Source organism: Camellia sinensis, chromosome 7, assembly GCF_055761805.1.
Source record: "Camellia sinensis isolate YWXY chromosome 7, ASM5576180v1, whole genome shotgun sequence".
Lineage (NCBI taxonomy): Eukaryota > Viridiplantae > Streptophyta > Magnoliopsida > Ericales > Theaceae > Camellia > Camellia sinensis.
In genome coordinates, this window is record NC_138967.1 from 178582948 (window position 1) to 178655036 (window position 72089).

The 72089-nt window shown below is 38.8% G+C and overlaps 2 pseudogenes; both read right to left on the bottom strand.

Moving 5' to 3' along the window:
• Positions 1 to 19338: 19338 nt before the first annotated feature.
• Positions 19339 to 23956, bottom strand: LOC114303429 (G-type lectin S-receptor-like serine/threonine-protein kinase At4g27290; annotated as a pseudogene).
• Positions 23957 to 24125: 169 nt separating this feature from the next.
• LOC145796325 (G-type lectin S-receptor-like serine/threonine-protein kinase At4g27290 pseudogene) lies at positions 24126 to 24674 on the bottom strand (annotated as a pseudogene).
• Between the last annotated feature and the right edge of the window lie 47415 nt (positions 24675 to 72089).

Below are 72089 nucleotides of genomic sequence, written 5' to 3' on the forward strand. Positions count from 1 at the left end.
ACTTTTGGGCCGATAAAGCCGTCGGATTCGGAGTGCCCTTCGTAAATATCACGATTAGCCAATATTTAAGTCTCCGAATTCGAAGCCCCATCAGTGCAAGACACTTTTGGGCCGATAAAGCCTCCGGATTCAGAGGGCCCTTCGTGGATATCACTATTGGCCAATATTTAAGTCTCCGAATTTGGAGCCCCATCTATGCAAGACACTTTTGGGCCGATAAAGCCTTCGGATTCGGAGCGCCCTTCGTAGATATCACGATTGGCCAATATTTAAGTCTCCAAATTCGGAGCCCCATCAGTGCAAGACACTTTTGGGCCGAATAAAGCCTCCGTATTCGGAGCGCTGTTCGTGGATATCACGATTGGCCAATATACAAGACTCCGAATTGGGAGCCCCATCAGTGCAAGACACTTTTGGGCTGATAAAGCCTCCGAATTCAAAGCGCCCTTTGTGGATATCACGATTGGCCAATATTTAAGTCTCCGAATTCGGAGCCCCATCAGTGCAAGACACTTTTGGGTAGATAAAGCCTCTGGATTCGGAGCGCCCTTCGTGGATATCTGGATTGGCCAATATTTAAGTCTCCGAATTCAGAGCCCCATCAGTGCAAGACACTTTTGGGCCGAATAAAGCCTCCGTATTCGGAGCACCGTTCGTGGATATCACGATTGGCCAATAAGCAAGTCTCCGAATTTGGAGCCCCATCAGTGCAAGACACGTTTGGGCCGAATAAAGCCTCCGAATTCGAAACGCCATCCTGGATCACGATTGGCCAAGCCGACTCCAGATTCGGAGCCCCATTGGTGCATGACAATAATGGGCTGAATAAGACTCCGGTTTCGGAGTGCCCATCGTAGAAAGAAAAATGAAATGCATAACACGTTAGGGTTGAATAAGACTTTGGATTCGGAGCGCCCTACACGAAAGCTAAAACATACAAACATTCAAAATGAGATGCTTAATTAAGCATGAAAACATTCAAAATGAAATGCTTAGTTAAGTTGAGCCGGCGCAAACCGCATAGACAAATTAAGCATGAAAACATTCAAAATGAAACGAAAACGTTTGAAACAAAATATTTTATTAAGTTATCCAATAGATACAAAGCTGACGTCCAATCTGTGTTGGAGCGTTTACAATATATTCAATTCTATTCGGCATCACCCTCCTCATCGCTCTTCTCAATTTTGAAAGCACCAAAAGGAAAGTGATGACATTGATATAACGGCGACACCGATTCAACTCCTGCTCCTTGGAGTGCCTCTGCGGCTTGGAGAGCCATAATCCACCCATTCCTAAAGCCCCAATTCTCGCATCGACATACCTCCTCTACGAGTTTCTCCTTAGTCTTCTCTATCCCAACTTTTCGGCCTTCGTGGAAGCCTCGTTCATAGGCCACGGCCTTCGCATTCTCTACTGCGAACATACTTGCCGTATCTCGATCGGCAATCGCATGGCTTAATAGCCGTTGGGTCACTCTTTCATCCACAACCGGGTTGGATTATCCAGCCACACGTGGCTCGGCAGTTTGGGCCTTCCTTAGCTCGCGCTCAGCGTTCTCCGCACGAGCCTTCAAGCTTCGAATTCTTTCATCCTTCTTCTCTATCTCCCGTCGCGCGGCGCACAGACGCATGCCGACTTCATAGGTGGTATGTAGCCCTCTCATTGCTCCGTGGACGCCCTCTCGAAATACTTCGAAATCTTGTCGACCAACCATCGACTGTTGGAATTTCGGAGGAAAAATCTGTCGAGCGAACTTGACTGCTACACCTGGGTCGTTAATAATAGAATCCACCACCGTCATCGATTTATTCCCCACAAAAATAGCAAAACTCAACGGTCACGGTGTTGCGTCGGGCTCATTTCTCAGTCGCGGCCACGGGGAGCTTCGCCGTTGCTGTTTTTTTTTTCGGGGTGATCTGCTTCGACGACTTGGGGGCTGACATTTTTCCCGTTCCCTAGACATCCTACCTCCCGTGTGTGTGGGCTCACTACTGCGATTCCTTTCAGTGTCTAGCTCAGCCAATGTTCGCCCTTTTCCTCTGTTGTTGAAGAATAGTCTATTTGACATTCACACTTATCTAACCTTCCGCAACAAGCTGGTTTAAATTTAGTCTGAACACGATAAGTGGAATCACTGGCGGGAAGAACCCACTCCATTTATTCCTAATGCATGCAGCGCCCCTGAGGCGACTTCATTAATGCTAAACTCCAGAAGACTGATGCCGATTGACGTGCGCCGTCGCCACTACATGAACTAATAATATTCGGCTTCTGGAGCTCATGCAGTGGCTGGGGCAAGGGCAGATTTATTAATCTGATTGGCTAAATATCTAAGTCCGATGCCGATCGATTTATGCCGTAGCTACTACATGAACTAATAATATTCGGCTTTTGGAGCTCATGCACTGGTTGGGGCAAGGGCAGATTTGTTAATCTGATCGGCCAAATATCTAAGCCCGATGCCGTTCGATTTATGCCGTAGCCACTACATGAACTAATAATATTCGGCTTTTGGAGCTCATGCACTGGCAGGGGCAAGTGCAGATTTATTAATCTGATCGGCCAAATATTTAAGCCCGATGCCGATCGATTTATGCCGCAGCCACTACATGAACTAATAATATTTGGCTTTTGGAGCTCATGCACTGGATGGGGCAAGGGCAAATTTCTTAATCTGATCGGCCAAATATCTAAGCCCGATGCCGATCGATTTATGCCACAGCCACTACATGAACTAATAATATTCAGCAAGATCAGATTTATTAATCTGATCACCTATTCGATGAAACAAATTACTAAGTTATCTAATCGGCAAGTGTACACGAATGTTTTAGCCAAGATAGCGAAAAACAATACCATTCATCAGTAGCAAAATCAAGCATAACTAATAGCAAAGTGTAGACACCCCAATTTTGACAGTCCTCAAGACTTGGATGTCATCGTTTGAACATTCGATGATCATCCATTCTCGTGTTCGTTTTGAGTTCTCGGAGGTCTCGGCTACGCGCCTTGCCTCAAGATATCTCAACTTGTCTGTTTTGTGCTTGGTTATGGACCAAACACTTGTGTTTTTGCTTCTAAGGGAAGAGGGTGGCTTGTTTGCCATACCCTCAACCCACCGGCCAAGGCATGAAGCCATCGGCCCTGTTTTCTTTCCATCGGCCAAAAGTATTGACCGATCGGCACTATATTTGGTCGGCCGGTGCTTATGTTGGTCGATTGGCCTTTTTTGGTGGCTGAATCCTGTTCATCTGCTTTATGCAGATATTTTGTGCCAGCTGAAACAGCTGGTATCCACAATTAACCCCCTCCATATACGTGTATGGAAGGATTTGCCCTTTGCTTAGCTTCTCTAAGAAGCTTTGCACATTGGATTTCTATAAGAGGAGAGGCCCTCCTCCCTTCTCAGGGGTTCTGAAATTAGGGTTAGAAAAAGTTGTATCTCTCTATCTCTATATCTCCCTATCTCTATCATTTGTGTGTGTATTTGTGACCTAAAGTGAGTTTTGTTCACATTATTGCTCACAAAAACCTAGCATTTCACCATCCTTAGTTGCTGAGGTTCTAAGGAGTTGTTGTTAGGGTTCTTGGAGTGGTTTTGATCAGAGGAAGGTGCTGGTGTTGTGTTCTTGAAGGTGTTCTTCAAGGGTGAGCATTCTTGCTTTAGATACCCCTTTCTTGCTTAGGCTTTTAGCCCTTCTTGCTTATTGTTTTAAGCTTAGCTATTAACTGATAAAAGTTCTATTTTTACTTGCTTTTGAACTTTGTTTAAGGTCATTTTGAGGTTTGGGGTTGTTTACCCCCTCCAAGGCCTTGTTAGGCCTTATTTTAGGCCATCTCTTTTGGCCCTTGCTTTGAGCTTTGTATGGCCTCTCTAGCACTGAAATCCAGAGGATTTTCAGTGGTGGAGAGGTGGTTTTGGTGTCCTAAATAAGAGAGGGTCATCCCCTCTCTTTGTCATCTTGAATACTAGCATAAGTGGCTTATGCTGGTGGCTTTTATGCCTAGCTTGTTTTAGCTTTATTTCAGCAAGTATTTGGTGTTGTTTTGCCATGATTTACCTCTGTTTAAAGTTGGTTTAGTGGTCTCTTGCATGTATCATATACTTACCTTGCAATCCCTTCATTTGCCTTAACATGTATCTAGCATTTAGACTACCATGCTTGCATGTTTTGGCTCAACTCCATGAAGATTCTAGCCTTCTTTTAACATGCTTGAGCTCTATTTTTCATTGTTTTGGTCATGCTTACATTGTTTTGTATAGCTACCATGTAATCTAGCTTGTTAGCTTTGGGTGTTTGAGTCACTAGCATGCTCTATTCGGATCATTTCAGTGGTTTCGCATCACTTGTAATATTATTTCAGTCCATATAGTATGCTCATGTACTTGCATTTGTCACTCCTTTAATGCTTTAAAGGGTTTGTGTTTTATGCCTCGTGAATGTGTCATCGTGTATGCCACCATGCTTAGGTCTTTGGGATGCCATCTAAGTGAGTTTTGGGGCTTACTTTGACATGCCATAACTCTGTTTTTCATTGCTTAAATCATGTCATGTTTGGTTTTGATAGGTGTAGTGTAACACCCTCTTTGGTAGCCTTGCATGCCTCATGTTTTGTCGTTGTGTTCTAGCTTGTGTTGGCTAGTTTCGAGCTTGCTTTCGGTCTTGTTTGGACCTACCTTAGGACTGTTTTAGGTCCTCTTGGGCCTTTGGGGCTTGGTTTTTATAGCCATGGTTTGAACCCTTAGGCTAGTTTCAAGCTTTAAGCTTTCTTGCATGCTTTGCTTGTGTACTTTGGTCGGTTTGGCACCTCTCCTAACATGATAAGGAGGGTGGTCGTGCAAACATTGCCTTGTAAATGTACTGCCATGCTCTGTTTGTCCTCTGCTGCAGCAACACAGCATTCTGCAGGAAGATATGGCCGGTCGGCCATCTTCAGTGCCGGTCGGCTAAATATTGTTGGCCGAGAGCTTTACATTTGGTCGATGACCAATTTCCCATGGCTGATGGCCCTATCTCTTGGCCGATGGACTCTCAGAAAGTCCCCAAACTGGTTCAGAAGTGTCACAAAAGTTGGCATAGTTTTCAAAGGTACAGAGCAGTGTAAACAGAGGGAACATGTGACATGGCGATGGATTTCCGAGCGAAGCCGTCCGAGCACGCATGCATCCCTCTTCCTGAGGCTATTTTTACTGTTTTCATAGCTTAACTGATTTGCTTAATTAGCTAAGTGTTGTGTAATAATTAATTAGTTTGTTAGTTAGTTAATTATGTAATTTGTATTATTCTTTCGGTCCCTCCGTTGAGAGGGCGCAATTGTGTAATAAGCGTGTGTGTGTGTGATGCATGTCTTCCAACCTCCACTTATTTCTCCCTTTTACTTAACCACTTACGATGGTTAGTTCTAGGGCACGTTTCAATTAGCATCCTTATGCTATACATGTTTGTATCATTCATCTGTATTGCATGCACCGGGCTTGGCGCATCATACTAACTGTATTGTATTTCAATTCTAAGTTGAATACTTGTATCGAATTGTCGCATCTCACATGCCATTTTAGACTAGCCGAACCTATTCTAGTTGCATTTTATATGTGATGCATTAGCGATCTTAACATGGACTTGGATCATACATTGATTACTAACATGTTCTTTGTTTTGGCTCGGAGTACACTGTGAGTGTTTATGCTTTAGCATCTCGCATGTATGTGAGTGTTAACATGACAGCATGCTTGCCATGAGGCTAATTGCTTATGTGATATAACTGCCTGAATGCCTGTGGGTGAAGGTTGGATTGCTTGAATTGGGACAATTCATTGAAATCTGCATTTTTAGCCTACTTGCGAGTAGCAAAACTCCAAACCATTTCCAAACAAACATAAGATGTTTTGTTCCAAATTAGGCGATCTAGTCTATACTTGTGTGTTGTGCGCATCACGTAGTAAGCTAGCTAATAACTGGAATAAGAACACATGTGTTTTCAAAAACAAGATATCATGCTTAGTACAGGCTGATCTTCGGATCGGGCGAGCGAGGGTGCTAATAGATGACCTTCCCCAATCGTACCCAAGTTCCCGAGCCGAGGCAACTTTGGTGACGACGGGCACGTGGCCTTAGGCAACGAGTCAGGTTTCCTAAATTTCCCCAAAACAAAATATTTAGGTGGCGACTTTGTATCTGGCAAAGCAGTCCATGTTTGGCACTTCTTTCTTAAAAATCAGTTCTCCAAAACGATTTGCCGAATTTGGACTCTTTGGTGATTTATCAGGCTCGCAATGCACTTTGCGGGATTAGATTCAGAACCGTGACATTTGAGTCCGAACTGTAGAAGCATGAGGCCTTCGGGGCGCGTCTACAGTTTCTGGCGACTCTGCTGGGGATTTAGAGAACTTGACTCGAACTCATGATATCTTATTTTGTCTACACTTATGTGTTTCTTTGCATTGCATGTGCATTGGTGTGCCTAGGACACCGTGTTTGTCGTATGCTATTCCTGAATGGTTTGCCAGAGGCTTCCTTTGAGAAGTGTGCCATAAGGCTGACCGATTGTGGGCTCTAACACGACAAGAACACGAACCTCGGTTTTTGCCGAGGCACCCTTTTTGACCATTCGACCTAGTGCATATCAGAAACAGTAGTGACCATTCCAAACTAGGACAGGTTGCTTTGCCAGATACAATAAAGACATCGTCGTAAATGTCCCCTCGGCCCGAGGTGGACGGAGGGTTGGCTGAATTGAGGTCGGCTTCCTCAAAGGCTACCCTTAAAGCCTCATCTACTTCGGCCTCGGACTGGCCTAATTCTTCAGCGACCTCAGCGACTTCGCACCCTCCGAGTCAGATTCTTCGAAACCAATTTGCCGCAAGTTTCTGAAGTTGGTTAAAATAAGAGTCGTAAGAAACTTTTCACCTCTCAGAATCAGGATGTTTTCTACTACCGAGAACATCGCGTACGTTGGCTCATATCGAAGAAGAATGTGGGCCGCCCTCCCTTGTTTCTGAAGGCTTGGACGGCCGAAGTATTTCAACGCGACTTTGATCTCCATAAGAACGGCATCCTCGGTCGAAGTCAAGACTTTCTTCAAATCGTTTCCTGCACAAATCAAACCATGAGACCAAAAAGATAAATTCTTGTATATACAACAAAAATAAGTGCAAATGGCTATATGGCCACTTGGTTCACCCCTCCATCTAGGGATAGGATCTAAGTGGTCCTCGCCTTCGCCGAATTCCCAGTTTCCTCAGACAACGACCATGACATCATCGACCCGCTTGCCAGAGTTGGAAAGCATGGTCACTAATTGATGGCCGGTGTCCTTGGCCCTGAGGAAATAGCGCCCATGCCGGCCAGAAGACTTCGCCAAGGCATAACAATGCCGAATAGTAGGTTTGCCGAGGTTAATCCTAAGGCAACGGTTTAACTCTATAATCCCCATTACAATTCTAAAAAAGTTGACATTGGGTTAGGAAGGGATTAGACCCCAATGGCGATGGACAGCCCTAAGGAATGGGTAAAGGGGGAAACAGACTCCACCCTCTGCGATTGATAGGAGAGGGAATATGATTTTGCTTTCATCAGCCCTCTCCATATCGAGGGTGCCGTCTGTCACGAGTGACAGACGAACGTCATCAGGGATGGAAAAATGGCGTCGAAAGCCAAAAATTCGATCCGCGGAGAGGAGATCTTTCAAATGTTTTTCCATTCTCTTCAGCCTATAGGAGTATGCTAAACCAAAAGCAAACCAGGAAAAAGGATTCAAAGCAAAGAGGGAGAGAACTTACAAGAGACGTCGGAAAGTAGTCTAACGACTTCAAGTACCTAAAAATGTGTATGTATTTGAAAAGACGTCGAAATTTTAAATCACAATAAATAGAAGTGTACAAAGAGGCGGGAAGTTGAAATGATAACAGAGAGGCGTGTGCTCTGACATCTGCATTGGAATGAGGTTAGCCGCCAAATTTCGGCTCTGACTTTTCGAGTTCGAAACCAAACACTCCAGCTAACTGTCATTAGTGGAGTGCTTGGGGGGCAATTGTGGGGGCCGAATAGTTGGACCTGGAGAGTCGAAGTATATACATCGCATTCGGCCCCGTCTTACACATTTAAGTCTTGCCCTATTCAGCCAAATAGCCGGTTGAGTAAGGGGCCGAATGGAAAGCAATTTGCAACAGAAGAAGCCGAGTAGATAGTTATACAGCGAATCGAAAGTGGGCCCAGGCCCGAGGCCCAAGAAAGAGAAGATATAAATAGAAGAACACCAGCCAGAAAGAGGTATGTGAGAATCATTGTGCTTAACTTAAAATACAAGTAGTCCAGAGAGTAGAGACTGACTTGTCTGTCAGAGTACTAATTCCGGCACCACGGACCGGAGTGTTTATTCATTTTTAGGTTGTTAGCTGAGGATCTCGAGCGCCCCAGTGGATCAAAAGAGTATTTCCAAACCACCTTCCCCACACATAGCTAGAGCTTCCTTGAACGATTTGGCCTTCTAGCCCTCGGTCGACAGTAGAGGGGTTGTAGTTTCTTTTGGATCTTGATCTGGCACGGGGATAGAAGGAAGATTAGGGCTTTCAACTGTGTCCATGTTCTCTCCCTGTTCCTTGCTTTTGATTTTCTTTGTACTTTTGACCAAATGGTCTTCTTCCCCTTGAGTTTTCGTAGCTGATTCTGAGTTGAAGGTCATTGGGTCGCACATTCTACAGAGAATTTTTCAAACATTCAATTTTTCAAACAGTAGAAGCTACACAAGAGAGTAGTTGTTGTATGGAATTATGCCTTCGACGAAAATGTCTAGACCTTCCATTATATGTATTACTCTGTGCCTTACCAATACTTGATTGGTTGTCGCCAAGTATACAAAATTGCTCGCACAAGTTTTGATCAACATGGAATATCCTCAACAAACAGCAAAGCCATTCAGCTACTTCGGTAGCATTATCTAAATCGTTGAACTCCGATTCCATCATTGATCTCGTGATACACATCTACTTGGAAGATTTGCAAGACACGGTTGCAGCTCCAATTTAGAGAAAACATATCCACTAATGGATTCGTAGTCTTCGTATCAAATATCCAATAGGCGCCTTTGTACCCTTCTAGTACAACTGGATATCAAGTGTTATGCAACCCATAATCCCGGGTGTAGTGTAAATAATCCAACTATAGCACTTGTACCCTTTTTAAAATTTTTGGGAAGTGTATTTGAATCTTTTATTTTATTTTGGAAATCTTTGGTGTTGTTGTATCTTGATTTTGGAGGTGTACAAATTGATTTAAACTTGTTGAGATTGCTCATTCATACTTGTTAGCGTTGAAAAGTTGTTTGGAAACTTGAAAATCTTGTTCTGGGGTCGACATCGGCCTTGGTGGTGTCGACACCTTCTTTTTTAGTTAGCCGCAAGGGTCGACACCAATCTGGGAAGGGTCGACCCTTATTATGAAATTGCTCATTGTATTTTGGTGTTGACACTAGCCTGTGGAAGGGTCGACACCTGCTGTGTTATCCAACTTAGTGTTCCAGCTTTTTTTCATAAGGGTCGACACCTGTGTTGTAGGGGTCGACACTGCGACCCTTTTTCCAGATTTTAGTTTGAGTTTTGGCCCTACTTTTTGGGGGTTTTGACTTGATATTTTGGGTTAACTTTGGGGCTTATTTCTAATTTTACCTAGTGCTATAAATAGGCTCTCACTTGACCCTTTTCTTTATTTTCTTCCTCTCTTTTCTCCCTCTAAACTGTGGGTCTCTCTCTCCCTCTCCAAAATCACTTTTTGCTCAAAGATCTTTAGATCTACTCACTTGGAAGCGTCTCCTTGCCTAGCTTCTTTGAGAAAGGTTGTAGATCTCGTCAAGAGCTTCATCTTGATCCAAGTAGTTCGTGGTTTCATCGCCGGTGATTTTTGGGTTGTTTTCTCCTCTTCTCTCTTGAGGTCGGGATTTCTTTGATTCTTTTCAATGCCTCTACTATAGATAGATATGTGGCATGTTTTTATTGCATAAAAACCATGTGGTATGGATTCATTTTCGAAAATCATGCTAGAGGGTATCAGATATGGGTGTAGAGATTGAAATTTCATGAGGTGGGGGATGTTGGGTTAGATTGGGATGTGATTTAATATATTCTTGAGTAGAGAGTCGAAGCCCTAAATTTTTGTAGTAATGTCTAATGAATAAAAAGGGATGGAATTTGTGAAATAATTATGTCATGAACTTATGAAATGAGGTTAATGTGTTGGAATTTGATTTAAGGTTTAATTGGATCTTACAATTTGGGTATTATTTTGGTGTTGGATTGACTACATTTTAATACAATAAATTAATAAATTTGTTAATTGTAAAAGGGGATATAACCGTGAAATTAGATTAGTAATGAATTACATTACCATTAAATAGAAATGATGTGAATTATAACTTGTCGCCATGATAGAAATCTCCTATTTAAAATGATGGAAAGTGAATTGGTCATATTTTTGTGAAATGAAGTAAAATTAGATTTAAGGCATAAGGTGGAGAATGTTATTGTAGAAGAAAAAGGTAATTGGTTTTGTAATGGAATGAATGAAACGTTAACATAATATGAGTCCCAGAGACTTTCTTGAGTTTGGATCACTAATGCTTTACTTCTTTGTTATTGATTGTTGGACTTAAAACCTCATGAGAATTGAATTGCTAAAACACATGCGTTGAAAAACAAACACATAGAGGTTTTGTCCTTGGTCATCGGTGGAGGATGACATTGTTGTGTTGAATGGTTACGTGTACATTTTACGCTTGAGTTGGTTGCACTTTGTTGTGGTTGCGTGTATGCATTGCATTTGTTGGTTGTACTTTATCATGTTGTGATGATCGAAAGGGGTGTATTGCGCTGAGAATCAGAGGTACCATTACCTTCCAGCTAGCGCCTGGAGAATTGGTTGCGCTGGAAATCAGAGGTACCATTCCCTTCTAGCTAGCGTCTGGTAAAATGGAGCAGAGGCACCATTCCCTTCCAGCTGGTGTCTGGTAAATTGGCATGTTGTCGTTGAGAGCTGAAACCATTGGCTTACTGTGCTTGAGGCAAATAGAGCAGAGAATTGTTGTTATTGCTGTCTTACTTGGTTATGTGTATTATGTGTTGTGATGATCATGATTCGGCGAGAAGGAATTGTCTTATATGTAGTGTAGAGGTGTCTGAGTATGTTTGGACGTGTTAAGAGTGGTTGAGGGAGTTGCCTACCAACAATGAATTGTTGATAATATCTCTTTAACTTGAACGTAAGGTTGAGATGCAATGAATGTGTGGAGTCAGACTTGGGTTTCTATTTTGTTTTGATAAATATATGAGGGCATTGGTTTTGGTGAACGTGTTTTCAAAAATATAAAGTGGGTATTATGGGTGTTTGTCACAAATGGAAACAAGGAAATGGGTAAGAGTTGTTCATTGGGAAAAAGGGTAGTAAAAATGGAAATTGATGTTGTTAAATAGCTAAATAATTTTGAGAATAGTACATATATATATATATACTTTGGTTATAAAATGTCACATTATTTATATGGTATGAGATTAGCATTCATGATCATAGCTATCTGTATGTTGTTATTGTTGAGGATCATGTTGAGATCCCTACTGGACTATATGTTCAGCCCATGTTGTTAAATCTTTTTCAGGTGATAATCAGGATGTGCTACAATATTTCGAATCTTCTTTATTTGTTGGCCACAGGGCCTCTTTATGTGTAGGCAGAATGCCATTAATGTAAAAGGGTTACACCCTTCTTCTTGATTTTTAAACGATGTAAGCCTACGGGCAACCTCTTTAATTGTATATTCATGTTGCATTCATTTCTATCCGACTGAGAGAATTCTGTATATATATTCCTTGAGAATATTATGAGCTTCTGTATGCTAACTCTAAAATTGAATGTATAATAAAGGCTTGGTAATAGTAATCCGAGTAATAAAAAGTGGGGCGTGACACCAACACACGCATAATGCCCTTCCAATGAGTAGCATTAGGATTTCTCGTGTATCTACTAAGCCTCCTAATTGAGTAGGCTATTCCTGGCCTTGTACAACTCATCAGATACTTTTAAACTTCCAATGACCCGATAATGTACTAGTTGAAATACACTTTCACTATTATTCTAGGCCAAATGTAGACACAAGTCTACCAGTGTCCTTGACATACTTGTAACTGATTTACTAAATTTCTCAAGTATGTTATCAACACAATGAGACTGAGAAAGTACAATACTACTAGATGTTCTGGTAATCTTAATACCCAGAATCACATCTGCAAGGCCCATATCAAACTTAGACTTCAACATTCACTTAGGGTAGTATTGAACATCTTCTCGTAACTACCAATAATGACCATGCCACATACACACAGACACAACACGACATATACTATTGTCAATGCCTTTGACATAAACACATTTGTCAATACCCACTTGACAACACAGTGTAGTCAAATTTCTCATACCAATGTTTCGGTGCTTGTTTTAAATCATAAAATGATTCTCAAGCTTACAGTCTTTCCTCATCCAAGAACCGACTAACCCTTCGAGTTGTTCCATAAAGATTTATTCAACTAAATCTTCATATAGGAAAGCTATCTGAACATCCACCTTGATGCATCTCTAGACTTCTTACAATTGCAATCACATTCACCATTACTGGTGATCACGTATCAAAGTAATCTAGGCCTTCTCTTCACAGGTATCCTTTGATAACAAGCATGTGTCGTCGGCTTTCATCTACTTGCATCCCAAGGATTACTACCTCTACAAGATCAAGTTAATTTAATAACTACTTTCTAGAGAAATCACAACTTAAAATAAGCTTTTAGCCTCACTAGCCACCATATAGGTGTAAGAAGATTAGATAGAAGAACTTTAAAGTCCTAGTCTATTAACATCTTCTAGGCTTATCTCTTTTCTCATGAAAATCATTTCCTTAATTTCATTATAATATTCTTGTGTAAATCTGCATATCAGATTTGTCCACAAAAAAACTGATATGCACTATTATATTGTGCAAAACTGTTGAATACAGTAAACAGATTTTTAGGCTTATCCTAACCCTCTTGGGTTTAGGTATTACCACCCTTTGCATGACACCCCCACATTGGTAGAATTTATACGAAGGCTTTCGGCCTCTCCAAAAATTCATGTTGTGTCTTTAAACAATTCCTTGTGTTACAATGATTATGAAACTCTCAAAATCATATCACAGAAAACACATTCCCAGGCCATCGTCAACTTAGGTCTTTTCTGAATTCAAGGCACTAAACATATTTGGTCCAACCTATCACTCTAAAGTCAATAGTCTTACTATTAGGAAACACAAAATCTAGTGTTCAATAGTCTACTATTCAGAACTTCATAACATGACCAGTAGTCTTATCACTAGAAATCACTAATTTCTCAGCATGTGGTCAGTAGACTTTCTACTACTAGGAATCACAATGTTTTGACATGTGATCAGTAGTCACTTTACTACTAGGAATCATAATATCTTGACATAGGATCAATAGACTCTTTCATTACTAGGACTCATCATGTCTTAACATATGATTAGTAGCCTCTCCACTACTCAGAACCATCGTGTCTTGACATGTGACTAGTACTATGTTCACTATTAGGAACCATAATCTCATAAATGTGTAGCCAATGGTCTAACACCCCTAGGAACCACCAGTTTTCTATCTTTGTGACTAGTGATATTGTACTCACTAGGAGCTACCAATTTAAGAATATATTTAGAATTTAGAATTTAGAATTTAAAAATTCAAAAATATATTTACTCACCCTAACAGGTTGTCTCATCTTCGCTTTCAAGCAAAGTCACATAACAATCATAAATGTTATAATTGACACAAGGATAACATACTAATTGCCTCTGATTAATTCAAAGATATTATTATGCAATCTTATGATTTCCGTTACTGACAGTTGATCTCTCTAAATCTTCCTTTAAGAACCTCGCAACGTGGAACAACATTTCTGTTGTCACCTCTTGAAGCCATTTCTAAAAAATCACAACATAATTTCACTATTTTGTTTTTCCACAAACTAAACTTAATAATAGAAAATCCAAAGTCTGAAATTTAATTCAAAACTGATTTCACCACTTATCCTAGAATTGAACATGGTCAGGAAAGTTTTCAGGAAGACTGGAGGGGTCACATCGGTCACACTTAAGACCCAGTTAACCTTAACTTCAAGAGCATATTGCCTCCTAATCCATGAGAAACAAATTTAGAATTAAGTTTTCAGGGGATAAACCAAGTTAAAACAAACCAATTCGCAAGCAAACAAAATTTGCTACTAGAATTACACCACTTATAAAAATTAACCGGTACTCCTGGAACTGAGCCCATTATTTTTGAATAAAAATTAGAAATATTTTAGCTAATGCTAAAATTTGGTTTCTTTTCCCGAAACGAAACACTTTGGAAATAATCAGATTATAACCAAAGACTTTCTCAAAACTTGATTTTCCAACACTTTGGAAATAAAAGGATTAAACCCAAAGGCTTCCTCAAACCCCAAAGGTTTGAAACCGAATCCATCTTAGTTTCCATTTCTGAACAAATCAGAAATACTCTTTAGCCAAGGCTAAAGTTTGGTTTCTATTACAGAAAATCAAACACTTTGAAAATAATAAAATTAACCCCAAAGACTTTCTCTAAACCCAAAGGTTTATAATTTTTTTCCTTCCTCCTTTCCTTTCACTATGGTGAAACTATTACAAATTAGAAATTTAAAACTTCTACAAATTGTCTAAATCTGCAAAACGGAGTTCATGGTTGCATCCGAAATCGTCTGGTTACCCAAAACCACACTTCTCCACTTGTAATGCTTTTCTTTGTATAAAACACATTACAAAACTCTATCCTCATTGCTGCTAAATCTCCATGCTCACTGTTCATATACATACTTGGATACACGATGAGTTAATGAACCAATAAAGTGAATATTACACAAGTAATTTTAGTTATAACTCACAGTGTGCAATTCAAAGGCTATAGATGCATTGCAGTTACAAGAATGCCATGAGTTTCCTGGCTATGAAATAACTACATATATAAGACTATTATGGTCATAACATTGGCATTCCAACCATCTAACTATGAGCAAATAATCTTATAAACAATAGAGTTAAACACCAACAATACACAATAATGTTTGGAGTAATTCACTTGATTATACACATCATGACATGGAAAAACTATAGCGATCCCAGTTTTTTCTTCCTTATTTACTGTATTCCGGACTTCATTCCGTTGATAGTTGTGGTTGTCTGTATTTCATTTCCGTCCTTTAATGCTTTGGATTGGAGTTTAGAAATGTCTTGGGCGTGTTTCGAACAGGTTGGTCGAGCTTTAGTCTCATTTCTTGTTGCCTATTTTTTTGGTGGTCCGCTCAAGCGGATCACTTCACGCTCGAGCGGAGTTTGCACACCTTTAGTAGTTTGTCCGTCTGCAAAAGTTCTGCAGATGTGTTTTTCACGCTCGAGCGGATTTCCTTACGCTCGAGCGGGTCGCGCTCGAACGGGTATCCTTGCGCTCGAGCGGGTGTTCTTTGTCTGTAAAAGTACTGGAAGAGTGTAATCTACGCTCGAGCGGGCTTCCCTTTGCGCTCGAGCGGGTGTGTTTTGTAGTTGTGTCTTAACACTCGAGCAGGTATTCTTGCGCTTGAGCGGGTTCAGTTTTTGTGCTTGACGCTCGAGCGTCATATTCTCCGCTACTAGTCGTATATCAGATGGCAGCTGGGTGATTTTAAATCACTTTTCACACTTTCTTTCTCTCTCTTACTTTTCAAAACCTCCTTTGGAGTGCATCTCACTCTAAAACTCCAACTTCTCTCTAGGGTTTGATCTAGTAGAAGTGAGCTTCTATCCTTGGGCCTTTGTAAAAAGTGTGGAGTTTGTTGAGGGCTACATTTTGATCCGAAAATATTGGGGTTTGGAGCATTTCGAATTTCTTCATCTTCCTCCTTTGAGCTCCGACTTTGAGGTAGGGATAACTACTCATTTTTATGAGCTTTAACCTAAATATTGAGTTTTTTTTGTATAAATGGTTTGATTTGGGAAGTTAGGGTTTGAGATGTGTTATATTGGAAAGAGAGGTTTTGTTCTTTTGATTCAAACATATGTGTTTTGGGTCTAAGAAGGAGGTTATTGATGTTGTTGATAATATTTGGACCTTTGGGTCAATGTTGAGGAAATTGGGAAAAATGCCATGTTTGGGTATATTTGGGTCATTAGTGTAATTAATGACATTGATTTTGGAAATATGAAATTGAGTGGGAATAATGAAATTGGCTCATTATGAGGTAGAATGGTGGAGTTGGATTTATTAATCGCTCACTTATGAAATTGTTGTCAAATTACCTGTTGATGCATTTATTATCTGTTTAGAAATAAATTACTTTGGGCTATCGGTGGAGGATAGTCTTGATTGTTGTAGACAATGCATGATGATTAGGCGAATTAAAACTAATCAATGGAATATGTCAGTTAATATGATGGTTGGAATAATACATTAAATTTATGTATTGATTGATTATGTATATGATATGTGTTTATATACATTGTGTTGTGTGGGAGGAGATAGGGGATGTTCTCCATGGTTTGGGAGGAGATAGGGGATGGACTCCTAAATCGGATATTATTTGGGAGGAGATAGGGGATGGACTCCATTGATATAGCAAATATGTGTATCTATTGAAATGTTGATACAGCGAATATGTGTATCTATTGTGAAGTATGGAAATGTTTAAACGTGCTATTGATACAGCAAATATGTGTATCTATTGTGAATTATGGAAGTATTGTTGATGTGAGCTGTGGTCTCATGGGAATTGTTTGGCCAGGTTCTGAGCCATGTCTATGAATTGAAAATCGATTAAGTAAAGGAAAAAGGAATGAAACATGGACATATTTGTCATGTAATTGAACTGGGTTATGAATTAATTTATGTGGGTTAAACATTTATCAAATGCTAATGTTTTAGTTTTTGCTCATATTATGTTTAGCATATCTCTACTGGGCGTTGGCTCACCCTATATGGGACATTATTTTTAGGTACAGGTGTTATGCCACCTCCAAGGACGTAGCATGGAAGGCTTGAGGCTGTTAGACTCTTTTTGTTGTTTTTGTTGTATTGCATGTATATCAAGCCAAGGGCTTATTTTGTGTAGAGCTGGTACTCTCCTTTTTGTAACCAAGTGTTGACTTGGAAAGTCGTAAGCCTTTAGGGCATTTACTTTTGTTGTCAATATGTAATACCTTTTGTAAGAATACTCTGATGACTGTAATATGAAATCTCTGTTCTTTATCGTGATTGTATGATATTATGCGTTTATTTTGAGGACGTTACAAAAACTCGCAACCAAAACAACAATTAATTAATAGAATTAAAATACAAAATTATTTCACCATGCACTAATTCTCTCTTAGGATCCATCCACCTTATAATACAACATAATCATAAGCAAACTCAAAAATAAGACCATTATATAGAAAAAATCGAAACTGTTCTACTAAATTTTCTCCTAAAACAAACCTGTTTGGAGATTATACCATCGGAAATGTCTCGACTAGCCGAATCTCTTAACATTCTCAAAATCCAGCACTTTGTTTTTTTCAAAAATTTAATTAATCAAATTAAATCGAAATTGTTACCAAACTTTCAAAACAACAAATGGAATAAACCCGAAATAAAACTGAACTGTAAAGTGAATAATTAAATTCACTAAAATTCTGAAGGTCCAATATTATTCCTTATTCCACGCAAAGGTAATCCTGTTCAAATAAAAAATTAGTAGTCCAATTTACTAATTCCAATTTATTTTATTTGTTCGTATTATATATTGTCATTTCTCGCTCAAATAAGCTTGTAAAGAAAGTCAGCTACTAAAGAAAACAATCAAACAAATCAAATAAAATAGTAAGAATCTTACATAATAAAATTTTTATTTTTATAAACTCCTACCAACTTAAACACTAACAATCAAGTAACTCATGAAATAACAACTAACTAACATAAAATAAATTGCATGATAAATTATTAGAAATAAACAATTCAAAACAATCCAATAACTCTAGGCAATTAAATTAAATTTTAATTCCAAGAGTCACTAGAATAAAATTATAATAAAACTAAATTGTTTTTTTCAAAACTATTTATAAAAATTTTGTTTTAAGATTGTTGGTATTTTTGCATAATAATACATGAAAAATATATAAAATAAATTAAATAGAAATGACAAAACAATTTTTTATTAAAAGAATGAAATACGGAATAAACGACACAACTAAACATACAGAAATGAAATGGATTACATTACTAATAAAACAAATTATTAAAAGATTAGAACTTATCAAATTTAAGAACAAATGATAAGAAAAGAAGCAAACTGAAACCTGCACTAGGCAGTTTCCTTAAAACAAATTCACCGCCTCCCGATGGATGCTGGAGGTACGCCAGTGTCTGTCTCCCAGGATACGACAGTTGAACCAGCTAATATAGAATCACCTTTTGAATAGCTTCGGCGAACTTGACAATGAATGCACTCTCTCTAACAAGAACCAAAGAAGATGCTAACAAAAGAAGATAGGAAAAATGTTCTTTGGTGTAAAAAACCATCTCCAACTTTTTATCTCAAAGCACCATCTCATTTTCCATCACAAAACCTCTCTAAAAACAACCTACTAAGTTGGAGGAGAAAGGCCTCTATTTATACTAGTAGGGGAGAGCCTTAGCCATGAAGGCTAACACCAATGGCATCATCAAATGTCATCAACTCTAGCAATTAGGGCTAGAGTTACGAAGGTTCAAACTCCAAAACCATTATATAAATTATAATGTGTATATAATGCATAAGTTTTGAGAATTAAACTAGATGGGTTGCAAAATGGACACCGGTGTTGGGTCACAACTCGATCCAAACCCAATCTCAAACACATGCACAAACTAAGCCCAACACAGCTCAGCCCAGCCCAAAGCTCAAGACTAGGTCCAAGTCCAAGTCTAAGACCAAACCCAACACATGCACAAGTACAAGTCTAGGTCCAGTCAAAACCAAGACTAAGTCTAAATCTAAACCTAACTTTATTGATGCCCACTTTATGAGGCAATACTCATTCACAACTCAATGGTTTCGACTCATTATTTTTGTATTGCAATCTTCCCATTTAAGAGAACACAAAACCACTTAGACCCACCTCAACCGGCGGTTGGATCCCACTTTAATTTTGAATTAAAGTTGTCGAAAAACCATTATTTTCCAACACTTCCTTGCTTGACGAAGAACTAGTCTGAAGAACATTTCTTGCAGTGAAGAAGCCTGGCTATTTGGCTTGAGGTAATGCAACCTCACTGCCCAGCATCAGAACTACAGATGACATACTTGGCCTATCCTCTGGACTTTCTTATACATATAAAAGACCTACTCGGATTGATTGCAATATTTCAATTTGGTAGCATAAGTCCCATAGAGCCTTATCAATCAATTCCAATGACTTGCCTTTTTCATAGAGTCTTCATGCCTGAATAATCCACTACAATATTAGTAGTAAGAGACACAAGATCCTCTATCTCCATATTTCTCTGTTCTCCTTTCTCAAGACACTCACAATTAGATTATGCCTCAAGATACTCGTACCTCAAGACTATCAAGGATCCAACGACTGAGTGTTTCGGAACAGAAGGCAGAGATAATTTAGGAATGAAGGATCTTTTATCCTTATTAGAACACGTGCATAGAAGATTATTTCTAATCAGTACACTTACATGGCCAAGTAGGTTGAGGCGGTGCCCTGGATGATAAAAACCTTTGTTTTTCTTCCCACTCACAATCTCTAACACCAAAAGGCTAAAGCTGAATACATCCGATTTTATTGAAAATAACCTATCTATTGCATATGCTGGAGACATGTACCCACTGTAACAAAGCACTGAATGAAAGATTGGATTTTGAAGCAACAATATAAGTGAATTAGACAAAACATATTATAGAGATTCTTACTATGTTCCAATAACTCTTTTTGTATTTGCTTCTGTCCCATTTCCTCTAAAACTTCTAGCTATTCTGAAATCTGATATTTTTGGGTTCATGTCAATATCTAGCAAAATATTGCTAGCTTTGAGATCTCTGTGAATAATTCTCAGCCTAGAATCTTGATGAAGATAAAGAAGCCCCCATGCAATTCCACTGATAATGTGGAAGTGCTTTGACCAATCCAGTAATGTGCTTTGGCTTTGATCTGTCCAAAATTTTTGTCTGATTTAGTCCACACTCTTGCTAATCCGATGAATGAATTTAACAGGATTCCTCAATGGAAAATCCCAAAATTTGGAAGACCAAGTTCATGCAAATGCACATGTAATAAAAACCACATCTAATTTCGTTCCCATTATCAAATAAAGCACAAGGTTTATATGAAACCAAAAATAAACAAAAAAAAAAGTATAGGAAAAAGGAAAGAAAGAACGACTGCTGGTTGTGGTCTTAGAGTGGAATAGTTGCAATATATATAATATTATAGTTTTGAAGAGAAACAAACCAAATAAAAAATAGTCCAGGCTTTTGTTGGGCATGAATTCATAGATTAACATCATTTGTTCTCCTTGAATGCAGCATCCTAGAAGCTTCATGAGATTTCGGTGTTGAAGTTTGGCAATATAGATAACTTCATTCTTGAACTCATCAAGTCCTTGGCCAGAATTCTTTGAGAGCCGTTTCACAGCTATTTCTTGTCCTCTTTCCAGTGTACCCTGAGAATTACCATTATAATTGATAGAATGTTCTTCTACTAGAATTAGCTTGAAAGCAAACAATTTTTTTTTTTTTTTTTTTTTGCCATTCTTATTAATTGTATCTGTACTTACTGTTTTTATGTTTCTCTAGCTAACATTGTTCCAATAGGTGTAGCCATGACTGGTGATTTATGTTACAACTACTTAAAAGACAAAATTACACAGATTTATGAAGTTTCATAGGGAGAAAGGATGCATCAAACTAATTGTCTTCCTTGAAAGCTGAAAGAAAAATATAAAATTCCTCTTCTCAAAAGCAAGCATATTTATAAAAATTTTACCTTCGGAATAGTGGGGTCTGTATTAAAAGATTTAGTAAGTTTAGGAATGCAATTTGTCTTTTTTTAAAAATTGGGAACCCAAACATCAAGATGAATGTAGTGTTGCAGCCTGCAGAACAACATTCTATGCACCTTTTTGTAGAAAAATTTATGTGTTTGTAGAAAAATTTATGTGTTTGTAGAATTACTAGTTATGAAAAATCAGTGATAAAAAAGTTGAATGGTTTTATGGCTTCTGGATAGACTCCACGAGATTGGGCATCAATCACATTCCTATAGACTACATAAGAGTGTCTTTACATTGTTACCTTGTAAATAGGTTCAAATCCACCCTCTCCAAGCTTATTGTTGATTGAAATATTATTTGTGGAATTAGCTATTATAGTTAAGTCGAACAATGGTAACTCTAGATCTTCGTTTTGGGTTTTGTCAGTGTAACCATGTCCAGATTTGTGCATTAGAATTCCTGCAAAGTGGGGACAAAATAGTTATCAATAAGTAGTTCCAAAAATGTAACATACCAGTACATAATTTAACACAGAATGACATGTATGGATATATACCTTCTTTGTTTAGCTGTAAATTCTTCATTTCCCTTTTTCGGAGATACACAATCAGGCTTATACCCAGCAGAAGAAGTCCAATTAACAATGCCAAGGTCATTGCCATTATCTCTCTTTTCTTGCTATGGACTGTTGACTCCTCAATCCATTTAACAAAAATGGTCAATTGGTCAGTCAGATAATGCAATCATGAAAGCACAAACTTAAAAGGGTTGCTTTAGATTTCAAACCCTTGACATGTATTGAAATTGTTATGGAAAAAGGGATGAATAAAGCTAAACAAAACAAGCACACAAGCGTGCAAGAATGTACAAGCTTACACAGGGGCAGATCCAGAATTGCGACTTGGGGCAGAACCAGAAGAAACTATTTTCACCAATCAGGGCAACTCAAGATAATTTGAGGTCTAAAAGGACAATTTTAAATGAGGTCTATACAATTTTCAATATTGTTTTCTTTATTTTTATTTAAAAGTTATTCTCTCTTTTTAAGATGCAAAAATAACTAATAATTAAAACTTATATTCAAATTTCATTAATATATTATTTTCACTTGATAATATGGCTAATTCACTTAATATTTCTTGTGACAGAAAATTTTAGGTAGAATTTTATCATTTTTAATTTTAAAATTGCTATTAGCGAATATTTCTATAATTTTATATAAGATAGACATGAAGTTATAAAAATAATATTAGTAAAATATCTCAACAATATAAGTTCAGTTTTTTGATGATGATAAGGTTTTGACAATTTATTTTGAGACTTAAAGTTGATCAAAAAGTTACATTATATGGACTCGGGTATGAGTATCGGGTGCGGGTGTGTATTCAAGGGTCAGACCTTCATAAATTTAAATCTTAGGATCTTGGGGTATGTATCCAAAATTGGGTATGGGTATGGGGACATGTCATATGCACGTATATATTGCATATTATATAATATTCTTGGATGAGATATTAGAAATTAAATAGGATTAAGAAAAAATATGAAATTTCTATATCTAATTCATGAGCCTAAAAATATTGTTTTACCAACAAATGTGAGTTTCTTCTTCTTCATGTATTGTCACAAATTAAAGGATATGAATGTCTAAATTGGGTACAAGCGTCAGACACATATCTCACACCGTTACCCATGTCATATTCAAAGGGCACGGGTATTGTGGGGGAAATAGAAGAGTCCGCATAAAAAAAGAGTGAGTTCTGTAATAAAAAGACAGTGTTGGTGCTGATAAAAGTGAAGATGGCGGTTGATTGGACTTTTTTATTGCTATTCTTGTATTGATAAATAACTCTGGTAGTCGTGTTTTTTTTTAAAAGTTAACTAGCTTATTTGATTTTTAGCCATTCTTTTTAAACCAGGGTCTTCAGTAAAATAAAAGACTAAGGTTGTATTTGGATCAAGAATTTCACAAAAGATTTGTGGAGAGAAAGTAAAAGGATAAGGAAAAATAAATGAAATATAAGCTAAATATTTTACTTTCCCTTTTCTTTTTCTTCCCCTCCACAAATCTGCTTCAAATTCTTAATCCAAACACAACTTTAAGTGGACGTCACGGGTCTATGTTTTTTTGAAAAAATATAAATATATTATTTTGTTTTATTTTTTAAATGGGGGGTGCCACGGCCCCCTCCCGTCCCTACACAATTCTGCTGCCAAGCCTACATCCATGGCGAAGAATGATGCAGTTTCACCTTGAGCATAGAGATCAAAGATCATCATAACTCTAGAACACTGAAATAACACAATATATATATATATATAAAAAATTCCAGAAGATAATAAACCGGGATCAAAATAGGCTCAAATACAAATAAGAGTTAGACCAAATTGAATTCCCACAACAAAAAATAAGGTTCAAGATGAAACCAAAATGAACTCTCTTTTTGCTAAATTGTAGTTAGATGTAGAAAAAGTAATATAGTGAGGAATTTTTTAAAGAAGAATTCTTACCTATGTAGAATCTATTCTTACCTATCTGTGTTTGGTATGAATTCTTACCTAACTCAGAGGAAGCCATCCTTATGTAAACGTCTTGCACATTTGCATTTAACTCTTTCATATCAATCAACTCATCAAACCGAAACAAGTAGCCATTTCCACCTCTTCTTATGTCTAAATTTGCATAAGCCATACAAGAGCAGTTTTTCAAGCATACCATCTCACATTTCCCAAGTGTCATGTTCCTACCAAACCAGGAGCTCCGTGTGTCCGGCACTTTATACCCTGAATACTTGATAAATCCATCTCCATTATGGCAATCCAACGGGGTCCTCCGAACACACCCATTAGACCAATCTCCATTTGGTTCTGGGCATAAATTTACTCAAACAACCACAGGCTGGTGAGTTTCCAATGTTGCGGTTACCATTCAGACCGCACAGTTTATAGCTATCACAGTTGTCGGCTGGTCCAGTCAAGTAACGGACCCATTCTTGTGTTGGATCAATCCATGTCTAGCTCGACAACACCATTATGACTCAGAATTATACACCTCCTCTGTGTAAACCACTTCATATTTGTAGATTGTATTAGGTTTAAGGTTTGGTCTCTCGCTGAATCTGATACCATTCCATGGTCCAACTCGGAACAGTTCAACAGAAAAAAACCCACCTTGAGCTGGATCACCGCTGCTCTTCCAGGAGGAGAGGTGGCACTCTAGGCCCGTTACAAAGTTCTTTCCAAGCCTCATGCCTGGTAAAAGAGTATCACATGGATAATCAAAACTTTGCCACAAAAAATGCCCAGACTTATCGTTGGCATCTTGCACAGCAAGATTTTCAGACTCCATCAGTTGTGCAACAAGGTCCCATGTAGATCCTGTCATATTGGGAGACCAAATGACGCTGCCAGTACCATTGACAAAGGCGAGAATTCCAGGGTTGATTATATTTAAGACGCTTGATGAATCGAGGAATGGGATTTCTCTATTGGCAACCCATACAACGGTCCTAACAGAAATATTCTTGTACCATATTCCTAAGTACTGATTCCAGGAACTGCCAGGCCTGAAAAAATCCATCTTAAAGCTTCCACCAGAAGACACTATGGTGTTGCTGCCTGTAATGAAGTGAGTTTTAGTTATGGTGTCTCCTGTATGGGAGACTATTAAGATGGAAAATAAAGAGGAAAAAAATAAACGTATTTTAAGGCTTTCCATTGACAGTCTCATCTTCAATTCATGGGCTACCTTTGTTTTTACATTATTTATTCATTTTATAAGAAATGTAATAAATAAATAAATAAATAAGAAACAGAAAAAAGGAAGACTCAAGACCTCTTGCAGTAAGTCTGCCAGATATTGATAACAAAATTCATAGACCATACAATTTTTTGTCTCCTTGTTTGCTTGTCTGTTGTTGATTGCATAAATCGCTTGATATCTTTTTTGATGGAGCACGAAGAAGCTGTTCTCACTGAAACTGAAGAAATTTCAAACACATATGCAGTCATCCCTGCAATGTCAACTTGAGAAATTGTCATTTTTTTTTCTACTGATCATTTTATTTATTTATTTTCATTAAATCTATAGGATAAGCATACAGATAACAAAGACTGATACCACAATCAGCATACATGTTCGAGCCATTCATCTGCCTTAAGCGGCTCTTTAGGATCACCCACAAATTCATCCGGATTAGACCGGAAGAACTCCCTCTTCAGAAAGGAAGGTCCTGCATCCGCAACAACAACCTGAGCTTGATTCTCAGCTCTGAGAATGCCTACTGACTCCCTGAATGCCCCTGCTATCTCTCGGGCTAGAGCGCCCATAGCCTGCTGACCTACTGGCTCGGCCACATTGGCCTGGCCAATTCCCTCCTGAACTACTGGAATCTCCTCTGGCACAGGCACCTCCTGCCTACCCGGCCTACCACGCCTACCGCGTCCTCGTCCTCGTCCTGACATCCTAATAAAGGAAACAAAGACATTAGCACATTTATAAATGTGCTGAAGCTAAACACTCACGTCCTAATGCATTGGACAACAATAATTCATTCCACGTAAGCACATAATCACATAAGCACCTACGAATTTCATTCCCGGATAATGATAGTCCCAATGCGTTACTATAGTTCCGGTTGGAAGCAGCAGTGATCAAGTGCCTTTCCAACAAGACTACTAGAAACTCAAGGGTCCAATCATCATCCCAAAAACTACATTCCATACCCACATAATCACATAAACATGTTATCACATAAACATATAACTTCACACTAAGTCTCTATCAAACGAGACGAACCCACTGTGATACTAATCACTTCCCACGTACCCAAAGTATTCAAACCCGGTACGCTCTGATACCAAGTTGTAACGCCCTCAGAAATAACCCATTATATATATCATTGACATGCATTATTTAAAAAGAACACTTTAATACTTCATTATAACATCCATCAGAGTCTTACTAAACAAAAGCATTACATGTAACATCAAAGTAAATGCCTGCCGGCTTACATCTTTCCAAGCCAATACTTGGACACAAAAGTATGAGTTCTAACCCAAACATAAATAAAGCCCTAGGCTTGAGTGTTTACATGTACCAACAATGAAAAACAAATAACTAAAAATAGTCTTCAAAGTCCAAGTCCTTCCAAGCTAAGTCCTTGGAGGTAGCTTATCACCTGAACCTGAAAATGATGTTCCCATAAAGGGTGAGCCACAGCCCAGTAGAAATATACTAAACCACCTATAAGCAATGAATAAAGCAATAGCATTCAACAGATGGTTAACCAGGATAATCAATTACTTCATTTTACAGCCTCATGACACTATTGTCTAAGATACGTTTTACTTTCCAACTTTATCAACATGGCTCAGAACCTGGCCAAACTTACAACAGTGAATTATATATATATCATATTCACATTCTTCCAATATCAACAAACAAATGAGACTCAAGCTCAAATCAAAACACTTCATACTTCCAGATTGATACACATTTTAGTGCTGTATCAATAAAAACACTTCTATATAAATAAGCACACATAAAAGTGATGCTAATGGAGTCCATCCCCTATCTCCTCCCAAACAAAATCCGGTTTAGAGGTCCATCCCCTATCTTCCCCTAAACCGTGGAGTACATCCCCTATCTCCTCCCACACAAAACAATGTATGCATCTGCAGCGCTCAATCAATACACGTATTTTCTGTATCAATGCAATAGCCAAAATTAATGACTTAACCAATGTAATTAGTTTCAGTTATTCCTAATCCACATGCAATGTCTACAACAATCACGACTATCCTCCACCGATAGCCCAAAACAGTTATTTCTAAACTGAAAATAACTATGTCAACAATTCAATAGACAAATGATTCAAATTATCCAACTACGCCATTTAATCAAGGAATTCCCCAATTCCATGAATTTAACCATCTTTTCCCAATTCCATGAATTAATTATACAAATTAATTTAATAATACAACTAGGGTTTTTCCCACAATTTACCAAAGTATCCCCAACATATCAAAATACCAAAACTTAAAACAAAACCTATAAAATGGAGTAGGAAATCCCTACCTCGAAGAAAACAACCCAAATGGTGAAGACAGAGATGAGTGCCCAAATACTAATGTGCTCCAAATCGTCAAATGTTCAGATTAGATGAAAGCCCTCGACTCCCTCTATATTTTTAATAAAGCAACTAGGGTAGAAACACCCTCTAAATAGATCAAATCTAAGAAAGAAGGTGAGTAGGGAGAGAGAGAAGTCGGACCTAGGGTTTGGAATCAAAAGAAGATGAAAAAGACTGATCAAAACCCGCTGCTGTGTATATAAACTGGACAGGCTCGCTCGAGCGACCAGACACAGAGAAGCTACGCTCGAGCCAAGGAGCCTTGCTCGAGCCAACAACCCAAAAGCTCGCTCGAGCGAAAGAAAACTCGATCGAGCGAAGAACTCAAACCCTCAGGTCTGTAACCAGACACACGCTCGAGCGAAGGAACTATCGCTCGAGCGAAGAACGAACTAACTCGCTCGAGCGAAGAAAAGCTCGCTCGAGCCAAGAATGCAAAGCTACAGGTCCAAACCAGACGCAAACTCTCGCTCGAGCTACCAAACCCCGGCTCGAGCGAAGAACCAAAAACAACATCTCGCTCGAGCGACAAACTCCTCGCTTGAGCGAAGATCCAAAATTCTGGACGGCAACACTTGGTTTCTAAACCCAACCAACCTGAAACAAACCTGCCCAACACATCCTATAATTCCAAATGAGAGAATAAAGGACAACAACAACAATTATACAATGACAGAATCTACGGAACCTAAGTCCGGATACAATAATCAAATGGGAAAAGACCGGGGTCGCTATAACCTCCCCCCCTTCAAAGAATTTCGTCCCCGAAATTAAGCATAATTTTTTTTTTTGAAAACAGGTTTTTCTCAATTCCCAAAGATATTATAAAACAATAATAAACAACTTGACCCAATACTGGTCACTTCATCTCTTTATCAAGAGGCCTCTCACAATATATATATAAAAACAACATATATCTCAACCTGCATCAATATTGTGCATTATTCCTTTCAATGTTAGCAATTCCCATATCATATTCAATCGCATGATATATACAACCCATTCAACAATGTAATCAACATATGCAATATTACACTAAACTTCTATAATGAAGCAAGTTTCAAGATACACCCATTTACGAAAACATACTCAATGTTTTACAACTTAAGACATATATAAAGCTCTTAAGTTCAACAATATAACAAAATCTAATTATAAGATTACAAATCAACAAACATGTCCGGATATTTCTGGCGGACTTCCAACTCTCGTTCCCAAGTGGTTTCCTCCATTCCGTGGTGTTTCCACAAAACTTTGACCAAAGGGATGGTTTTGCCTCGCAAAACTTGATCCCGCCTATCCAAGACCCAAACCGGTCTCTTCTCATACGAAACATCCTCATCAATCACTAAATCAGTCCAATCCAACACATGTGATGGATCCGGCTCATACTTCCGAAGCATACTCACATGAAACACGTCATGTACTCCGGACAACTGCGGTGGTAAAGCTAAACGATAAGCAGCCTGGCCAATCCTCTCAAGGATCTCAAACGGACCAATGAACCGAGGGGACAACTTCCCGCTCTTCCCAAATCTCATCAAACCCCGTCTAGGTGATATCTTCAGAAAGACATGATCACCCACCTCAAACACCAAAGATCTCCTCCTACGGTCGGCATAAGATTTCTGACGACTCTGTGCTGTAACAAGTCTCTTACGGATAAGCTCAACTTTCTCCGTTGTTTCCCTCACCAACTCTGGACCCAACAGAGGTGCATCACCCACCTCGGCCCAACAAACAGGAGATCTACACGGTCGGCCATACAAGGCCTCAAATGGTGCCATACCGATACTAGACTGGAAACTGTTGTTGTAGGCAAACTCCACCAACGGCAAGTGCCTCTCCCACGATCCACTAAAGTCTAGAACACAACCCCGAAGCATATCCTCAAGGATCTGAATAGTACGCTCGGACTGTCCGTCAGTCTGAGGATGATAAGCTGTGCTAAAGGTCAACTTTGTACCTAAGGCACTCTGCAAACTCTACCACAACCTGGCAGTAAAACGAGGATCTCTATCTGAAACGATCGTCACTGGAACCCCGTGTAACCTCACTATGTGCCGAATGTATAGGTCGGCAAGATGATCTACCGAATCTCTCACGCGCATCGGAATGAAGTGCGCCGACTTAGTCAACCGGTCTACAACCACCCAAATAGCATCACTACCCCGCTGAGTCCTCGGAAGACCCACAACGAAGTCCATAGTGACGTGTTACCACTTCCACTCGGCAATAGGCAAGGGTTGCAACAAACCCACTGGCCTCTGATGTTCGGCCTTTACTTGCAGGCAAGTAAGGCACTTAGATACGAAAGCTGCCACATCTCTCTTCATACCCCGCCACCAGAACTGGCGACCCAAATCCCGATACATCTTAGTGCCTCCCGGATGCACTGCAAGGCGTGAATGATGAAAATCTCGGAGTACCTCCTCTCGACAAGACTCTGGCACAAACAGACGGCCTCGGTATCTCACACTCAGGTCGGGATACACCGTCAAACCCTTCTCAACCTTCCCATCGGAAATCTTCTCACGGAGGGTTTCTACCTCAAGGTCACCCCTCTGAGCCTCTAACACTCGAGTCACGAGTGTAGGCTGTACAACAATAGAAAACAAGGCCGCAGCCTCTACGGATTCGCCCAGAAGTAAGTCAAACTCCCCAAGTGTACCCAACATCTCCCATTCTCGGATGGCTATACTAGCTATGACACCAACAGGTTTTCTGCTAAGGGCATCGGCCACCACATTGGCCTTTCCCGGATGATAATGCAACTCAAAGTCATAATCCTCTATAAATTCCATCCACCTCCTCTGCCTCAAGTTCAAATCTTTCTGTGTAAACAAATATTTCAGACTCTTATGATCCGAGAACACCTCGAACCTCTCACCATAAAGATAATGCCTCCAAATCTTCAAGGCAAATATCACAGCTGCTAACTCTAGATCATGCGTAGGGTAATTCTGCTCGTGAATTTTCAATTGACGTGAGCCATAGGCAACTACTTTCCCTTCTTGCATTAACACACAACCCAAACCCTCTCGTGCGGCATCACAATAGACTGCATAACCCAACCCTCTCTCTGGAATAATCAATACTGGAGCGGTGGTCAGTCTAACTTTTAACTCCTGGAACGATTTTTCACAAGTCTCACCCCATACAAATTTGACTCCCTTCCGAGTCAGTCTAGTCAACGGTGACGCTAACCTGGAGAAATCTTTCACAAACCGACGGTAATACCCAGCTAATCCCAGAAAACTGCAGATCTCAAACACGCTCTTAGGCTGTGCCCAATCCTGCACTGCCTCAACCTTGGATGCATCAACAGACACCCCTTCCCCAGATACCACGTGGCCTAAGAATTTGACTTCCCTCAGCCAGAACTCACACTTCCCAAACTTGGCATACAGCCTATGGGCTCTAAGTAACTCAAGCACCACTCTCAAGTGTTCCTCGTGCTCCTCCTCAGAAGGCAAATAGATAAGGATATCATCCACAAAAACGACTACAAACCGATCCAAGAATTTCCGGAAGACCCGGTTCATCAAATCCATAAAAACTGCCGGTGCATTGGTGAGCCCAAATGGCATCACCAGAAACTCATAGTGGCCATACCGTGTACGGAATGCCGTCTTCGGAATATCCTCCTCCCTGACCCTCAACTGGTGGTAACCCGATCTCAAGTCTATCTTAGAGAAACAACGGGAACCCTTCAACTGGTCAAACAGATCATCTATACGAGGCATAGGGTACTTATTCTTAACCGTAGCCCGATTCAATTTCCGGTAATCTATACAAAGTCTCAAAGCACCACCTTTCTTTTTAACAAAGAGGGCCGGTGCTCCCCACGGCGAAACACTAGGACGTATAAAGCCCTTATCTAGCAACTCCTGGAGCTGAATCTTCAACTCAACTAACTCGGCTGGGGCAAAACGATAAGGTGCCATAGAAATCGGCGCCGTGCCGGGCACTAGGTCAATAGAGAACTCAATCTCTCGATGCGGTGGCAAACCAACAAGATCCTCAGGAAAAACGTCCGAATACTCACAAACCACCCTTGGAAACACAATCTGAGTCTCATCATCCTCACTAATCGAAAGATTAGCAAGCAGACCACTAAGCTCACTTCGTCCTCGCGGAACATACCCCGGTGGCAACACATTACCCACCCGGTCCCCCAGAAAATGAAAATACTCTCCGCTCACGGTACCACAAGTGACCCTCTGGCGGTAGCAATCAATAACTGCCCGATATGACGATAACCAGTCCATACCCAAAATAACATCGAAACCTCTCATAGGCATAACTACAAAGGAAAATGGGATTCTATGGTAATCAACCTCTATATCACAACCCCTAACACCGTGTTTCAAAATCAATTCACCCCCAAGAGGTGACACTACACAAATAGGAGATGCTAACTGTGCTAACTCCAACTCCAAAACAAATGCAAATGCAGCAGACACAAAGGAATGAGATGCACCCGTATCAATCAAAACATTAGCAACCGAGTTGCAAAACAAGAAGGTACCTCTCACAACTGATGGTGCCGGTACAAGATCCTGCGCGGTAACAGCGTACACGCGCCCAGACGACCTCTGATCAACCTGCTCACCCCTAGGAGCATAAGATTGCTGCACTGACTGGGACGATGAAGCCCCCTGATTGGCCCTCGAGGCCTGACCTGACTGAGCTGGCTGCTGACCCTGAATCTGCCTCAAACCAGATGCACCAGGTGTGCCACCCAACTGTGGGCAATACCTCTTCATATGCCCTGGCTGACCACATTGATAACACGAGAGTGGCTGGCCTCTACCCTGACTCTGGCTCTGAGATCGAGCCGAAGATGATGCTGCTCTCTGCACTCCTCCCCTCTGAGGACAAACTGGAGACTTGTGGCCCAGCTGGCCACACTTGAAACAGGTAATGTCTCCCTGACTGCCTTTTCCCGAACTGGCACTCGGCACAGGAAAAGTCGATCTAGAAAAGCTACCCTGAGACTGCTGAGGATTAAAACCCTTCTGTCTCCTACCATCACTCTGACCATCCTGACTCCTTTTGGAGCCCTTCTGTCCTTCCTCCTCCTCCTGCATCATAATTTCCATGTGGGCTGCAGCATCAACCATACGCCCATAATCCCGAATCATAGTTCCCCCAACTCTCAACTTGAGGCCACGCCTCAACTTCTTCTCAAACTCAAAACAACGGCGTTCCTCAGACGCCACCAACTTAGGTGCAAACCTGGACAAACTAGTAAATGCAGCCTCAAACTCGGCCACTGAAGAACTCGACTGCTTAAGCTGACAAAACTGGTCTCTCAGCTTCTCCCTGACTGCTGGAGATAAGAACTTCTCCTGGAAAGCATTCACAAAAGCCTCCCATGTAGCTCCTATACGACCCTTAGTAAACTTCCACCACTGACCCGCATCCCCCTTCAACTGGAAAGATGCCAAGGTCACTTTCAACCCCTCGTCTTCGATGCCAAGCATCTCAAACGTCTTCGTTGTCTGTTCGAGCCATTCATCTGCCTTAAGCGGCTCTTTAGGATCACCCACAAATTCATCCGGATTAGACCGGAAGAACTCCCTCTTCAGAAAGGAAGGTCCTGCATCCGCAACAACAACCTGAGCTTGATTCTCAGCTCTGAGAATGCCTACTGACTCCCTGAATGCCCCTGCTATCTCTCGGGCTAGAGCGCCCATAGCCTGCTGACCTACTGGCTCGGCCACATTGGCCTGGCCAATTCCCTCCTGAACTACCGGAATCTCCTCTGGCACAGGCACCTCCTGCCTACCCGGCCTACCACGCCTACTGCGTCCTCGTCCTCGTCCTGACATCCTAATAAAGGAAACAAAGACATTAGCACATTTATAAATGTGTTGAAGCTAAACACTCACGTCCTAATGCATTGGACAACAATAATTCATTCCACGTAAGCACATAATCACATAAGCACCTACGAATTTCATTCCCGGATAATGATAGTCCCAATGCGTTACTATAGTTCCGGTTGGAAGCAGCAGTGATCAAGTGCCTTTCCAACAAGACTACTAGAAACTCAAGGGTCCAATCATCATCCCAGAAACTACATTCCATACCCACATAATCACATAAACATGTTATCACATAAACATATAACTTCACACTAAGTCTCTATCAAACGAGACGAACCCACTGTGATACTAATCACTTCCCACGTACCCAAAGTATTCAAACCCGGTACGCTCTGATACCAAGTTGTAACGCCCTCAGAAATAACCCATTATATATATCATTGACATGCATTATTTAAAAAGAACACTTTAATACTTCATTATAACATCCATCAGAGTCTTACTAAACAAAAGCATTACATGTAACATCAAAGTAAATGCCTGCCGGCTTACATCTTTCCAAGCCAATACTTGGACACAAAAGTATGAGTTCTAACCCAAACATAAATAAAGCCCTAGGCTTGAGTGTTTACATGTACCAACAATGAAAAACAAATAATTAAAAATAGTCTTCAAAGTCCAAGTCCTTCCAAGCTAAGTCCTTGGAGGTAGCTTATCACCTGAACCTGAAAATGATGTTCCCATAAAGGGTGAGCCACAGCCCAGTAGAAATATACTAAACCACCTATAAGCAATGAATAAAGCAATAGCATTCAACAGATGGTTAACCAGGATAATCAATTACTTCATTTTACAACCTCATGACACTATTGTCTAAGATACGTTTTACTTTCCAACTTTATCAACATGGCTCAGAACCTGGCCAAACTTACAACAGTGAATTATATATATATCATATTCACATTCTTCCAATATCAACAAACAAATGAGACTCAAGCTCAAATCAAAACACTTCATACTTCCAGATTGATACACATTTTAGTGCTGTATCAATAAAAACACTTCTATATAAATAAGCACACATAAAAGTGATGCTAATGGAGTCCATCCCCTATCTCCTCCCAAACAAAATCCGGTTTAGAGGTCCATCCCCTATCTTCCCCTAAACCGTGGAGTACATCCCCTATCTCCTCCCACACAAAACAATGTATGCATCTGCAGCGCTCAATCAATACACGTATTTTCTGTATCAATGCAATAGCCAAAATTAATGACTTAACCAATGTGATTAGTTTCAGTTATTCCTAATCCACATGCAATGTCTACAACAATCACGACTATCCTCCACCGATAGCCCAAAACAGTTATTTCTAAACTGAAAATAACTATGTCAACAATTCAATAGACAAATGATTCAAATTATCCAACTACGCCATTTAATCAATGAATTCCCCAATTCCATGAATTTAACCATCTTTTCCCAATTCCATGAATTAATTATACAAATTAATTTAATAATACAACTAGGGTTTTTCCCACAATTTACCAAAGTATCCCCAACATATCAAAATACCAAAACTTAGAACAAAACCTATAAAATGGAGTAGGAAATCCCTACCTCGAAGAAAACAACCCAAATGGTGAAGACAGAGATGAGTGCCCAAATACTAATGTGCTCCAAATCGTCAAATGTTCAGATTAGATGAAAGCCCTCGACTCCCTCTATATTTTTAATAAAGCAACTAGGGTAGAAACACCCTCTAAATAGATCAAATCTAAGAAAGAAGGTGAGTAGGGAGAGAGAGAAGTCGGACCTAGGGTTTGGAATCAAAAGAAGATGAAAAAGACTGATCAAAACCCGCTGCTGTGTATATAAACTGGACAGGCTCGCTCGAGCGAAGACTTGGTTGCTCGAGCGACCAGACACAGAGAAGCTACGCTCGAGCCAAGGAGCCTTGCTCGAGCCAACAACCCAAAAGCTCGCTCGAGCGAAAGAAAACTCGATCGAGCGAAGAACTCAAACCCTCAGGTCTGTAACCAGACACACGCTCGAGCGAAGGAACTATCGCTCGAGCGAAGAACGAACTAACTCGCTCGAGCGAAGAAAAGCTCGCTCGAGCCAAGAATGCAAAGCTACAGGTCCAAACCAGACGCAAACTCTCGCTCGAGCTACCAAACCCCGGCTCGAGCGAAGAACCAAAAACAACATCTCGCTCGAGCGACAAACTCCTCGCTCGAGCGAAGATCCAAAATTCTGGATGGCAACACTTGGTTTCTAAACCCAACCAACCTGAAACAAACCTGCCCAACACATCCTATAATTCCAAATGAGAGAATAAAGGACAACAACAACAATTATACAATGACAGAATCTACGGAACCTAAGTCCGGATACAATATTCAAATGGGAAATGACCGGGGTCGCTATAACAGGAAAGGTATGCTAGTAAATAGAATGAAAATCATTCCAACAACTCTTTCATAGTCTATTCTCTTGTCCTTTTACTTTTCTTTTAACGGAATAGTCTAGCTTCTCTACTGAACAACTCCATTTCATGCATACTACTATAGGAAAATACAAGTCCAGTCTACTATCACTATCACCTTCTGTTGCAAAAAATGATTTTTGGTAACTTTAATTTAATATTAAAGTGTGGTGACTTTAATTAAATATTAAAGTGGGTCCCAACTTTTTATTGTGTTAGGTCCAAGTGAGCCAAAAACCATTGGGTTTTGAATAAGAAACTGCCAAGAAATTTCCTCATGATGTTAGATTCATGAATAGGATTTTAAAGAGTATTTAAATCCTTTTTCTTGGCTAAAGGGTGTGAATCCTTTGGACATCCAAACTTTCATATTTTTGGAAATGGGCTATGGATGCTTGGTGTTTTAATGACCAGCCTTTAAAGGCTGGAGGCTCTTCTTCTCTCCCCTTTACATGTATAAATTGAGACCCTCCTATCAAGTTTCAGTATAGAAATTTTTTACTTCCATTTTACAAGTCAGTTTGCCAAAAAGTTCCTACATTGAGAGAGTACTGCCACTGTTCTTGTTCGCTAAGCTAGACAGAAAGTGCTTCTGTCGTAGCTGGTTTTGACCGTCGTATCCTGGGAGACAGACGCCGGGATTCTTCAAGCACTCGACCCGTGAGGCGGCGAAATCTGTTTTAAGAAAACTACTTCCGTGCAGGCTTTGGTTTCGTCTCTTTACCCTTTTATTGTTTTATGTATTTCTGTTGAAATTTAATTGTAATTATCAGCATATGTTCTTGGTATATAATTTGATTTATTCATAAATCTATTTATTTAATTTCACAATTTGAACAACAAGCTTAAAACAGACTTTATATATATTTTCTATGAAATTGATCGAATAGATTTATATAGACTATTAGATTAGCTTTGTATAATATTACTAGGAATTGTTGCGGTATTGCTCACTATTTCAATGATTGTAAATTATGCAATAGTACTCTCTAATTGCTTAGTTTAGTTAGAATTCTCTATCATAATTTGCATGAATTTTAAGGTTATAAAATATAATTTATGGATGTTGCAATTTTGACATGCTAATTCTATTCTAGTTTTAATTTGTTACATGCTTATTATTTTCTAGACTAGATTACATAATTTAATGTATTTTAGAGTTATAGAGTGTTTTTTTTTTTTTATGAATTGTGTACATGATTAATGTGAATTATTTAATTAGGTGCAGTAATCTAAATTATATAATTGGGAGCATTAATCTAAATTATCTAATTGGGTGCATTCATGTGAATTATTTAATTAGGTGCATTAATCTAAATTATCTAATTGGGAGCATTAATCTGAATTATTTAATTGGGTGCATTAACTTTGAATTTAACTTACTTATTTGGAGTTAATAATTTAAATGTTTATTATGAATTAATTTCATTCATAACCCATGAGTATAGAATTTTATTTTAAAATTTTAATTTAATTGGCATTTTAATGCATTGGTTACTTATATAATTAATAGTTGGCTAGATGGTTTCATTTAATTTATTAAATTTTTTAGATTATTTGTTTGTATTTTGTTGTGGTTTGCTACTAACTTTCTTTGTAGGGATACCAATGCGAAAAACAAATATAAAACCAAATGAATAGCATTTGGGATGTAAAAACAAAAATGTTTGGACTATTAACTTTTGTGTTGAATAGGAATACCTAAGCGTGGAAAGGCTTTTAGACTAAATAGAATCCTTATGGATTGGCTATTTTATTTAAATATTTGAAGCATGTTTGCTTGAGATGTAGTTGGTTTATTTACCAATTTGTAGTAACAAGTTTTATTTGGTTATATTGTTGTAGCAATCATTTTACATTGCTTGTAAAAATTTTGGACCTTGGCTTGTTTTAACCTAGTTCATCCCTAAGAAAATTTAATTCTTAAAATTGTTTATCACGGACTAGGAGTCAACATGCTCTTAAAAGTTTTGTCAAAAGGTTAACTGGGTTTTAAGTGGGACCGATGTGACCCCTCCAGTCTTCTTGGGAACTTTCTTGACCATGTTCGATTCTAGGTTTTGTGGTGAAACTAATTTTTGAATTAATTTTTCTTCGAAAGGATTTTCTAAGGGTTAAGTTTAATTTCTGGAAACACAGAAGTGATATTCTTGTGTAACTTTCAGAAAATGGCAACTATCACTGATGCTGCTGTTACTGCTAATGTTGGTGGGGATTTGAACCCCGGGGCAACTGGATTACCAACCCCTACTGTTGTGACCTCTGTGGTCAACCCTGGTGTTACTCCGGCTGTTCTGGGAGGACCACTTAGTCACCATGAGCGCCCAGAAAAATTTGCTGGGGAAAATTTTAAGAGATGGCAGCAAAAGATGATGTTTTACTTGACCACGCTTAACCTTGCCAAGGTTCTGAGCGAGGATCCTCCAGCCGTGGCAGAGAATGAGCCTGACAGACAGAAAGTCATGGCGCTTGACACATGGATCAGACAGACTATCTTTGCCGGAACTATGTGTTTAACAGCTTGGCAAACTCACTCTATAGTATGTTTTGTTCCAAGAGCTCAGCAAAAGAATTATAGGAATCTCTGGACAAAAAGTACAGGACTGAGGATGCCGGGGCAAAGAAATTTATGGTTGGCCGATTCCTTGATTTTAAAATGGTAGATTCTAAAACTGTGATAAGCCAAGTCCAGGAGTTCCAAGTGATCTTGCATGATATTCATGCTGAGGGGATGCCTTTGAATGAGTCATTCCAAGTTACTGTAATCATTGAGAAACTTCCCAATGGTTGGAAGAATTTCAAGAATTACTTGAAGCACAAGCGCAAGGAAATGTCAGTTAAAAAGCAAGTTGTCTGACTCCGGATTGAGGAGGATAATAGAAAGAAAGGAGGGAGTACCTCCTCAGTAAAGGCCAATGTCGTTGAGCATGGAAAATCTTCTGGGATAAGGAAGAAGCCCCCTGTGAACAAGAGCTCTAAGCTAGGGCCAAGGGGTGGTGTTGAAAAGAAGTCGGCTTACAAGCCGCAGGAACCAGGTTATCGGTTCTTTGGGAAGTGTTATAACTGTGGTAACGAGGGGCATCGGGCTAGTGACTGCCGCAAGTAGAAAAAGCCATACAAGACCAAACCTCATGCTCTTATGGCAGACTTACAAGAGCAATCCCATGAGGAGGATGATATGCACTTGTCTGCCGTTGTCTCTGAGGTGAATCTGGTGGGTTCAAACCCAAGAGAATGGTGGATTGATACTGGGGCTACACGCCACATCTGCTCCGAGCAGAAGCTGTTTACAACTTTCGAACCGGTTACTAATGATGAGAAGTTGTTTACGGGAAACTCTGCTACCTCGATTGTTGAGGGGAAAGGAAAGGTGGTCCTGAAGTTGATGTCAGGAAAGAAGCTGACCTTGAATGAAGTCCTGTATATTCCAGACTTTCGTAAGAATCTTGTCTCAAGGTCTTTTCTCAATAAACATGTTTTCGCATGGTTTTTGAGTCCGACAAGGTTGTTCTGACGAAACACAAGTGTGAAACTTGTGTTGAAGCGAGGTGGACAAGATGCCGTATGAGTTATGGAAAGGCGTTAAGCTTTCTTATAAATTCTTACGAATGTGGGGTGTCTTGCAATAGTGGCGATTCCTACACCCAAACGGGTTAGGATAGGCTCGAAATACGTGGATTGTATATTCATTAGTTATGCACATAATAGTAGTGCATATCGGTTTCTTGTACATAAGTCTGAAATTCCAGACATACACAGGAATACCATCATGGAGTCAAGGAATGCATATTTCTTTGAAGACATTTTTCCCTACCAAACCCATGAAGGGGTTCCAAGGTCTTTGGAGCAATTTGATGAGCTTGCTAGTGAGGATGATCATGTTGATGATTCAGGTGATGATCAAATTGAGGTTTTAGATGAGCCCAGAAGGAGTAAAAGGGCTAGGATATCCAAATCTTTTGGTCCAGACTTCTTGACTTATATGGTTGAGAACAAACCTCAAACTTTCCACGAAGCTGTGACTTCTCCTGAGAGTCCTTTATGGGAAGAAGCGATCAAAAGTGAGATTGACTCCATCTTGCAGAACCACACCTGGGAGTTGGTAGATTTACCTCCAGGTTGCAAGCCTTTAGGCTGCAAATGGATTTTTAAAAGAAAGATGAAGGCCGATGGGTCAATTGACAAGTATAAGGCGAGGCTCGTTATCAAAGCGTACAGGCAACGAGAAGGCCTGGATTACTTTGATACGTACTCACTTGTAACTAGGATGATATCCATTCGCATGGTGATTGCGATAGCAGCTTTGCGCAATCTTGAGATACACCAGATGGATGTAAAGGCAACTTTCTTAAATGGGGATTTGAATGAAGAAATCTACATGGAGCAACCTGAAGGGTTTTCAGCTCCAGGACAAAGCAAGAAAGTCTGTAAACTTGTCAAATCTTTGTATGGTTTGAAACAAGCGCCTAAACAATGGCATGAGAAGTTTAACAAAGTAATGTTGTCAAATGGGTTTAGAATCAACGAATGTGACAAGTGTATTTATGTCAAAGACACTGACAGAGATTATGTCATTTTGTGTCTATATGTTAATGATATACTCATTATAGGCAGTAATGATGAAATGATCAAAACTACCAAGAAGTTGTTAAACTCTAAGTTTGACATGAAGGATATGGGCATTGCAGATGTTATTGTACTATCTCAGTCTCATTATGTTGATAAAATACTTGAGAAGTTTAGTGGATCAAATACGAGTGTGCCATCGACACCTGTAGACTTAAGTCTACATTTTACCAAGAATAATAATAAAAGTGTCTCACAGTTAGAATATTTTCAGGTAATTGGAAGTTTAATGTATCTGATGAGTTGTACTAGGTTGGATATAGCTTACTCGGTTAGCAGGCTTAGTAGATACACAAGTAATCCCGATGCTTCTCATTGGAAGGGCATTGTGCGGGTGTTAAGGTATTTACGCTACACTCGGGATTATGGGCTACATTATACTCGATATCCAGCGGTGCTTGAAGGATATAGTGACACGAATTGGATATCAAATATAAAGGACTCAAAGTCCACTAATGGATATGTGTTCACTCTTGGTGGGGCAGCCGTGTCTTGGAAATCTTCCAAGCAAACGTGTATATCTAGATCAACGATGGAATCAGAATTTATTGCTTTGGATAAAGCAATGGAAGAAGCAAAATGGCTTCGCCATTTCATTGAAGATATTCCACGTTGGTCCAAACCTGTGCCAGCTATTTGTATTCATTGTGATTGTCAATCTGCAATTGGTAGGGCACAGAGTAATATGTATAATGGAAAGTCTAGACATATCCGTCGTAGACATAATTCCATACGACAACTACTCTCGAATGGAGTTGTCTCTTTAGACTATGTAAAGTCTAAGGACAACATTTCGGATCCGCTAACCAAAGGGTTAAGTCGAGTGTTAGGCGAAACGTCGTCAAAAGGAATAGGGTTGAGGCCTTTGGAAGTTACCGGAATGGAAACCCAACCTAGTTGACTGGAGATCCCAAGATCTAGGTTCAATGGGACAACCTAATTGCGTGTAATGGTGGTATGTCACTAAGAAGGTTAAACCTCCAGCCATTCCTTCTATCAGTGATACCTGCAAGTGTAGAGGTTAAGCTGAGCTTTTAATGACTCTAGTGTGTTAAGCTATTGAGCTGAGTATTGCAGGATACTCAAGTAAAGTCACCTATGTGAGTGTGAAGTGGGGCCGCTTCTAGAAGAATTGGGCAGGCCAAGATTCTTTGAAACCACTCGCTGAACCAGGCTAATGTCCAGGGCCACACAGGGCACACCAGTGAGAACAGAATGGTGGTAGGAGTAATTTCCATGTGAGATCTATTGTCTCAGTTTACATAAACGGCAGAGCAGTTCAAGATGTCTTATTCACTGATCAGCCAGTAAGCTCGATAGGTTTTCACTAGGAGAGGTTCAAAGCCAAAAGCTACCTTCTCTGATGTCGGGGTTAGTTCGTTGTACTCTCTCTTCGAGTCATTATTGTTGAACGTTATCCATTTGTTGAGTCTTTCGGTTAATTTTTATTCATGTGGGGGATTGTTGGAAAAAATGATTTTTGGTGACTTTAATTTAATATTAAAGTGTGATGACTTTAATTAAATATTAAAGTGGGTCCCAACCTTTTATTGTGTTAGATCCAAGTGAGCCAAAAACCATTGGGTTTTGAATAAGAAATTGCTAAGAAATTGCCTCATGTTGTTAGATTCATGAATAGGATTTTAAAGAGTATTTAAATCCTTTTTCTTGGCTAAAGGGTGTGAATACTTTGGGCATCCAAACTTTCATATTTTTGGAAAGCGGTTATGGATGCTTGGTGTTTTAATGACCAGCCTTTAAAGGCTGGAGGCTCTTCTTCTCTCCCCTTTACATGTATAAATTGAGACTGTCTTATCAAGTTTCAGTATAGAAATTTTTTACTTCCATTTTATAAGTCAGTTTGCCAGAAAGTTCCTACATTGAGAGAGTGCTGCCACTATTCTTGTTCGCTAAGCTAGACAGAAAGTGCTTCTGCCGTAGCTGGTTTTGACCGTCGTATCCTGGGAGACAGACGCCGGGATTCCTCAAGCACTCGACCCGTGAGGCGGCGAAATCTATTTTAAAGAAACTGCTTCCGTGCAGGCTTCGGTTTCGTCTATTTACCCTTTTATTGTTTTGTGTATTTCTGTTGAAATTTAATTGTAATTATCAGCATATGTTCTTGGTATATAATTTGATTTATTCATAAATCTATTTATTTAATTTCACAATTTGAACAACACCTTCTTCATTACCATAGATTTTTGGACATCTCATCATGCGCAGCTTCAAATAGGGGCTTCCTAAGGATTATGTATGCCAATTTCAATTGATATAAAATTTAAAATTAAGGGTCAAAATTGAGTTTATTGAAAATGTAGGGACCAAAATGACGTAAGGGATAGAATGTAAGGATTATTGGTGTAATTTATCCCAAAAATTAACAAAAACTTAAACAAAACAACCAAATTAAAATTAGACTTAAAGTGTAGGAAACAAATTGTTTAAATTAAAACTGTAGGAATTAAAATCAAATTTGAGTCAAACTGAGTGACAAGTGTAACTAAGCCTTTAAACAATGATAAAAAAAATAATAAATAAATAAAATTGTGCGTTAAAAAGGTTTTCTTGGAAAGACTTAGATTTTTAGGTAAATTATGCTAATCTTTTTGAAGTTTGAAAAAAATACAGTAAAGTCTCTCAATTTTGACATAATTACATTGAATTCTTTTATGATTTTAATTCACATAATATTTAACCCAATATTCATCAATAATTTGTTAGGTGAATAAATGAAAAAAAATAATATTGTCATCTCTTTTACATGAAAATATATATTTTATGTTGTTTATTTTTGTATTTTCATAACATCTGTATTAGTTCGGTCTAGTTAACTATATTAAAAAAGAGTAAATTGCCTTGAAATTTTTATATGTAAATATGGTTATGGTATAAATTTTAGTTGCAGAAGGAATTTTAGGGCGGTGATTGTCACACCACAAACCTGGGTATGACCAGTCGTGGCCCACAAGGCCTTAACCCAAGGTACACGTAAACCTAAACACGAATCTATAATTACATAGAATAAATGTAATAATGGTCTAGAAATAAACAAATCAAAACTCAATCCAGTGGCACGTCAGAAGTATGAATGGCAAAACCAGCTATAACCAACTTCCAAAAATATAGATTAAATGGGACACAAACCGCATGCAAAATTAAATAATTCTAGATAAAAACTCAACCACAATGTATGCACAAAACCAACATAACAAGCTAAAAGAAAACCTTAAAAAAAAAATGTCCTAGAGGTCTATGCAATTGAGTCCCGCTACGCCATGTGTAAGTTGTAACGCCCTCAAATTAAACCCATAACATACATAACATTAACATGCATTAATAAAAGAAAACGAATCATTTGAATTATTCATCAGAGTACTTTTATTGAAAGACATCACATGTGACATCAAAATAACTGCCCTAAGGGCTTACATCTTTCCAAGCTAACACTTGGACACAAACGAATGAGTACTAACTCATTTACAAGTTAAGCCCTTGGCTTGAATGTTTACATGTAATCTCAAATAAAAACAAACAACTAAAGACAAGTCTTCAAAATCCAAAAAAAAGATCGAATTCTTCCAAGCTAAGTCCTTGGAGGTAGCTTATCACCTGAACCTGAAAATGATGTTCCCATAAAGGGTGAGCCACAGCCCATTAGAAAAATACTAAACCAAATATAAGCATTGAATAAAGCTATAGCATTCAATAGATGGTTAACCAAGATAATCAACTATAACTTGTTACTATTTCATAACACTAATGTCTATGACAAGTTTCAATTCCCTTGATTATTAATATGGCTCAGAACCTGGCCAAACTTACAACAGTGAACTATATATCACATTCACATTACTTCCAATATTAACAACACAGATGAGACTCAAGCTCATATCAAAACACTTCATACTTCTCATTTGATACACATTTTAGTGCTGTATCAATAACATGTAAAAACACTTCAATATAATAAGCACACATAAAAGTGATGCTAATGGAGTCCATCCCCTATCTCCTCCCAAACAATAAATCCAGTTTAGAGGTCCATCCCCTATCTTCCCCTAAACCGTGGAGTACATCCCCTATCTTCTCCCAAACAATATGCATATGCAATACTCAATCAATACATGTATATTCTGTATTAATTCAATAGTCTAAATTTATGACTTAAACAATTTGATTAGTTTCAATTTTCCCTAATCCACATACAATGTCTACAACAAACACGACTATCCTCCACCGATAGCCCAAAATAGTTATTTCTAGACTGGAAATAAATACATCAACAATTCAATAGGTGAGGGATTTAAATTATACAACTACACCATTTAATCAATGAATTCCTCGATTTCATGAATTTAACCAAATTCCCCAATTTCCTGAAATTAATTATACAAATTAATTCATTATTACAACTAGGGTTTTTCCCAAAATTACCAAAGTATTCCCAACATATCAAAATACCAAAAACTTAGAACAAAACTTATAAGATGGAGTAGGAAATCCCTACCTCGAAGCAAAGAACTCGAATGGAGAAGATGACGAAAAACCAAAGTGCTCCAAACCCAAGATTGTTCAGATTAAACGGAAGCCCTCGACCCACTCTATCTTTTTAAGAAAGAACTTAGGGTAGAAATACACTCTAAGTAGATCAAACCTAAGAGAGAAGGTGTGCAGGGAGAGGGAGAAGACGGTTCTAGGGTTTTAAAATCAAAAAGAAGATGAAAAATGATCCAAAAAGCTGGATCTCGAATTTTTATACCAGTCGCCCCGCTCGAGCGTGGAAACCCCCGCTCGAGCGCCACTCACAGACTCCCGCTCGAGCGGCGAGTGCACACTCCCAGAAGTTTTTGCAGACAGGTCCCCGCTCGAGCTCGCAACTCCCCGCTCGAGCATCACTCACGACTTCCCGCTCGAGCGTCCAATCCCCCGCTCGAGCGGCCAACACTACACAGGACATACTGGATGGGTGTATTCCCCGCTCGAGCGTCCAAACCCCCGCTCGACCGGACAAGCCAAAATCTGGGCAACTAGACTTGGTTCCTAAGCTCAACCAACCTGCTCCAAATCTTCCCAACACAACCCAAGACTCAAAATAAGGATTAAAGGGTGCAAACAACATACTCTCAACAACCAGCTCCACGGAACCTAAGTCTGTATATAACAAGTAAAGAAAAGGGAAACCAGGATCGCTATATAAGTCCTTCTATCACTTGGAAATAATAAACAACTAAGTCAGTTGATAGCTTAGTGAGTAGAAGCATAAATAGTAATATACATTTTTTTTATAAAAAAAAAAAAAACTGGGTTCAATTCCAAAATAAGATATATATATCACAGAAACCAGATTGGCAAACAGTTTTGATAAAGACAATTTGTTTAAAAAAGAATCTTCCACAGTTCAACAGTTAAAATACTCATGTCTCTTAAGAACATAACAAATTGCATTCTCCACTTAAAATAGATTACAACATGATTATCAATAATTTTCTAGGCACCAAAAATAACAAGTAGCATGCCACAAAGTTTTCAAGGTAATAAGCCCGTTGGATCCAATATTGAACCAAGAGTCATCCTCAGGTTGGCAACCTGGGCCTTTTCTCTTAAACGATTCGATTGAAGGTCACCTGGTCTAGCCCAAGTCTTTTCCTTACAATCGTTAAGCACTAGAATCATCACAGCCCAACCTGAATCTGTTCCCTAGTGGCCAGAATCACCACAAACAATGGAATAATTTCCCTAGACTTGTATATACAGATGGCACCAATCATTAATACAATTTAGTTCTGCAAAATGTGGTAATTCACCATTATAAACATGAGAATATTTCAAATAGTTTACTGTATGCTAAGTTTACACATGTTTCAGAAATAATTTAATTCCATTGATAATATAATAATTTACCAAAACAGTTTAGTGTTGAAATAACAATTTAATTTTCTAACAGTTTAAGGTAGGAGAACATTTATAAAAATATGTAGCATGCAACTACTCACCTGAAAATGAAATAATGTAATCCTTGAATAGAGTATAAAAGTCCAACTAGTACCCGGAATCAAGTATAAAAACTACATGTCACTACTAATTCAAAAATACTAAAAAATAATAATAAACTAAGTACCCCACACTAAAGCGCACTAACACAGCTCTACCCCACTGACGATTACTCTTAAATAATACCTAAGTTCATGTTCTTTACGGTCTAAAATTACCCAAGATATGAGTTCAGATCAAAACTTAATTAAAAGTAACCTTAAGATAAAACATAATTTTAAACAAGTTTTCTCAATCTATTCGTTAACTTTGAAAATTTAAAACCCACGCCATGCTGTTCAAAAAATTTCAAAACCTCTAGATATCAACTAATATATCCTAAATTTCAAACCCAATTGGTTTTACTTGATTTTCTTATGAAAATAATTATTTACAATTAATTATATCCAAACATGTTGTTTTCTACAGCACTTTAAAAAAATTAATGATTCTCTTAGTATACATGAGCAATCAATGCAAAGCTAAAAATGAAGAAATTAGACTCGTAACCAGATCTAATGAAGCTGATTTGATAATTTTCATATTTATACCCCAAAAGAATGACACTTCCAGAGTTATTGTTTTGTACTAGTTTTCTGGACAGATTTGAATAAATCAATTTATATGGATTTTGACTCCCAAAAATTATAAGAAAATTGTGATATACAATTCAATACATAATTAATCTACTGTAAAAATTTTAGTTCAAAATTCATCCGTTTGATATGATTCCTTGATTTTTAAAGTTTGTGGTTATGTATAGAATTTTTAAACTAAGAATTACTCCCATCACCTAAGCACCAAGTAATTGACTTACCCACAGTAGTGATTATGTAGAACCCAATGATGCTATAGACCTCTTCCTCTCCTTGCCGATTGCTACCAATTTTTATCGCCTCTCTCTCATTCTCACGGCTACTGCTGGTAGGGAACTATATGAGATTTTAGGGTTATTAAATCAATTATATAACAGGCCTCTCTTATTATTATTATTATTATTATTATTATTATTATTATTATTATTATTATTATCAATAATCTTTAAAATTGTTGACTTCCATAATAAATTTATTTATAGTTTAAAATTAATTAAAATGCCCTCTAGTAATATTTAATTTGCACTTAAAGATTCACAGTAAAATATTTGAGTTTTGTAAAATTATTATTATTTTTATTATTTATTTATTTATCAGGTTCTCACAAGAATCTTGTGAGACTGCTGGGCTGTTACATTGAAGGAGATGAAAAGATTTTGGTCTATGAGTATATGCCCAACAAAAGCTTGGATTTCTTCCTTTTTGGTTTGTGCCTTAGCAAACTTGAACATATTGAATATATTTTATTCTTTCTGTTATTTTGTTTATTCATACTTATGTACTACCGTTTAATTTATTAATTTGGTGTGAAATTGAGACAGATCCAATCAAACACGAGATACTAAACTGGGAGTTACGCGTTGATATCAGTTACGAAATTGCTTAAGGGCTTCTCTATCTTCATCAGAATTCAAGGTTACGAATTATTCACAGAGATTTGAAAGCTAGCAACATTTTGTTGGATATAGATATGAACCCAAAAATTTCTAATTTTGGGTTGGCAAGAATTTTTGGGGGAAATGGATCACAACAAATCGAATTGTTGGCAATTAGTGAGTAAAACATAATTTGTGCGCCTTTCCTCCAAAACATCTTATTTTTGCATACATTCATATCTTTGAGGATACTGATTTAATTTAATACTTGAATTCAGCGGCTACATGTCATCTGAGTATGCTTTGAAAGGCCTCTTTTCCATCAAATCCGATATTTTCAGTTTTGGAGTCTTGTTGTTGGAAATTTTGAGTGGCAAAAAGAATACTGGCTTTTATCATACTGGAATCTCTTAATCTTCTTGGATATGTGATTACCAAAATGATACTACATTTATTATCCCCTTCTTTTTCTCTTTTCTCTTTTTCTTTTGAAATCTCAAACCTTCTTACCATAGAAACAACCTCTTTGCATACCGGCATAATACTGCGTGCATCTGACCCTTCCTAGACCTTGTAGTGATGGGAGCCTAGAACTGCCCTGAAAATCTTAATTCTTCGTATAATTCGTCTTTGAAGGATTCACAATGAGATATACTTGTTATCTTATTTTTCAGGCATTGGACTTGTGGAAGAGTGGCATGGGACAGGACATGAACAACCCAATACTAGGAGATATATCTTCTACACATATGTTGTTGAGCATAAATATAGAGCTTCTTTGTGTTCAATAAATTGCAGCTGACAGGCCTACCATGTCTAGTGTTCTGTCAATGCTTAGCAATGAACTTGTGTTTCCACCCTCTCCGAAACAAACCTGTATTTTCAATTATGACAAGTGTGCCTGATCGGACTTCATGCAAAAGCCCAAAAATATGTTCACTGAACAATGTGACATATTCAATTCTAGAACCCCCGGTAACAGTTCAGTCTTCCATGTCAATTCATCTATGGTGTTTGTTTTGTCTTTGTAAACTCACTTTTTTTTTTTCCTTCCCCAATAAAAGAAGTGTGCCTGAAATGTACTAAAATAGTGTTAACAATGAAGAATGACAATTAGGTTCTGTGATTTAGTCTGTAGGCAAGTTTGCAACCCATATGTTGGAAGAAGGGAGATTCAACTCATTTAGACTGTAAACGAAGTTTGGTGACTTGGTTTATTGATACAATACTGTGGTATCAACAAATACAACCCAAAATATTGTCGACAAAATTAGGAACCATTGGTGAACTCTATCAAAATGTTGTTGATTTGGAAAAGTTGTGTAATCATTATAAATTTTGAAAACGGCTCGACTAACAGGGCAAGTTTCTTGGTTATGCTCGTGAAAGACCTGACTCAAAAATCAAACAACAAATCCCGTCATTGCTGTCCAAAAAAGAAGCTGATGAAGGATTAAGAAAACACCCATGTTTGAGTTTCGTATGCGTTTTTGGTTTTCATTTTATATTTTCATTTTTCAGGGAAACAATTGTCCTTGTTTGGTAACATTTTTGTCTTTATTTTCTAATTTCTGTTTTTGATTTCATTTTATTTCAAAATTGGTAACAAAAACTTGGTATATTGTTTTTGTTTTGAGAAAAATGCAGATGGTTAAAATTTCAAAACCTAGGGTTAAAGAAAGAGTAATTCTAGGGACGATCTAGTGTTATTGCCACTCTTAAGATTGTCCAACAACGTCGCTAGCAGCATCGAGATAGACATTGCCAGCGGCATCAAGATATGAGATATGTCACGAACACCGCCTTTTTCACCTTCGACACTAACAATATTTTCTTCGTCTTGTTGCTCTTCCATCTCATTTGTTGGTCCAAATCTATGTATAATGTTTTCTATTTTTCTGATTTTCTTTTAAAAATTATGTCAATTTTTTTAAACTTTTCTTCCTGCCTTAGGAATTTAAAAAGTACCAAAAAAAAATTTAAAAAATTAAAGAAAAATTAAAAAAAAAAAGTCCACTATTTTTTGGGTCATTTCTTGACTTTTTAAAAAAAAAATTAATGGTCTGTCTAGTGGGTAGAACTTGGAAAATCATACCATAAATTTGTAATAATTTTTATAATTTACCAATAATGGTAACTTCCTTTTTTTTCGGGAAAAAAAATTCCGAACAATCCTCAATTTTAACATTAATAAAAAAAAAATATTTATAATATTTATCAAACATAAATTGGGCTCCCAAATTCAGTTGTGTTGCGTCATTGGCGACGCACAATGAGCGCAATCAAAAGTCCAGTGAGTACGAACAAGCATATGCTATGGACTGTTTGATGAATGTTCTGCTGTACAAAATATGTTATTATTGTAAGATTTAATAATACATGTAAACATAATAATAATGCGGAATTAAACTTTACAGGATCTTGAATTCAATACAACTCAAGAATAAAACGAATATACCTTTGTCAGCCATTGAATTAGAGAAGTTGAGAAAATATCCCTTAGAGTTGAACCTTTAGATTTTGGCTCACCTTCTTCTCTCTGTCTCTCTTAATTAGGATGACTATAAAACTTAAAGTGATGGAAAAATACTCATGATATGAAAGGGGAGTCACCCATCCTTATATAGAGGAGAGAAGAGGGCCAGATAAACTCTATCAGAAGAATTCCTAATCCATCAAGGTTTCCTTCTTATCTTAGAAGAGTGATTATATTAAAATTCTATTTACTGAACTTGATCTCAAATATTGACTTTATCTATTTACGGAGTCCAAATAAATTAAAACATGTAGAAAATATGTAGGCTATTGGGCCACACTAGAAAAATAAATCTAACATTCTCCCACTTGGCCCATTAAGCCGATTATGATGCAATTATGAGTTTTTTTTTCAAAAAATATGCAACTTAAAAAATTTTGACTCATTGGATTCCACACTAAAAACTTTGACATGTGATCACGAATTTTAAAAAATAGCCAATAAGTTCAGATATATTAGAAACTATAATACTGTGATTACTTCAGATCACCAATGTGAGTCATAGCGGTTATATAACATTTATGTCATATTTCCTTCTATGCACCACACCATTGATAACCTTCACCAACCCAGTCCTTTATTGGGATATATAATTATTTGCCTGAAAGGCCCCTGTAATTTGTCTTGTTAAGACATTTCCTGTTTATCAATATTCAAAATAATGTGTACACACACTTTTAGAAACATGAAAAACAGAAACAAAATTATTATTGCGCAAATAGTGTCAAAAAAATAAGCACTCATGATTAACCATACACATCAAGGGTTGCTTAAAAGACCCATCCTGATAACATGCTCTTTGTATGTCTTTGGTGGCAATCCCTTTGTGAATGGATCAGCAATCATAAGAGAGGTGCTTAAGTTTTCAATTAACACTTGTTTTTTCTGGACTCTCTCTCTAACAACCAAGTACTTTACTTCCATGTGTTTGGAACCACTGGAGTACTTTCCATTCTTAGAGAAGAAAACTGCTGTGGTATTGTCACAATATATCTTCAGCGGCCTGGCAATTGAGTCAACAACACCAAGTCCTGAGATGAAATTTCGCAACCATAAAGCATGATTTGTAGCCTCAAAGCATGCCACAAACTCAGCCTCCATAGTAGATGAAGCAATAGTGGACTGCTTCACACTCTTCCATGAAATTGCTCCACTAGCTAGTAGAAAAACAAAACCCGATGTAGATTTTCTACTATCAAGGCAACTAGCAAAATCTGAGTCTGAGTATCCGATAACTTCCAACTGTTCTGATCTCCTATAGGTGAGCATATAATCCTTTGTTCCCTGAAGATATCTCATAACTTTCTTTACTGCTTTCCAATGTTCCATTCCAGGATTACTTTGGAATCTTCCCAACATTCCAACTGCAAAACTAATATCTGGCCTGGTACATGTATGGGCATACATCAAGCTCCCTACAGCTGATGCATATGGAATGTCCTTCATTTGTTTTCTTTCCAAGTCATTCCTTGGACACTGTTTTTCACTTAATTTATCACCCTTCATGATGGGTGCATCACCGGCTAAACAAAACTGCATATTGAATCTCTCCAAAACACGATCAATATATCCTTTTTGAGATAGTCCTAGCAATCCTCGAGATCGATCCCTAAAGATCTCTATGCCAATAACATAGTTTGCCTCACCCATATCGACCATTTTAAAGTTCTTGGAGAGATATTCCTTGGTTTCATGCAATAAGCCAAGGTCATTACTAGCTAACAAAATGTCATCCACATATAGCACCAACATAATGAACTTGCTCCCACTAACCTTCAGATATATGCACTGATCAACTGCATTTTCCTTAAATCCGAAAGAGGTAATGGTATCATTAAACCTTAAATACCATTGCCTAGAAGCTTGTTTAAGGCCATATATGGATTTTTTTAATTTGCAAGCTAAATGTTCTTTACCTTTCTTTGCAAATCCTTCGGGCTGCTCCATATAAATTTCTTCATCCAAATTCCCATTTAAAAAAGCAGTTTTCACATCCATTTGATGCAACTCTAAGTCATAATGAGCTACCAATGCTAGGATGATTCTAAGCGAGTCCTTCTTAGATACTGGAGAGAAGGTCTCTGTATAGTCTATGCCTTCTTTTTGAGTAAAACCTTTGGCAACAAGTCTGGCTTTAAATCGTTCGATATTGCCTTTTGCGTCACGCTTGGTCTTGAAGACCCATTTACACCCGACCTTTTTGCAGTTATTAGGCAATTCGACGAGATTCCAAACACTATTCTGTTCCATGGATTTTAACTCTTCATTTATAGCATTGACCCATTTAGAAGAATCATCACTATTCATGGATTGTGAAAATGAGACTGGATCTTTGTTAATCCCAATATCAAAATCAGATTCCTGTAGATACACCATGTAATCATCTGGAATGGCAGGCTTTCTTTCCCTCTGAGATCTTCTCAGAACTGCCAGTTGTGGTGGTTCTACAATATTTTCAATGGTGGTATCTTCATGAAGTGGTGAAACAGGAGGTGGTGAAGGATTTTCATCATGTTGTTCGTTTTCCTCAGCCTGTGGAATAGTCTGAGGAACAACTTTTCGATAAGGGTCAAATGTTGGCACATCTACCCTAATTTCCTCGAAATTCACCACTCGTGTTTTCTCACTCCCATTGATTTCACCATTCTCTAGGAATCTAGCATTACCAGTCTCCACTATCCTCGTACTGTGATTAGGACAATAAAATTTGTACCCTTTAGACTTGTCTGGATAACTAATGAAATATCCAGATATTGTTCTTGAGTCCAACTTTTTCTCTTGTGGGTTGAAGATTCTTGCCTCTGCTGGATAACCCGAAATTTGTAAGTGTCTCAAACTAGGTTTCCTACCAGTCCACAACTCAAAAGGAGTTGTTGGGACTGCCTTACTAGGAACCCTATTTAAGATATACATTGCAGTTTTTAAAGCATCACCCCACATTGAAATAGGTACAATTGAGTAACTTAACATACTCCTAACCATATCTTTAAGTGTACGATTACGCCTTTCAGCAACTCCATTCTGCTGTGGCGTACCAGGCATTGTATATTGAGCACAAATGCCTTTCTTTTCTAAGAATTTGGCAAATGGGCCAGGATTTTGGCCTGACTCATCATATTTACCATAATATTCACCACCCCTGTCTGATCTCACTATTTTAACCTTTCTATCTAATTGTCTCTCGACTTCAGTTATGTACACCTCAAGGATGTCAACAGCCTGAGACTTTTCATGAATTAGATACACATATCCATAACGTGGGAAGTCATCTATAAATGTGATAAAATATTTTTCACCACTAAGACATGGGATGTTGAGTGGCCCGCAAATATCTGTATGAATTATCTCAAGAAGCTCATTACTTCTTATGGCATCTTTCTTGGTGTGTTTGCTTTGCTTTCCTTTAATGCAATCCACACATATCCGAAAATCAGTAAAGTCTAGGTTTTCCAAAATCCCATTCTTCACCAATTTTTCAATTCTATTTCTGGAGATATGCCCCAACCGTCTATGCCACAAGATCGATGATTTTTCATTAATTAGACCACGTTTTAAACCAATATTCGAATGCAGAGTTACTAATGATTGTGCAAACTCATGATTTAAGGTAATTTTATATAAACCATCACATAAATTACCAGAACCAATCACTTTTGAATTAAACATTAAATTGAGTTTTCCACAATTAAATAAAATTGAATATCCAACACGATCCAATTTGGATAACAAAACTAAATTCCTAGAAATTGAAGGAACATAAAAAGTGTCTTCTAGATCCATCTGATGACCCGTCTCTAAGATCAGTCGATAGGTTCCTACAGTTACGACTTCAGCTTTGAGACGGTTCCCCATATAGACAAATCTTTCACTTTCCTTCGGTTTCCTGGTTGAGAGGTATCCCTGCATGTCATTTGTAATGTGGGTCGTGGCCCCAGAGTCAATCCACCACGTATTAGAAGGTACTTCAGCAAGATTTGATTCATAACAAACAAAAGAAAATTTCTTACCTTTCTTTTCGAGCCAAGCCTTTCGCTTGCTGCAGTCTTTCTTCACATGTCCCTTCTTGCCACAAAAGTAGCACTTGACAGTGAAACCATTCTTAGCCTGATTTTCTTCCCCAGGTTCATTCTTTTTCTTTGGTGGATTTTTCTTTGATTTTACAAACTTACCCTTCTTTTTCTTTATAGCTCCATGAGTTACAGCCAATGCAGTTTGACGTCCTTCCTCCCTCAACCTCACTTCCTCCTGAACACACATATTAGTCAGCTCATTCAAATTCCACTTATCTTTATTGGTGTTATAGTGAATTTTGAATGCGCTGTATTGTGATGGAAGTGAGTTGAGAATAAACTGCACGAGGAAAGTTTCATCAACTTGCATTCCTAAAGTTTTAAGCTTTGCAGCTTTGTCAGCCATATTGAGGATGTGATCCTGAACTCCTCGGTTGCCATCATATTTCATTGTTGTCAATTCAGCCATAATAGTGCCAGCAAGTGACTTGTCAGCAGATCTAAATCGATCTTCAATAGCCTTTAAGTATTCCAATGCATTAACAGTTTGAGGTAAGGAGGTCTTGATGTTATTTGCAATGGTCATCTTCACGAACATCAAACTGAGTCTATTGGACTTTTTCCAGGATTCAGAAAGGGCAACTTGTTCTGCAGTACTATATTCATTAATGTCTGCAGGTTTATCTTCAAGCAATGCCATATCGAGGTCCAACACACCCAGTGTAAACTGAACATGTTCATACCATTCCGAAAAATTCGAGCCAGTAAGTAGAGGGACGCCCGATGCAAGAGAGTGCAATGAGGTGGGAACTTTTACTGAAATAAGATAGAACAATATACATATTAAAGCTTTGAGAATTATGATGAACTATTGATATGACATAAGTTTTTCCTTTGGGCAAAACTTAGGTATATCTATTGTCCATTCGTCAAGAATCACTTATGTAGGTCTAAAGTAATTTATGCAAATTTTCAGCTAGTCATGTTACCTTTGGGTATTCAATTCTAATCTTTCAAATTACATAAGTTACATTATCCTACCCAGTTCATAATTATTTGAAAGTGACTCTCCTTTGGGCTAGTCTCAATCTCCTAATTATAATTGCAATTGAAAATATTATCGACCTTAATGTTACCCTTTTTAACAATTCTTTTATGTAGTTCTATATTCATAAGTTTTACAAATCTAGGCCACTTTGGCAGCTACTAAATTAGTAAACCCTATGAATACAGAACTAACCAACAATATTCTCTATTCATTAATTTTGAGTTATTTAATTATCATTAATTCAATCACAATTTTAATGAGATCACTATTTTTATGATTTCTAAAATTTCTTTTATGTGATTGCTATTACCAATATAAAAATAATAACTCTGGATGAACATGAATATTTATATATGTATTATAACAATCATGAATATCTAAAATAATGGTTAATAAGAATTACACCTAATATGAATTAACCACTTTAATATTTAATATTCAATGTCATAAAATTATATCATGATATCAATTTTAAATCATGAAAATATATAAATATTTAACAATAATAGACAATAAGTGTGCATAATTAAACAAAGCAAAAACATAATCCTCTAATGTGATACAATCAAATAAATATATTTATTTAATAGTCCGAACGATTCAGCAAAATTCTGAAATTGCTTTTAATCTATGCACTTTATTATAACAGCAAGCAATACACTCAATTCAATAACATATTATGGTGATTATAAAAATTATTATCACTAAAATTGATAATAAATCAAAACATGCATATGAACAGCATATAGAATTACATAAAAGTTTGCACCTAACATATCACAAAACAAAGTGAGTGAGGGAGTCCATGATGTGCATACTTAGTTACGATTTAGAAATCAGGAATGAAATCTTCTTTTACACAACCTTTGACTTTTAACAACACAAAAAGAGTTTCTTTGATGCATAATGAATAAGAAAGAGATTAGATGTACCATTCAGACACTGCCTAATAAATATGGCATGCAGCTTACAAGGTTGAACATACAGCGTATATTCAAGATAACCAACACATGCGGAGAGTTCAAACCTTATGAACAAAAAATATGTTGTTATGAATAATTATAATTATAATATAATAACAATATTCATAAATATATTATTATTCCAAGGTGTATTGATTCATAAACTAAAGCTTTGATACCACATGTAAGATTTAATAATACATGTAAACATAATAATAATGCGGAATTAAACTTTACAGGATCTTGAATTCAATACAACTCAAGAATAAAACGAATATACCTTTGTCAGCCATTGAATTAGAGAAGTTGAGAAAATACCCCTTAGAGTTGAACCTTTAGATTTTGGCTCACCTTCTTCTCTCTGTCTCTCTTAATTAGGATGACTATAAAACTTAAAGTGATGGAAAAATACTCATGATATGAAAGGGGAGTCACCCATCGTTATATAGAGGAGAGAAGAGGGCCAGATAAACTCTATCAGAAGAATTCCTAATCCATCAAGGTTTCCTTCTTATCTTAGAAGAGTGATTATATTAAAATTCTATTTACTGAACTTGATCTCAAATATTGGCTTTATCTATTTGTGAAGTCCAAATAAATTAAAACATGTAGAAAATATGTAGGCTATTGGGCCACACTAGAAAAATAAATCTAACAATTATAAAGTAAAATCATGGTGATTCCTAGGTGGGTTTGTGAAGTGGACATATATGACAAAACACTTGCGGAACTTTGTTAATTATTTTTCTACATGTTTTAATTCAGATGTTGGCTTGTTTTGAGGGAAACTTACAAGCAGGAAGGGGTAAGTGAAGGTCATATTAACCCTTTTAAAAATTGTCTCCAAAAAAATTGAAACTGTTAGGAAATGCGTCCACCATTGTATATTAAGCACTAACAAGCATATGCTATGGACTTTATTTATTACGAGCTCGACCCTCCATGTTGTTTTCCTGTTAATTTCTTCATGTTTGCTGTTTGTTGATGCCTCAACAGATGCAGTCTTACACGGACAGTCAATCACAGCCTCCAATACCATCGTATCTGCTGGCAATCACATATCATCAAATGGTAACACTAGTGCTACCCTTTTGGATTCAGGAAATCTTGTTTTGAGAGACAGGACATCTGGTGAGTTACTATGGCAAAGCTTTGACTACCCTTCACATACTCTCTTTCCTGGAATGAAGCTTGGTTATAGTGTGATCAATAGAAAAACCTGGTCTTTGATATCCTGGAAAAGCAGAGAAGACCCTGGCCCTGGAGTTTTCTCTCTGGAATTTGATCCTCAAGGCACGCCCCCCGTTCTTCATCATGAAGGGATCTCAAAAGTATTGGACTAGTGGGGTATGGACTGGACAAAGTTTCCCAATGATCCCTGATATGAGAGCTCGCAATATACACATCACCTATGTTTTCGGCCCGTGGTGGAGCAATTTCACTTAGTCTGTTACTGATGCTTCCGTGACAAATGTATTTGTGTTGGATGTATAAGGGAAACTTCAGCTGCTGTCGTGGTCTGAAACTACTCATCAATGGGATTTGTTTTGATCTCAACCGAGCCAGCAGTGCGGGGTTTATGCCTACTGTGGGGCTTTTAGCATTTGCAGTCAAAAGGCCCTTCCATTTTGCCAATGTTTGCCGGGTTTTGAACCCCGTTCTGTACGAAATTGGAATGTAGGAGACATGTCAAGAGGGTACGTAAGGAAAGCCCCTTTACAATGTGGCCATGATAGTCACGCCAATGGACAGAGTGACCAGTTTATTTGGATACCTAAAGTAAGACTCCTTTTCAATCCGATGGTTTTGCAAGATAGGGGTGCTTTTGATTGTGATTCGGCTTGCTTGAATATCTGCTCTTGCTCTGCTTTTGCTTATGGCAGTGATGGGTGTTCAATATGGAGTGAAGATCTCTTCAATGTTGAACAGCTGAAAGATAATGACCCTGATAGGAGTGATTTCTATCTAAAACTTTCGGCTTCTGTGTTTCTTAGTGAAGGTAAGAATAATGGAATTGTTGCAATTGTTTTGGTGGCATGGGGACAACAATTAATTAAATTGTTTCTGGAACTCTTTTTGCAGATTCAAGAAGGAAGAGGTGGAAATGGTTTATTCTAGCACTTGCAGTTTCTATGACACTTGTTTTATTGTATGTTGAGGAGGATAAAGTCACAAAACAAAGGTGTGAATTTCGCTCTTGGAACATAAAACTAAACCAATTCAAGGGACTGCATTTTTATTAGAAACTAAAAATTAGTCATTGTGCTTCTATATAGGTTCAAATGCCCTAATTTAAATCAAAAATTAAAAAAAAAAAAAAAAATTAGCCTCTGTGTTTTTTACCAAGCAAGGGAGGATTTACTGTTATTCGATGTTGGCACAAACCTATGAAGCACGGATACTTCAAATAGGATGACGTATCTGTATCATATCCGTATCGAATACCGATACTCCTTGGATACTCACGGATACGTATCGGATACTTATTAAAAGTATCGGATACTTCTTAATTATTTTTTCATTAATTTTGGAGTATCAGATACTTAATTTTGAAGTATCGGATACTCCAAGTCATGTTTACTTGTTTTATGAAATTAGAATTGTAATATTTCTTGCATAGTAATATAATATAATATAATTGCAAGTATAAATGTCACACCCCAAATCCGGGTATGACCGGCCGTGGCCCACAGGGACTCACACGTAAGCCTAACCACTAATCCATAATCACATTAAGCAACTATACAAAAGTCCAGTAATAAATAACCAAACTCAATCGAGTGACATGCCACAAGTATAAATGACAAAACCAACTGTAATCAATACCATCCAAACTTATGGAATATAAACAGCCCACATATCAAAATAATCCTAAATGAACCTTAATAAAAATAAAAAGAAGTATGCACAAACTTGACATAACAATCTAAAACAAAATAAATGTATGTCCTAGAGGTCCATGCAATCAAGTCTCAGCTACGCCATGAGTCCACCGTAAGTCCTTCTAACACCTGGAAGTGATAAAAACTAAGTCAGCTGATAGCTCAGTGAGTAGCAACATAGATAGTTAATACAGTTTTGAAAACATGGCTCAATTCCAAAATAAGATATATATCACAGAAACTAGATTGGCATACAATTTGGTAAATACAATCTGTTTCAAAATGAAGGTTCCACAGTTCAACACTTAAAATACTCATGTCTCGCAAGAACATGATAAATGACATTTTCCACTTAAAATAGATTATAACATGAACACCAATAATTTTCTGGGTACCAATAAAAACAAATAATATGCCACACAGTTCTCAAGGCTATAAGCCCCGTTGGATCCAATACCGAACTAAGAGTCATCCTCCGGGTGGCACCTGGGCCTTTTCTCAAAGACGATCCAATTGAAGGTCACCTAGCTTTTTTTCAAGGTCTTTTCCTTACAATTGTTGAGCACTAGAGTCATCACGGCCCAACCTAGATCTGTTCCCTAGTGGCCAGAGCCATCACACACAGTGGAATAATTTCTCTGGACTAAATACACATATGGTCCCAATAATCAATACACATCAGTTTTGCAAAACATGGTAGTTCATTATTATAAACATGAGACCAAAACAAATAGTTTACAGTATGCCAAGTTCACACATGTTTTAGAAATAATTTGATTCAATTGATAATATAATAATTTATCAAAACAGTTTAGTCAAGAAACAACAATTTAATTTTTCAGTAGTTCAGGGTAGGGGAACATTTATAAAAATATGTAGCATGAAATTACTCACCTGAAATCAAAATACTATAATCCTCGAATAGAGTATAAAAGTCCAACTAGTGCCCTGAACCAAGTATGAAAATTGCACGTCACTACTAATTTAAAAATACTAAAGAATAAGAACTAAGTAACCCCAAACTAAAGCGCACTAACACGACTCAACCCAACTCACCGTTACTCTTAAATATTACCTAAATTCATTCCGAAACCCTCAAGATATCAACTAATATATCCTAAGTTTCAAACCCAATTGGTTTTACTTGATATGCTTATCAAAATAATTATCTACAATTTATTATATCCAAACAGGTTGTTTTCTGCAGCACTTTAAAGAAATTGCCGGTTCTCTTAATATACACGATAAATCAATGCAAGGCCGAAAATGTAAGAAACTAGACTCATAACTGGTTCTAATGACACTGATTTGATAAATTTTGGATTTATATCCAAAGAGAACACTCCCGAATTTACTGTTTAAAACTAGTTTTCTGGACAGATTTGAACGCATCAGTTTATATGGACTTTGAATCCCAAAAATTATAAAAAAATTCAGATATTCAATTCAATATGTAATTAATCTACTGTAAAAATTTCAGATTAAAATTCATCCGTTTGATATGGTTTCTTGATTTTTAAAGTTTGTGATTCTGTGCAGAATTTTTGGACTAAGAATTACACCATTCTTTATACATAAAACACTATCCCAATCAGCCAAATATTTCATAGCCATGCCCAACACATGTACCTACTTCACCGATTTGATCCATCAACTACACAGCAACTCACAAGAAGAAGAAAAAGGTAGTGAAGGGATAAAAATAATAAAGGATTTACCTTGCTAATGGCCACCACAAAACTCAACAATTTTCAACACTTTTCACCCAATGACCTAGACGTCTCTCTCCCTCTCTTTAACTCTCACGGCTGCTTAGAAAGTTATGGGAAAACAATATCATAAGAATTAGGGTTTGTGTTTATTTTATTTAAACTAGTGGTTGGGTACACCTAAAGCATGTGTAGGTCAAATAAATAGATAAATATACAAAATACATGTATAAGTTATATGCAACTCAAATGGTAAGAGCCATATTTATTAATTTTGTTGTCTAGAGTTCAAGTCACACACTCTTCTCTATTTTTTATTTATTTATAATAAACCTTGCGCCTAAATTAAAGACTTTCATCATAAATTTATTTTAGGTTTTAAAATTAATTAAAAAACCTTCTAAATATTTATTTTGTACTTTAGGATTCACCACCAAAATATTTGTGATTGTAAAATTATTATTATTTAATTATTTACTTGATATTTATATTCGGGTTCTCACAATAAATATAAAAATATTTTTCTAATACTTTGTTCAGTTCTTCGATAAGAAGAGTACAGTGAGTTAAATAATAGAATTTATAATTGATGTATCCTAATTATTCCATGCATGTCCCCTATAACTACATAGAAAGTAAGAATTAACAAGAGAATATAACAATGGTAAAATTAAATATCAATAAATAAATAAGCAAGTAAACTTGAATATAATATTTTTCATTAGTGTCAAAGGAAAAAGCTTAGGGACAAGTTGTTAATTGTTCTATTATTGTAATATAAATATATTAAACTTGATATTTATAGCGATCCCGGGTTTACCCTTGTTGTACAGTGATCCGGACATGTGTCCGTGGATGTTGGTAGTTGTTTATTATTTTGTTTACATCCTTTTTACTTCGAAATTGAGTTATAGGATGTGTTGGACGGGTTTGTTTCAGGTTGGTTGAGTTTAGAAACCAAAACTAGTTGCCCAGATTTTGGCCTGTACGCTCGAGCGGGGGTTTTGGCGCTCGAGCGGAGATTACACCCATTCAGTATTTTCCTGTGCAGTGTTGGACGCTCGAGCGTGGGATTAGCCGCTCGAGCGGGGTTGTGTGAGTTCCGCTCGAGCGGGAAGTTGGAAGCTCGAGCGGAGACCTGGCTCTGTAAAAAGTGCTGGGAGAGTGCATTCGGCGCTCGAGCGGAAGTTTGGACGCTCGAGAGGGAGTCTGTGAGTGACGCTCGAGCGGGGTGTTTTACGCTCGAGCGGGAGACTGGGTTTAAGTCCCGAAATTGTGACTTTTCAAATCACTTTTTACTTTCTCTTCTCTCTCTTACTTTTCCAAAATCACCATTGTTGAGCCTCTCACTCTAGAACTCTACCTTCTCTCTAGGTTTTGATCTAGTAGGAGTGATTTGCTCACCTTTGGCCTTTACAAAAAAGTTGTTGATCGTCGAGGGCTACTTTTTAATCTGAAAATCTCGGGTTTTGGAGCACGTTGGGTTTTGTCGTCTTCTCCTTTGGGACTCCGAATTTGAGGTAGGGATATCCTACTCCTCTCTATGGATTTTGTCTTTAAATTTTGGTATTTTGAGATGTTGGTGTTGGTTTGGTAATTTTGTGAAAGTTTGGGGCTCTTGTGTAATTTTACAAAAGTTGGGGCTTTATTCATAATAAACCTAGATGCATGTTTGGTACAGAGAAATGGAATGAATGTTAAATCATTGATGAAAGTGGGACCTAAGGGTTGAAATGTTAATTATGGGAATTGACCTAATTACATTGTTTAATTAATTGGGATAATTAATTGAGAAGAATGAGGAAATGAAATGTTGATTGAATATCCATTGTGCATTTATTTTCTGTTTAGAAATAACTGCTTTGGGCTATCGGTGGAGGATAGTCGTGATTGTTGTAGACAATGCATGATGATTAGGCAAATTGAAACTAATCAATGAAGTGTGTCATGGAACTTGACGGTTGATAGAATACATTAACTATATGTATTGAGTGATTGTATATAGAACCATTGTGTTTGTATACGTTATGTGAAAAGGAGGAGATGGGGGATGTACTCCGCGGTTTAGGGGAAGATAGGGGATGTACCTCTAAACCGGATAGTGTTGGGAGAAGATAGGGGATGAACTCCGTAGATACAGCTCATATGCTTGTCTAGAGAAGTGGAGATAGAGCTTATATGCTTATCTTTGTGACGTGTGGAGATAGCTTATATGCTTATCTTTGTGATGTGTGGAGATAGCTTATATGCTTATCTGTGGATATTGTTGTTATACATATCTGTTGTAGAATGTGGATATAGCTTATTTGCTTATCTGAGAATGTGGATAATGTTGTTATACATATCTGTTGATAATGTGGTTAGTGCTTATATGCCTATCCGTTGAAAAAGGGAAAATGAAAGGAAACTTGGACTCATAAGTCGTATGACATAAATATGTGATTTATGTGATTGTATCAGTGTTGGCCATCTATCAATTGCTAATATTTTAGTCATTGTTCATGGTTGGTTTAGTATATTTCTACTGGGCTGTGGCTCACCCTATATGGGAATATCATTTTCAGGTGCAGGAAGCATGCCACCTCCAAGGACATAGCTTGGGAGGCAAGAGGCGGACATAATGTAGTCGTTTCTCTTTTTGATGTATTACATGTAAAGACAAGCCAAGGGCTTAATGTGAATGAGTTAGTACTCTTATGTTGTAACCAAGTGTTAACTTGGAAAGCTGTAAGCCTGTAGGGCATTTGCTTTTGTTGTTAACATGTAATACTTTTTGTAATAAAACTCTGAGAAATGAAAGAACGTGGAACTTTTGAATATCAATGCCGGTCTTATTTGTTGGGTTTAATGTTATTATTTTGAGGGCGTTACAACTTGGTATCAGAGCGTACCGGGTTCGAATACTTTGGGTACGTGGGAAGTGATTAGTATCACAATGGGTTTGTCTCGCTTGATAGAGACCTAGATGTAGTATCATATGCTATGTGCTTACTTGATAACATGTTTATGTGACTATGTGGGTATGGCATTTAATTTCTAGGATGTTGATTGGATCCTTGGGTTTCTGGGAGTCCTGTTGGAAAAGCACTTGATCAATGCTGTTTCTAACCGGAACTCTAGTAATGCCTCGGGACTATCATTATCCGGAAATGAAATTCGTAAGTGCTTATGTGTTTATGTGCTTATGTGGAGTGAATTACTGTGGTCCATGCATTAGGACGTGAGTGTTTAGTTTCGGCACACTTGTGAATGTGCTAATGTTCTGTGTTACCTTTATTAGGATGTCAGGGCGAGGAAGAGGTGCTAGGCGTGGTAGACCTGCGAGGCAGGAAATACCGTTACAGGGTGAGATTCCAGCAGTGCAGGAGGGAGTTGGTCAGGCCAATGTGGCTGAGCCAGTGGGTCAGCAGGCCATGGGTGCCTTGGCCAGAGAGATAGCAGGAGCTTTGGGTATTCTTAGAGCTGGGAGTCAGGCCGCTGAGGCAGGGCCTTCTTTCTTGAAGAGGGAGTTCTTCCGGTCTAATCCGGATGAGTTTATAGGGGATCCGAAGGAGCCACTGAAGGCTGATGAGTGGCTAGAGCAAATGAGTAAGACGTTCGAGATGCTTGGCATCGAGGACGGAGCACTGAAAGTGACCTTGGCATCCTTCCAACTGAAGGGAGATGCGGGTCAATGGTGGAAGTATGAGAAGGCTCGTGCTGGTGGTACTTAGGAGGCGTTTATAAATGCTTTTCAGGAGAGGTTTTTGTTTGCAGCAGCTAGGGAGAAGCTGAGGGATCAGTTTAGCCGGCTTAATCAGTGGCCGAGTTTGAGGCTACCTTTACTAGTTTGTCCAGGTTTGCACCTGAACTGGTGGCGTCTGAGGAACGCCGTTGCTATGAGTTTGAGCGGAAGTTGAGGCGGGGCCTCAAGTTGAGGGTTGGTGGGTCTTACATCCGAGAGTATAGACACCTAGTGGACGCTGCAGCTCATGTGGAGCTCATGATGCAGGAGGAGGATGAGGGGCAGAGAGGCTCCAAGAGGAATCAGGATAGTCAGGGTGATGGCAGGAGGCAGAGGGGTTCTAACCCTCAGCAGTCGCAGGGTGGTGTTGCTAGATCGACCTTCCCAGTGCCGAGTGCAGGCTCCGGGAGAGGTGGTCAGGGGGATTTCACCTGTTACAAGTGTGGCCAGCTGGGTCACAAGGTTTCTGTTTGCCCGCAGAAGGGTGGGGGTCAGAGAGCTGCTTCTTCTTCAGCTAGACCGCAGAGTCAGAGTTCGGGCAGGGGGCAGCCCTTGTCTTGTTATCAGTGTGGACAGCCTGGGCACCTGAAGAGGTTTTGCCCGCAGTTGAGTGCCACTTCGGGGGCGTCTGGTTCTAGGCAGACGCAGGGTTTTCAGCCAGCTCAGTCTGTGCAGGCCTCGAGGGCCAATCCGGGAGCTTCGTCATCCCAGTCTGTGCAGCAGTCTTTTGCTCCGAGAGGTGAACAGGTAGACCAGGGACCTACTGGGCGCGTGTATGCTGTTACCGCGCAGGATTTAGTACCGGCTCCATCGGTAGTGAGAGGTACTTTTCTGTTTTGCAACTCGGTTGCTAATGTGTTGATAGACACGGGTGCATCTCATTCTTTTGTATCTGCTGCATTTGCATCTGTTTTGGAATTGAAGTTAGCACAGTTAGCATCTCCTATTTGTGTGGTATTGCCTTTGGGTGGTGAGTTGATCCTGAAGCAGGGTGTTAGAGGATGTGATATAGAGGTCGCCGACTATAGGCTTCCTTTTCCGTTTGTTGTCATGCCTATGAAGGGTTTTGATGTTATTTTGGGTATGGACTGGCTATCGTCATACCGGGCTGTTATCGATTGCTACCGCCAGAGGGTCACGTTGTGTACCTTGAGCGGGGAGTGGTTCCATTTCTTGGGAGACCGGGTTGGTAGTATTTGGCCACCGGGGTATGATTCGCGAGGGCGAAGTGAGCTTAGTGGTTTACTTGCTAGCTTTGAGAGTAGTGAGTGTGATGAGACACAGATTGTGTTGCCAAGGGTGGTTTGTGAGTATTCGGATGTCTTTCCCGAAGATCTTGTTAGTTTGCCACCTTACCGCGAGATAGAGTTTTCTATTGATTTAGTGCCCGGCACGGCGCCGATTTCTATGGCACCTTATCGTTTTGCTCCAGCAGAGTTGGTTGAGTTGAAAGTTCAGCTCCAGGAATTGCTCAATAAGGGCTTTGTTCGCCCTAGTGTTTCGCCGTGGGGAGCGCCGGCCCTCTTTGTTAAAAAGAAAGATGGTGCCTTGAGATTGTGTATTGACTACCGGAAGTTGAATCGGGCTACGGTTAAGAATAAGTATCCTATGCCCCGTATAGATGATTGACCAGTTGAAGGGTTCCCGTTGTTTCTCTAAGATAGACTTGAGATCGGGTTACCACCAGTTGAGGGTCAGGGAGGAGGATATTCCGAAAACGGCATTCCGTACGCGGTATGGCCATTACGAGTTTTTGGTGATGCCATTCGGGCTTACCAATGCACCGGCAGTCTTTATGGACTTGATGAACCGGATCTTCCGGGAATTCTTGGATCGGTTTGTAGTCGTTTTTGTGGACGACATCCTTATCTATTCGCCTTCAGAGGAGGAGCACGGGGAACACGTGAGAGTGGTGCTTGAGTTGCTTAGAGCCCATAGGCTGTATGCCAAGTTTGGGAAGTGTGAGTTCTGGCTGAGGGAAGTCAAATTCTTAGGCCACGTGGTATCCGGGGAAGGGGTGTCTGTTGATACATCCAAGGTTGAGGCAGTGCAAGATTGGGCACAGCCTAAGAGTGTGTTTGAGATCCGCAGTTTTCTGGGATTAGCTGGGTATTACCGTCGGTTTGTGAAAGATTTCTCCAGGTTAGCGTCACCGTTGACTAGACTGACTCGGAAGGGAGTCAAGTTTGTGTGGAGTGAGACTTGTGAAAAGTCGTTCCAAGAGCTGAAAGTTAGATTGACCACCGCTCCGGTGTTGATTATTCCGGAGAGAGGGTTGGGTTATGCGATTTATTGTGATGCCTCACGAGAGGGTTTGGGTTGTGTGTTGATGCAAAAGGGGAAAGTGGTAGCTTATGGCTCACGTCAGTTGAAAATACACGAGAAGAATTACCCCACACACGATCTAGAGTTAGCAGCAGTGATCTTTGCCTTGAAAATCTGGAGGCACTACCTTTATGGTGAGAGGTTCGAGGTGTTCTCGGACCACAAGAGTTTGAAGTATCTGTTTACACAGAGAGACTTGAATTTGAGGCAGAGGAGGTGGATGGAGTTCATCGAGGATTATGATTTTGAGTTGCATTATCATCCGGGAAAGGCCAATGTTGTGGCCGATGCCCTTAGTAGGAAATCCATTAGTGATGTAGCTTGTATAGCCATCCGGGAATGGGAGATGTTGGGAGCACTTGGTGAGTTCGATTTGCTACTGGGCGAATCTGTTGGGGCTGCGGCCTTGTTTTCTGTTGTTGCGCAACCTACACTTGTGATTAGAGTGTTAGAGGCACAGAGAGGTGACCTTGAGGTAGAATCCCTCCGAGAGAAGATCTCTAGTGGGAAAGTTGAGAAGAGTTTGACGGTGTATCCCGACCTGAGTGTGAGATACCGAGACCGTTTGTTTGTACCGGAGTCTTGCCGAGAGGAAGTACTCCGAGAGTTTCACCATTCGCGCCTTGCGGTGCATCCGGGAGGTACTAAGATGTATCAGGATTTGGGTCGCCAGTTTTGGTGGCGGGGTATGAAAAGAGATGTGGCGGTTTTCGTATCGAAGTGCCTTACTTGCCAGCAAGTGAAGGCCGAGCATCAGAGGCCAGCGGGTTTGTTGCAACCCTTGCCTATTGCCGAGTGGAAGTGGGACCATATCACTATGGACTTCGTTGTAGGTCTTCCGAGGACGCAGCGGGGTAGTGATGCTATTTGGGTGGTTGTAGACCGGTTGACTAAGTCGGCGCACTTTATTCCTATGCGCGTGAGAGATTCGGTAGATCATCTTGCCGACTTGTATATTCGGGACGTGGTGAGATTGCACGGGGTCCTAGTGACGATCGTCTCAGATAGAGATCCTCGTTTTATTGCTAGGTTGTGGCAGAGTTTGCAGAGTGCCTTGGGCACTAAGTTGACCTTTAGTACGGCTTATCATCCTCAGACTGACGGGCAGTCCGAGCGTACTATTCAAATCCTCGAGGATATGCTTCGGGGTTGTGTCCTGGACTTCAGTGGGACGTGGGAGAGGCACTTGCCCTTGGTAGAGTTTGCCTACAACAACAGTTTTCAGTCTAGCATCGGTATGGCACCGTTCGAGGCCTTGTATGGCCGACCGTGTAGGTCTCCAGTTTGTTGGGCCGAGGTGGGTGATGCACCTTTGTTGGGTCCGGAGTTGGTTAGGGAGACGACAGAGAAAGTTGAGCTTATCCGTAGGAGGCTTGTTACAGCCCAGAGTCGGCAGAAATCTTATGCTGACCGTAGGAGGAGGCCTTTGGCGTTTGAGGTAGGTGATCATGTCTTCCTGAAGATATCACCTAGGCGAGGCTTGATGAGGTTTGGGAAGAGTGGGAAGTTATCCCCTCGGTTTATTGGTCCTTTTGAGATCCTTGAGAGGATTGGTGAGGTTGCTTATCGGTTAGCCTTACCGCCGCAGTTGTCCGGGGTGCATGACGTGTTTCATGTGAGTATGCTTCGGAAGTATGAGCCAGATCCAGCACATGTGTTGGATTGGACTGATTTAGAGGTAGATGAGGATGCCTCGTATGAGGAGAGACCGGTTCGGGTCTTGGATAGGCGGAATCAGGTCCTGCGTGGCAAGACCATTCCTTTGGTGAAAGTCTTGTGGAAACATCACGGAGTGGAGGAAGCCACTTGGGAACGTGAGTTGGGAGTCCGTGAGAAATATCCGGACTTGTTTGTTGATATGTAATCTTGTATTTAGATTTTGAACTATTGTTGAACTTAAGAACTTTTATATATGTCTTAAGTTGTGAAACATTGAAAATGTTTTGGTTTATTGGAAGTATGTTTTGGAACTTGCCTCATATGGAAGTTGAATGTAACATTGTATATATTGAATATATTGTTGAAATTGGAAAGATAGTGCATAATGTTGATGCACGTTGAACATACATATGTTGTTTACATATTATGATATGTCTCTTGTTAAAGGGATGGGATGACCGGTAATGGGTCGAATTGTTGATTGTTAAAGTGTAACATTGTTTAAAATGGAGAAGAACTTGTTTTTGAAAACTTGTGCTTCATTTCGGGGGCGAAATTCTTTAAGGGGGGGAGGTTATAGCGATCCCGGGTTTACCCTTGTTGTACAGTGATCCGGACATGTGTCCGTGGATGTTGGTAGTTGTTTATTATTTTGTTTACATCCTTTTTACTTCGAAATTGAGTTATAGGATGTGTTGGACGGGTTTGTTTCAGGTTGGTTGAGTTTAGAAACCAAAACTAGTTGCCCAGATTTTGGCCTGTACGCTCGAGCGGGGGTTTTGGCGCTCGAGCGGAGATTACACCCATTCAGTATTTTCCTGTGCAGTGTTGGACGCTCGAGCGTGGGATTAGCCGCTCGAGCGGGGTTGTGTGAGTTCCGCTCGAGCGGGAAGTTGGAAGCTCGAGCGGAGACCTGGCTCTGTAAAAAGTGCTGGGAGAGTGCATTCGGCGCTCGAGCGGAAGTTTGGACGCTCGAGAGGGAGTCTGTGAGTGACGCTCGAGCGGGGTGTTTTACGCTCGAGCGGGAGACTGGGTTTAAGTCCCGAACTTGTGACTTTTCAAATCACTTTTTACTTTCTCTTCTCTCTCTTACTTTTCCAAAATCACCATTGTTGAGCCTCTCACTCTAGAACTCTACCTTCTCTCTAGGTTTTGATCTAGTAGGAGTGATTTGCTCACCTTTGGCCTTTACAAAAAAGTTGTTGATCGTCGAGGGCTACTTTTTAATCTGAAAATCTCGGGTTTTGGAGCACGTTGGGTTTTGTCGTCTTCTCCTTTGGGACTCCGAATTTGAGGTAGGGATATCCTACTCCTCTCTATGGATTTTGTCTTTAAATTTTGGTATTTTGAGATGTTGGTGTTGGTTTGGTAATTTTGTGAAAGTTTGGGGCTCTTGTGTAATTTTACAAAAGTTGGGGCTTTATTCATAATAAACCTAGATGCATGTTTGGTACAGAGAAATGGAATGAATGTTAAATCATTGATGAAAGTGGGACCTAAGGGTTGAAATGTTAATTATGGGAATTGACCTAATTACATTGTTTAATTAATTGGGATAATTAATTGAGAAGAATGAGGAAATGAAATGTTGATTGAATATCCATTGTGCATTTATTTTCTGTTTAGAAATAACTGCTTTGGGCTATCGGTGGAGGATAGTCGTGATTGTTGTAGACAATGCATGATGATTAGGCAAATTGAAACTAATCAATGAAGTGTGTCATGGAACTTGACGGTTGATAGAATACATTAACTATATGTATTGAGTGATTGTATATAGAACCATTGTGTTTGTATACGTTATGTGAAAAGGAGGAGATGGGGGATGTACTCCGCGGTTTAGGGGAAGATAGGGGATGTACCTCTAAACCGGATAGTGTTGGGAGAAGATAGGGGATGAACTCCGTAGATACAGCTCATATGCTTGTCTAGAGAAGTGGAGATAGAGCTTATATGTTTATCTTTGTGACGTGTGGAGATAGCTTATATGCTTATCTTTGTGATGTGTGGAGATAGCTTATATGCTTATCTGTGGATATTGTTGTTATACATATCTGTTGTAGAATGTGGATATAGCTTATTTGCTTATCTGAGAATGTGGATAATGTTGTTATACATATCTGTTGATAATGTGGTTAGTGCTTATATGCCTATCCGTTGAAAAAGGGAAAATGAAAGGAAACTTGGACTCATAAGTCGTATGACATAAATATGTGATTTATGTGATTGTATCAGTGTTGGCCATCTATCAATTGCTAATATTTTAGTCATTGTTCATGGTTGGTTTAGTATATTTCTACTGGGCTGTGGCTCACCCTATATGGGAATATCATTTTCAGGTGCAGGAAGCATGCCACCTCCAAGGACATAGCTTGGGAGGCAAGAGGCGGACATAATGTAGTCGTTTCTCTTTTTGATGTATTACATGTAAAGACAAGCCAAGGGCTTAATGTGAATGAGTTAGTACTCTTATGTTGTAACCAAGTGTTAACTTGGAAAGCTGTAAGCCTGTAGGGCATTTGCTTTTGTTGTTAACATGTAATACTTTTTGTAATAAAACTCTGAGAAATGAAAGAACGTGGAACTTTTGAATATCAATGCCGGTCTTATTTGTTGGGTTTAATGTTATTATTTTGAGGGCGTTACAACTTGGTATCAGAGCGTACCGGGTTCGAATACTTTGGGTACGTGGGAAGTGATTAGTATCACAATGGGTTTGTCTCGCTTGATAGAGACCTAGATGTAGTATCATATGCTATGTGCTTACTTGATAACATGTTTATGTGACTATGTGGGTATGGCATTTAATTTCTAGGATGTTGATTGGATCCTTGGGTTTCTGGGAGTCCTGTTGGAAAAGCACTTGATCAATGCTGTTTCTAACCGGAACTCTAGTAATGCCTCGGGACTATCATTATCCGGAAATGAAATTCGTAAGTGCTTATGTGTTTATGTGCTTATGTGGAGTGAATTACTGTGGTCCATGCATTAGGACGTGAGTGTTTAGTTTCGGCACACTTGTGAATGTGCTAATGTTCTGTGTTACCTTTATTAGGATGTCAGGGCGAGGAAGAGGTGCTAGGCGTGGTAGACCTGCGAGGCAGGAAATACCGTTACAGGGTGAGATTCCAGCAGTGCAGGAGGGAGTTGGTCAGGCCAATGTGGCTGAGCCAGTGGGTCAGCAGGCCATGGGTGCCTTGGCCAGAGAGATAGCAGGAGCTTTGGGTATTCTTAGAGCTGGGAGTCAGGCCGCTGAGGCAGGGCCTTCTTTCTTGAAGAGGGAGTTCTTCCGGTCTAATCCGGATGAGTTTATAGGGGATCCGAAGGAGCCACTGAAGGCTGATGAGTGGCTAGAGCAAATGAGTAAGACGTTCGAGATGCTTGGCATCGAGGACGGAGCACTGAAAGTGACCTTGGCATCCTTCCAACTGAAGGGAGATGCGGGTCAATGGTGGAAGTATGAGAAGGCTCGTGCTGGTGGTACTTAGGAGGCGTTTATAAATGCTTTTCAGGAGAGGTTTTTGTCTGCAGCAGCTAGGGAGAAGCTGAGGGATCA